The sequence below is a fragment of the Homo sapiens genome, chromosome X (assembly GCF_000001405.40).
Source record: "Homo sapiens chromosome X, GRCh38.p14 Primary Assembly".
Taxonomy (NCBI): domain Eukaryota; kingdom Metazoa; phylum Chordata; class Mammalia; order Primates; family Hominidae; genus Homo; species Homo sapiens.
The window spans coordinates 118,969,758-119,039,298 of NC_000023.11; the positions used below are offsets into that span (position 1 = coordinate 118,969,758).

Sequence of the window (69,541 nt, forward strand, 5' to 3'; positions counted from 1 at the left end):
CTTCTCTAGTGTTCAGTGGCCTCATTTGTGAAACCAGAGCTGATGTGTAAGCTAACTTTCCTTCCTTCCTTCCTTCCTTTTCTTTCCTTTTTTTTTTTTTTTTTTTTTTTTTGAAACAGAGTCTTGCTTTGTCGCCCAGGCTGGAGTGCAATGGTGCGATCTTGGCTCACTGTAACCTCCACTTCCTGGGTTCAAGCAATTCTCCTGCCTGAGACTCCTCAGTAGCTGGGATTACAGGCACGCGCCACCACTCCCGCTAATTTATTTTTTTAATTCTTAGTAGAGATGGGGGTTCACCATGTTGGTCAGGTTGGTCCTGAACTCCTGGCCTCAAGTGATCCACCCACCTCGGCCTCCCAAAGTTCTGGGATTACAGGCGTGAGCCACCATGCCCGGCTAAACTTTCTTTTAGTTGTGGGTTTTGGCTACTCTGTATAGCAAGGAGCGGTCTTGCTTTCCATATCAATACCATTAATGTCCATGGTTCCTTTTTTTCCCCCTGTAAGGACTGCAGATTTATGGGTCACCCCAGTTTATAAAATGAGAATATCAGATACAGAACAAATGTGTGCTTTGGCCAAGCTTCCAGGCATAGAGTGTGTGCATGTGTATGTGTGTGCGGGGTTGCTTACACCTTACTACAGGTCTCTGGCTTCGAATGGACTCTTTCGTCCCAGAGTTGCTCAGCAGGCCTTTCCAAGTACAGGACTGTCAACCATTTGTTGTTTGTGTGCCCAGTCTCTGCTTTGTGAATGACCACAGTGCATGGCATTCCAACTGTTTCCTCTTGTCCCTCTGCACACTCCTAGGGCCAGAATGTCCACTGGCATGTTCAGTAAGATCTGTTCAAGCACTGTCCTGCTTATGTCACTGGAGGAGATATAAGACACCAGTCCTTGCCCTCTGAAGCTTCTAGCCTACATGGGAAGCCAGTACAAGGATGTGTGTATGTGGGGAAAGATGCACTATCATAAGTGAGGGAGAGCCTGGGAGTTATGTGCTGCTTTTTTTTTTTTTTTTTTTTGACAGAGTCTCTCACTCTGTCGCCCAGACTGGAGTGCAGTGGCGTGATCTTGGCTCACTGCAACCTCTGCTTCCTGGCTTCAAACCGTTCTCCTGCCTCAGACTTCCAAGTAGCTGGGATTACAGGCGTGCACCATGATGCCCTGCTATTTTTTTTTTTTTTTTGTATTTTTAGTAGAGACGGGGTTTCGCCGTGATCAACCCACCTCAGCCTCCCTAGGTGCTGGGATTACAGGCATGAGCCATCACACCCGGCTGCTGCTTTGATGTGTCTCCAGTATCTAGAACAGTCCTTGGTATGTGGAAGATGCCCAACAAATATATGAAAATGTGTGAAAATTGCTATGGTTTTCAAACTTGATATTGTAAGGGACAGCTTTTCTTCAAAGAAATCATACCTGGAGGCTCAGTTATGTGAAACAGATGGATACAATACTGCCCTGCTTGAGGGGAGCTAGGGTCAAAGCCTGTCTGCTTGTCTCCTCTGAGCCCCAAAGAGATTCTTGAGAGTCCAGTTGGAAAACTACTAGTTGAAAATGAGGGGCAGCTCAATCCTTGCTCTCTCTTCTTGGTTAACCTTAGCCACAAGGTGATCCTAGCAAAATAAATGGAGGTTTAAAGAACCTTACACTCCAAAGGGAATATTTGCACCTGAAAAAGATGGTGTTAATCTCCCCCTTCCCCTCATTCCAGGGGGGCTCCAATTAGTAAGAGCAGAGGGAAGGAAATTCTGAGTAGGAGACTTCTGAATTGGTTCAACAATGTCTATCAATGTAATGGTAATATTTGTTTAACTTAAACAAACAAAGAAAGAAAACCACTGTGATAATGTTTTTCAGCATTCAATAGAAACCCACTTGGTGTTGTCCTACAGGCAGTCTTGATTACAATGTAAAACTCCCTGTGGAGTCTGGTCAGTGAGTAGCTGGTACTGCCATTTACACCAGAGTACCTCGCATTATCCAGACTGCTATTCACATTCCTGACCAAGTTCACGGTCAACCTCCTGCACTGGCAGCCAAGAGGGCCTGCCTGGAGAGAGCTTCTCTTCTCCATGCCTGCAGGACTGTGACTCTCTACCTGACCTGGCCCTCTCTTAGCCTTCCTACCATAACAGGGCAAGGGAGGGGAATCAACCCAGGGGATATTCCCTTGTCAAGGTCATCCACGGAGCAAAGCACATCCCAGATTTGCATCTAGGAAACAATTTTGGGTAACAGACATATATATATATATTTTAGATATGTCAAAGGGGTAAAGCTCTTGAATTAAGATGGTTTCATCATTATCTATCTCATGAATCTCTACCTTCCCCAACGACTGTCCTTCCTCACAGATGCCTGAAGGGGCAGGCAGATAATTAGTGCTGGGGACCTCATTTGATAGTAGGGGAAACTGAGAGGTGAAAAGAGCTCCCTTCAGTTAGATAGCAACTCACCAGGAACTCCAGTTTCTCCCCTACTGCTTGGTATGGCCACCTCCTCCACCTCTTAGCCAGTCCTCCGACTTCTACATCTTAAAAATCTAGCTCAGGGGCCAGGCGCGGTGGCTCACACCTGTAATTCCAGCACTTTGGGAGGCTGAGGCGGGCGGATCACCTGAGGTCAGGAGTTCGAGACCAGCCTGACCAACATGGAGAAACCCCGTCTCTACTAAAAATACAAAAAAATTAGCCAGCTGTGGTGGCACGTGCCTGTAATCCCAGCTACTTGGGAGGCTGAGGCAGGAGAATCACTTGAACCTGGGAGGCGGAGGTTGTGGTGAGCTGAGATCGTTCCATTGCACTCCAGCCTGGGCAACAATAGCCAAACTCCATCTCAAAAAAAAAAAAAAAATCTAGCTCAGGTCTGACCCCGACTAAATGGACAATCTTCCATTGATTTCCCATCCCCTCAACCCCGGTTCAAGCCACCATCCACAGCATTTGGACTAGTCATTTGTACTTAAGTAACTGAGTTAGTATCATGAAATTTGGTCTTAGGATCAAAGCCACTCAAGGTTAGAGCTGGAGGGAACCTTGGAGATTAAGAGAAACTAAGGTTTGGAGAACCTACCTAAGGTTTCATAGCAAATATGTGACAAATCCAAGGCTTCAAGCCAAGTTTTCCAATGTGTCCCTCGTGCTTTCCTGACTACATCTGGAGTTTCTCTATTTCTTCTTCTCCTTCTCCTTCTTCTTCATTTTTTTTTTTTTTCGTGTGTGTGTCTTTTTTCCCCTATGTGATGCTTCCTTTCTGCCCTGTGACCCTCTCCCTCTGTCCTGTCTTATTAGAAAGAGGCTCTAGAGCTGGCTGCATAGTACCTGTTCTCTGGGACCTTGGTGTTGATCTAAGACTGGTTTAACTACCTAAAGAGAAGCAGAGACCCGAGGGGGCCTGCCATAACCCAACTCTGAAACATGACTTAATCCCAAGTAAGATCAGCTCTAACATTTGTTCAGAAGCAAAAATGATGGATTCTAAAGTTTGACTTCCCCAAGGTCATCTGGCTAAGAGGTGGCTGCAGCAGGGGGCAACAATAGGTCTTCAGGCCCCTGGGGCGGCAACCTGGCACTGCCCAAGAGCCCGCAGGCTCTGAAGGCCAACTGAGCCAGCGGCAAGCCTAGTCCCTGCCTCCCTGCTTGGAGCAGTGCGACTATACCGTTTTCTGTCTGCTCATTTGTGAGCTTGGTTCCCGTCCTAAATGTGGGGGTTCAAGGCAGACAAAGAGTGTGCAGTTGGCCACCCCGCTCGCCTTCAGGAAGTGTGTAGGACACCGTCGAGGCCCCCTAGCCATTGTAAACCAGGCGCTGAGGCTCGTGCCCAGTTGTACCCTTCCCGCGCAGCGCTCAGGAGCGACAAACCTGGAGGCTATTCGGTCTGCCACTGGGCTGTGCCGGGATTCGCGGACTTTCTCCTGAATAGCGCTCTCAGCTCGCGTCTTCCCCCTGCCACTCTCCCACGCCCCCAGAGTACCCACCGACCCCAGCAGGCCGGGTACATCCCTGCCGCGCCCATCCGGCCAGTGGCTCCAGGGGCCGGCCTGGTGTGTCTCCAGCTGGGCGCCTACCGCCTGCCCCAGCGCTAGTTCTGGCGTTGGGGGTAGAGAGGTAAAGAGGGGAGTTAGCGGGGCATCTCCCTCCCAGGGCTGAGCCGGCAAGCGCATCTTCTCCGCGAGTTCCTCACTGTCCAGCGAGCGCTGCCCAACTTCTGCGCCGGTGGGACCCGCTGCTCTGAGTCACTCTTGGCACAGAACACCAAGCACCCTCAGAAACCGAATTCACCACCTTTGGGAGGCTCCTGGGAGAAGGCAAGGAACCCAGGCGGGGCTCCCAGGGCTCTCGGGCTGGGACTGGGTTGTGTGTGTGTGGGGGGGCTTCACGGATACCCCTCCCAACCTGCTTCCTTTCCCTGACAGCAGCCATCTCCCCCAAGAGGGAGAGTCTTAGGCGTCCCGGAAGACCCTGCGGACTGTGCACCTCGAGGTACCAGCCTCTCCTGGGAGGAGTGGGGGGCCGCTGGTCAGCGGCTGGCAGAGGGGACCTGTTTGCTGGCCCGTTTGGAGGTGGGATGGAGTGGGGTTTGGAGACTGAGAAGCCCAAGAGAAGACACTGAGTTTCTCCCCACCCCACAACCCCACTTCCGAAAAAGAACCAGGTGGTGAGGAGGAATAAGGCGAAGTGTAAACACAAACAACCTCAAAAAGAAGCCAAGAAAAGCGAAGCCCAAAGAAGCAAGAGCAACACTGTTACAAAACTGTCTGGTTTTGTAACAATTTCCCCGCCGCCGGCCAATGAACAGCGTGGCGGCACGTCACGTGGTACCGTTTTATATAACACTTTGCTGAGACAAGACAGTTATTAGGCGGCGCGGGGCGGCCGGCATGGAGCTCCCGGAGGCGCGGCAGGGTCAGGAGCTCGGTGGCATGGCGGCGGTGGCTGCCCCGATTTCCTCCAGCTGCCACTCCTTGCTTCGTGTCCCCGGTCCCTAGACGCCTCGTCTCCTCCCGTGTCCCTCTTCCCATGGAGTCAGTACGGATCGAACAGATGCTGAGCTTGCCCGCTGAGGTCAGCAGCGACAACTTGGAGTCGGCGGAGCGAGGGGCATCAGCGGCCCAAGTAGACATGGGCCCCCACCCAAAGGTGGCTGCAGAGGGCCCCGCACCTCTACCGACGCGGGAGCCAGAGCAAGAGCAGTCTCCGGGGACCTCAACGCCGGAGAGCAAAGTCCTGCTCACGCAGGCAGACGCCTTGGCGTCCCGGGGGCGAATCCGTGAAGCCCTCGAGGTGTATAGACAGCTCTCCGAGCGGCAGCAGCTGGTGGCTGAGCAGCTGGAGCAGCTGGTGCGCTGCCTGGCGGAGAAAGTCCCGCAAGGCGAGGCGCTGGCGCCGGCGCCCCCGGACGAGGGTAGCACTGCAAGCGGCACCGTGGCGGCGGAAGAGACGGGGGCCGCCGCGGCTGCGGCGGCCACCGAGGTGTGGGACGGCTTTAAGTGCCGGAAATGTCATGGGTTTCTATCAGACCCCGTGTCCTTGTCGTGTGGCCACACCTTTTGTAAACTGTGCCTGGAACGTGGGCGGGCCGCCGACCGGCGCTGTGCGCTGTGCGGGGTCAAGCTCTCCGCCTTGATGGTGGCCACTGGGCGGGCGCGTGGAGCCCGGCGGGCTGGGCAGCAGCCGCCGCCGCCGCTGCGAGTCAACGTGGTGCTCAGCGGCCTCCTCGGCAAGTTGTTTCCAGGCCCAGCGCGAGCGTCGCAACTCCGGCACGAGGGCAACCGACTGTACCGCGAGCGCCAGGTGGAGGCGGCACTGCTCAAGTACAACGAGGCAGTTAAGTTGGGTGAGTCCAACGCGCTGCCGGGCCGGGGCTGGGGCTCGGTGGCTACATGAGGGAGCGGGAGAACAAACCCCGCAGCGAGAAGGGATTTGGACCAGGGCAGAAGAGGGGGCGGGGGACCCATGGACTGTGGCGGGGTGGGGGAGGGGTGATTCTGGGGCTGGGTCTCTGAGTTTGTTCTGTTTTCACTGCTTATCTGTGTTTCACTGTGTTTGTGTTGATCTCGGTTGCTTTTTGTCTTTTCCTGCTACTTCTGTTAGCTTTTGTGTTCCTGTCTCTCAGTCCCCGTTCCTGTCTGTGTCTCCTTGCTTCTGGTTCTTTTTCTCCGTCTCTTCGTATCTTTGTCACTGTTTCTTTCTTTTTCGGTGTCACTGTCTCTGTTCCTCTGACTCTCCTTCTCCCGCTGCACTCCTGGTCTCCTCTTACACCTGCTCGCACCTTCCCAGCGAGGAGAGGAACTTCGCGCGCTCCTCGCACTTGCGCCCGGTCCTCTGGGCTGTAGCCAGCAGGAGATGTCCGGTCGGCGCCTGCGTCCGCCGCTCGCGCCGCCGGGTGTTGCCCCTTCCGGGGCCGCGGCTCCCTGTGGGGTGGGTCCGGCATGGAATTAGGTCAGGAGAGCACTGGTTGCATAAGGGCCGCGAGCGGCCCGGGTCGGGCGCCCCTCCCCCGCGCGAGCGGGCGGGATTGTGTAACCGCTGAGGTAACTGAAGTGGGCCACCACGCTCGCTTCGGAAACCATCCCACGAGCATGTGCGGGGGGAGGGGGAGCGCTTGCGCCCCGCTGCCCTGTGACTCATTGTCACCGCTTCCTATCACACGATCCTCGGCTGAAATAGATGCCCCCCCTTGCCCGCCCCGCCAACCCGTAGCCTGTGCCCTCGCCTCCAACCCCTTTAACCTGGCCAGCCCGGCGGGAGGCCGGCGCGGCAACTGCTTGGGGATCCCTGGGGACCGTGGGCTGGCTACGAATGGGTCACGCCTCTGTCCCGCTTTTCAGTGCCGCCTGGGAGGGTTGGGTGGGCTTTGCAGCTTCAAGGGTAACGTGGGCAGTCCCCCATCTCCAGCTAGACTAGGGCACCCGAATTTCCCCAGGGAGCCGCTCTCTGACCCACCACGCCTGGACCCAGGAAGTGGCTGCTGAGCCGCCAGCCGGTGTTGCCCAGCTCTGGCAGTTTGCCAGGAGCTCGGCCGTGGGGCGCGGTGTCTGGCGAAGCATGCCGGGGAGGAGGCAGCAGGGCTGGGCAGGCAGGGCCCTGGGATCCGAGGGTGTCCTGGACCTGACTCTGTGGAGTGGAGGAGGGGTGTGGGCCGGAGTCTCCACGTGTTTAATCTCCACTCAAGCTTGCAACAGGTAATGGGGGGAGGAGGAGGAGGAATGAGGACTGAAGGGGCAAGGCTGGCAGCCGGAGAAGGGGACCCTTCTAGCTCCTGTCTGTGCACAAGCAAGGCAGACTGTGAGCTGCCACCAGGCTGGAGTGTGCTGCAGAAGAAAAAAGACAGAAAAGACTAAACAATTTGCTAATGTCTTAAGAGCAAGTAATGGGCACGCAAGCAAGCCCTGAGCACACCCCTGGGGAAAAAAAAAACATCAAAGCCTGTTGCCACAGAGGAAGCTAGATCCCAGATCTTGGGGAAGAGCAGGGCAATATGAATGAGGCAGGTGGAGGTCACTTAACTCTAGATCTCTAAGGCAGATTCCATACCTTTTAGCCATCCCCCAGGGGCCAGGAAAGCCCCTTCCTGCCCTCACCCTTCTCCTCTGTTGCCACCACATTCCCCTGGAAGTTCTTCCTTGCATCTTTGTTAATCCCCTCAGAGAAGTCAGGGTGAAAATGTCAAGGCCAGCTTTACCCTTCTAAGAGGAAAGGAGGCTCTCTGTTCTGGAAGATGGCCATTGTGTCCGTATTATTCCAAGTACTGCACACACCTTCAGAAAAAGGAACCTGCTCCCCACATCCCAGCTTCAAAGCTTCAAAGTCTGACCAGTTATCAGTGACTGCCCAGCTAGCCGTGTGACCTTGAGAAAATGCCTTCCCTTCTCTGGGCTTGATTTTCCCATCTGAAGAATGGGTTGATTGAGCCAGATAATCTCTAATAGCCTGTCCAGCTCTGACATCTAGTAATTCAGAGTTTTTGGTGAGAGCCGGCCTCACCTTATTCCCAGAAACCTTGTCCAAGTTCATTTACATTTGGCCATTTGAAATGAGAGGATGGGACCATGTAAATGTATTTCCATTTTCTTCAAGAAATCTTCATATGTGCTGGGCTTTGTAGACAAAGGTGTTACTAATGTCATCAGTCATTCCCACCTGGAAAAGTAACTTGGATTTGTCTTCTTGGTGGTTCAGATAGGGGTCACATCTGCCCACCTCTCTCTCCTTCCTACCTGGCCTGTTTTCTTGTTGGTAATACTGCACTCATAAACCAGGCTGCCGGACACTAGCCGTGTGTAGCCACATCTCGCCTATGTCAAAGTGTCTAATGCACCACTGACACCACGGGGCCTCTAATGAACCACTTGTGAGCGGGGGCAAAAATGACTTTGCAGTTGGGGAACCTCAGGCCCAGAGTGGCTGGGGGTATAGAAGGCAGGACAATATTAGGACTAGAAATAGAGCCTAACCCTTTTGATCTCCAGTAGAAAAGTCCTAGAAAACTTATCATTTGCTCAAGATCCATACTCATACAGGACTTAACACCTGCTTGCGCTGGGGGCCATTAATAAAGGTTTTTCTTTCTTATTTTGACAGCTCCAAATGACCACTTGCTTTATAGCAATCGGTCTCAGATTTATTTCACCTTGGAGTCTCATGAGAATGCACTGCATGATGCAGAAATAGCATGTAAGCTCCGCCCGATGGGTTTTAAGGTGAGTGTGGGATGGAAGAGGTGGGAAGGGGTTGTACTGTAGACAGGTATTGGCAGGAAGGGCTGCCTCCCTGGAGCATAGGGGCACTAGAGCTCAAGCAGAACAGGAAGAAGACTTTGCAAAGGAGCCAGGGTAAAGATCCCTGGGCAAAGAGTGACTCAGGTCTGCAAGGGAGCTGGATTCTTCCCCAATTCAGTCTTCAACTCATGACCTTCAGAGCAGCCTGGGCATAGTGACTCTCTAGAATATGCACTTGGGAGCCAGACTGCCTGGGTTTATGTCCCAACTCTGCTAACTTTTATGACCTTTGTGGCCCTGGGCAAATGACTTAACTTCCCAGTACTTCATCTCCTCATCTGTTAAATGGGGGATATTCAAAGCAGCTACTAAAGAGGGCTGTTGTGAGGATTACATAAGCTAATAATGTAAGGTACTTAGAACAGTGTCTGGCATGTAGCACTATATAAACGTTCTCTTTCTTCCCTTCCTTCCTTCCTTCCTTCCTTTCTCTCTCTCTCTCTTTCTGTTTTCTTTCTTTTTTTTTTTTTTTTTTTTGAGACAGAGTTTCCCTCTCGCACCCAGGCTGGAGTGCAGTGGCGCAATCTCGGCTCACTGCAACCTCCGCCTCCTGGGTTCACGCCATTCTCCTGCCTCAGCCTCCTGAGTAGTTGGGACTACAGGCGCCCGCCACCACACCTGGCTAATTTTTTGTATTTTTTTTTGTAGAGACAGGTTTTCACCGTGTTAGCCAGGATGGTCTCGATCTCCTGACCTCATGATCCGCCCGCCTTGGCCTCCCAAAGTGCTGGGATTACAGGCGTGAGCCACCGCGCTGGCTTTTTTTTTTTGAGACGGAGTCTCACTCTGCCACTCACACTGGAGTGCAGTGGCGTGATCTCAGCTCACTGCAACCTCCGTCTCCCAGGTTCAAGTGAGTCTCCCACCTTAGCCTCCCGAGTAGCTGGGATCACAGGCGTGTGCCACCATGCCCGGCTAATTTTTTGTATTTTTAGTAGTGACGGGGTTTTGCCATGTTGGCTGGTCTCAAACTCCTGGCCTCAAGCAATCCACTTGCCTCAGTCTCCCAAAATGCTGGGATTACAGGTGTGAGCCACCGTGTCCAGCCTATATAAATGTTTTCTATCGCCATTTTTATCATTTTCCAGGGACATTAGAAAGAGGAAGGTGAGAGTGGTGTTGCTGCCCTGGTGCTCCTGAACCTCTACTGATAGGCTCCTTGGCAGCTTGGCCAGTTTTCTCTGAAGGGATCCTCACACTCACACAATGGTTGTGCCATTTCAAGTCCTTAATATAGTCAGTCAGCCTGCCAGTATCCCCAAGGATTTAGGTCACATGGGGGGTGAGAAGAAAAACGGCCTGGACACCTCTCAGGATGCCAGGATGCAAAGTGTCACTTTCTGTATCTTTGCCTGGCTTCAGGACTGGCCCTCAGCCACATGTCAGTACTTTGTTTAGAAGATTAGATTTGAGCCTGTGCTCTACTACTTGCAAACCATGGGGAGGTGGCTTCACTCTCTGAACCCCAAGTATCCTTGTTTGCAAAATGAAGCTATTGATATCTGCCCTGATTGCCTCGCAATGATGCAATGAGGGTCAAAAGTGAACGTGGCCAAGAGGACATTCTGCAAGCTATAAAGCTTCCTGGATGTAGTGCTCTGTCTCTACACAACCCAAGGATGCCTTCCTCAGAAAACCAATGTATCCAAGTTCAAGTCCATGATCCCTTATCTGAATCTTGTAAGACCAGAGGTGTTCAGAATCCAGAATGTTTTATATTTTGCAAGGACCATATATTAGGTCTCAGTGAGCTCTGGACAGCTTCCTGTAATCCAACACACTATTCAGCAGATTCCATGAAAATTCACACTCAGTGGGACAAATATTTTTAAACACTTTATATCAGTTTAGGTCAGGTTTTGCCATCTAATGAATTTTGATGTCAAGCTTATGAAAATAATGGATTATCAGAACTTTTTTGGATCTGGAAACCAGATAAAGCATGTGGACCTGTGTACTGTGCAATGAATGTCAGGTGAATCTTGTATGTTCTTTCTTGAGAAGGTTTTCATGAGTGATGATGGATTCATTTTTTTTTCTGAGAAGGTTTTCTTGAGTAATGATGGATTAGTATGGTTTTTTTTCCCCAAAGAACACATTTAGTGTTTAATACAAGTCACCAGTGTCTTAACCCAAAGGAGCTTTAGTGGGGGCACTTTCAGCCTCCCAGTAGTGCAAGTCAGGGAGCTGCCTAGGAGTAAGAGGACTTGCAACTCTTTCCACCTCCACCCTAAGCCTAGATCCTAGGGCTAAGGAACTTGATAGTGTGGTGAGAAGCAGAGCTGAGAAGCAGTGAAGCATTTTGGATGAAATGGGAAAAGTGACTTCTCCAGTGAAGGAAGAGTTGATGAAAGTATTAAATAGGAGTTTCATTTCCCCATAGTGATGAAGTGAGAGGTGGGGGCAGTGATGAGATAATTTATTTTCTTGGAGGTTAAGAGAAGACGAACTGATGCCTATAATTCAAAACCACCTCCCACCCTGATTTGCATATTTCCCAACATTTCTATGTAAAATGCCCCAAGTGTAGGGGTTTATCTGGCAGCCCTATTCTCTATTCCAGCCATCCAACCAGAGTGTGTGGTACTCAGCACATCCTGCAGGTGATACAGCTCTCAGTGGTGTGAGCTGGTTGCCCTGAGCAGGTAGAGTATATGGGTTGGCCGGGCATGGTGGCTTACTCCTGTAATCCCAGCACTTTGGGAGGCTGAGGCAGGTGGATAACTTGAGGTTAGGAGTTTGAGACCAGCCTGGCCAACATGGTGAAACCCCATCTCTACTAAAAATACAAAACTTAGCCAGGCATGGTGACGCATGCCTGTAGTCCCAGCTACTCAGGAGGCTGAGGCCGGAGAATCGCTTGAACCTAGGAGGTGGAGGTTGTAGTGAGCCGAGATCCACCACTGCACTCCAGCCTGGGTGACAGAGCAAGATTCTATCTCAAAAAAAAAAAAAAAAGAGTATATGGATTGCTACTTGATAATATGATTAGTGGGATCACACAGAGGCCTTTCCAGTCTCCCAACACTTCTCCCCTCTAGCTGCCCTGTGATATCATGCAAGCCTTTCCCAAACACCCTTGGTAAACACTGCTGGGAGAAGCAACAAGGGAGGCCATCAACATCCATGTATCAGCCAAGACAAGGCTTCAGAAGGAGCTGGGGGAATGCGGAAAGGTCTTCAAGAGGTTTGGAGCAGGGGCCACTGCTCAAGAAGGCAGCTTCAGGGCAGCCTCTGCAGCGAGGCCATAGCCTGAGGGCTCTGGGGCCTGCAAAGAGGCATGTTAGAAAGGGGGGCAGGGGAGTATCCAGCAGCCACAACCTGGATCACTTCATTCACTAAGTTAGGCTTAGTACTGCCAATGGAGGAGGCAAGGGAGCAGGCCACTGGGTGGAGGGACGTCCTAGATGACTCAAGTGAAATGCTCTTCAAGCCAAGTTGCTAGTGTCCACCTGTCTCAAGACACACACAGAGGGCAGCCCTCTCCCCCGCTACTCTTTTTTCTTCCTTCTTCCCCAGGATGTTCCTCTGCCCTCCCTAGAGTGTCTTTCCCAGAGCAGTTGGGCTTGGGCCCTGAGGAGCCATAAACTTCTTTATACTTTCTAAAGTATGTGGTGAGGGAGCAGAAGTGATCCAGGCCCCTAGGAGAGTAAGCTCAGCCCCTGGTTAGCCCTCTGAAGGGCAGTCTGCTTTGTGGAGAAGAGCATTCTGGGAGTCCTGAGACTGCAGTTCTAGTTCCAGCTTTGCCACTAGCGACCTTTGAGGTCTTGGAGAGGTCAGATCCCTTCTCCTGGGCCTCTTCTGAAAACTGATCAGTTAGTGTAGGTGCTCTTTCAAGCCACTACTGAGGACTGGTTCTCTGCTTGAGAGACTAGTTCAAACGAACGCATACCTGGGCAGGCCCTGAAAGCTGGTTAGCATGTGGTCAAATGGGGGTTCTTGCTACATTTGATGGTCACTCCGTACAATGGTGGGGCAGAGACAAGGTAGTATGGCAGAGTGGTTAAGAATACAGGCTTTGGTATCAGTCAGTCCCAGGTTCAAACCCTGATTCCACAATTTACCAGCTGTGTTACACTGGGCAAGTTAACGTTTTTGGGTTTCAGTTTTGTCTTCTTTATAATGGCATTAGAACAGTTGCCCGCATTTTAGGGCTGTAGATAAGAGAGTCCTTTTAAAATGTTTCACACAACAGTGAGTGCTGTGGGTTAGTTATTGTTAGAGCAGTAGTGTTAATAGGCTGAATAAAATGGGATTGAATGCTAATGTTTCCTTCCAGGCACATTTCAGAAAAGCCCAAGCCTTAGCCACCCTAGGCAAGGTGGAGGAGGCACTAAGGGAGTTTCTCTACTGTGTATCCCTTGATGGAAAGAACAAGAGAGCAAGATGTGAAGCCCAAAGAGTGAGTTGAAATGACATCAGGTCCAGCTGCCTACTGGACCCTCCCCTCTCTGTCTTATCTAGGAAGGGGAGTGAGGGTGCTGTCCTCCTTGGCATTTGGGGTCCTGAGTGGGTGGTTCCCTGGGTTAAGGGGACAAAAGGGAGATGGGAGTGTTAATTGATTGCCCAGAAACACCGTCCTTCTGGTGTGTACGATCAGTTTGGGCAGTTTCTACATTTTTGTAGGAGCCTGTGAGGAATGTTCTTGCTTCTTTGACTCAGGGTCTGGATTGTCAGTGGGAGAAAAACCAAAATCAAGTACATTAATATGGGGATTGAGGCTCACTGAGGACATTCTGGCTGTTGATGAGAGATCCAGGGCATGGGGCTACCTGCTGTTACATAACTTTTCTTTGGCTGAATCACAGTTTTCACCAGCCACACATGACAGCCAGCCCCTGGGAAGGGACGTTGGTGGTCCCCACCTCCCCTATCACCATACACAGAACTCCAACCTTCAGCTCCTTTGCTAGAAATAAAACACACTGCCTCACAAATGCTAGTCAGAGACCATTACAATATAATGCAAGCAGTCGTTCCAACTCTTGGGTCCCAGCAGAATGTGGTAGTTATAAAAGAAAAATGGTGTGAAATACTGAGAGCATTAGTGAAGGCTCAGCCATCTTCAATTCATGGACTTTGTTGCTTATTGTTCTACAGTTTACTCTGCTGGTGTCTGGGTAATCGGCCTGTAAGTTGGATTCTGACAGTTGGCGGTTGTCTCTGCTCTCCTTGTGCCCCACCCACTATTCACCGCGGAGCCTTACGGTTTCTGTCCCAGTGTGGTTTGGCAGAGCAGTGGATAAAGAAAGTGAGCAAGAGACAGAACTGGTTTCTGAAGGCTCTAGAAAGGAATAGTTAGCAAAATCAATGAAATAAGGGAACTGGCCCTGGATTTTCTGTCTCACAAAAGATCTCCTTTCTGGGAAGTTGCTTTGAATTGGTTTGAGTATGTGAAAAAGGTGTGCTTGAGAGGAGCACGGTTCGGGGAGAATTGCTTCAAGCTGTGGACCCTTCTCCAAATCTTAAGTGTAGTCCATGATGTAATGATAATAATAATAGCTAACATTCGTTGAGAATTTCTTCTGCATTATACACTGTGCTAGGCATTTTATGTGGAGTATATTATTTAAATCCCACTACATTCCTGAGGCTAGGTTTGGTTAGTTATCCTCAGGTTACAGGTGAGACAGATGAAGCTGGGGCTTGCTGACTTTCCCAAGGTCATGCAGCTGGTGATTGGTGGGAAAGTATTCAAACCCAAGTCTATCTGCTTCCAAAGCCTGGCCTCTTAGCTGCTCTGCCATCCTGCTTCCCATGAGGACATGGCCACAGCCTTAGCACTCACTGGTGAAGCTGGATCAATAGTAGCAATGGAACTTTCCAGTTCCAGGATGAACAAAGGCAGTTAGAAGAAACTTATCTTTGGGGACGGAGCGTGCAAAGGCCAGCAGAGGCAGGTCTCAGACCCAAGGAGGAATGGTTTCTTGACTCTTGTTTGTCCATTTCCCAGCTAGCCTGAGATGTTTTTGGTGTCATCAGTTGGGCTGACCTGTCTCTCCAGTCTGCTTTTATAGAGAAACTGTTGTCATTTCCACAGCTGCCTAATGGTTGGAGGCAAGGCATTGTGTGAAGCTCTGGAGACCCAAAGAGGCATAAGTCACAGTTTTAGTCTTCAAGGAACTTAACAATCTTGCATTTGTTAACATAAATGCCAGATGATGCAAGCGAGTGTATGCCCGTGATGAGTGTTACAGAGTTCTGAAGTGAGGGCGAGAATTTAGAGGCGAATTTCCACTGGGTGTGATGAGGCCATGGCGGCGATTCAGAACATCAAGAGTCCTCAGTTGTGTTTATTTACTAGATCATTCCAGTTTCAGGGCTAAAGATTTGACAGAGATGATGCAGGTTCAGTTGACATTTATAAGCTGCCTTCGAACTCACAGGCTGTGTTTCTTTTTAATGTTTGTTTTTACTGCAGATTCTTTTTCCCTCTTCTTGACCTATTTGGGCCTTTCTAAGGCTGAGGCTGAAGTGGAATTGACTTTCATTCATGTGGAATGATCATTCTCACTGAGAATTGACCCCAACTTTTGTTTTCCAATGCCATTGAGAAGGCCTAGAGAGAGATCTCAAGTAGTAAAATGAAGAAGGGAACTGCTGTTATTATTTCTGCTTTGTTTCCTTTGATTTCTCCCTTGGCCTTCTTTTCCTTCCCACCACCCTCTGCCCTTTCATCCTTGCACCTTGTGATGCTGTGTGGCTGCCACTGAAGAGTATTATGCTCTTTTTGGGAGAATTCCAAGGATACTGCCTCCTCAGAACTGGCTTGGTCCTGTTGAGTCACGCATTAGGGCTTCAGAGGACCAACCTTGGCTCCTGTGGAGGAGGGACCTCTGAAAGCTGGCATTTATGGCCCCGGGTGCTGTGAGTACCTCCCCATTTAACTCCTGTGCCAACTCATAACTGGAAAGTGGGTTTCTCAGAGCTGAAAGGAAACATAAGGATCAATCTGAGGACTTTGGGCCTGAATGCTAGGCCTCTCCCTGGGCCCTGGGGTGGATAAGTGTCTTAATTCAATTCCATCCAGTGTGATGAGCATTTATTGGGTATCTGTTATGTGCCCTCTAGAAGCTGGCCGTCTGGCAGGAGAGAAAGGCTTACATCTGTGACACATTTCTAGGATAACATAACGTGGTGTTGTTCAAGATGCTATATTATGGTGCACTCTCTACTACTGTGTAGAACAGGACTGGAATAGTGAGGGAAGGTAGCACTTGAGCTGAGCTTTGAAGGCTGAGTGGGGTTTGGCTTCATGGCAAGTGCTGGCATCTGAAGGAACATCATGAAGAGATTGCTGGGGGCCAGAGAATAAATCAAACTGGAGTTTGGTGTTCTGTCAAATTTTGTTGATCAATTAATACCCTAACTATGTACCCTCAGCACGGGACTGGAGCTTCCTTTAGTGGATCTCCAAACACTGCAGGAGCTGCTGGGTGGTAAGCACTGGAGCAGGTTTTAGAAGCAAAGTCACCTGCTCTCCTTGTGTTACATGTTTCAGTATATGGAAACACACACACACACACACACACACACACACACACACACACACACACACACAATCCTTGCTAGTACAGGGGAAACTTGGGGCAAGAATGTGGACAGTGAATGGTGCAAGCTACATTAGAACGCACGTCTACCCTCCCAGCTTATCCAATTGCAAGGGAAACCAGCAAGAGACTGGAACCTCCTTGCGCCTAGTACTTAAACTTAACCTAACATCCTCTGGGAGGCAAAGGCCAGCATAGGGGAGGCGAGGTTGGGAGAAGAGGGAGGAAGCTGGAGTTCTGTTTTTCCTAACAGTTAACTGCTCAGGTTCCCAGCTTTGAAGGGATTAAAGATCCAGGGGTGATGGTGGGGAGAGGAGGAAGCAAAATGGGTAGTGGAGAAAAGAAACAGTGAGGATCCTAGAAGACATTTGTAGACTTCTACCCACTGAGGTATTATGAACTTCAAATTCCCCAAGTGAGGTTTCTCTCCTGACTTTACCTCTCTGTCTCTTTCCTCCTAGATGAGTTTTAAAATCCCACTGCAGATATTTCTGCGGAGTGTTAGCACTAGCATGGTGGCTCTTAACCTTGGCTAGGCAACAGAGGCATCTGTAGTGCCTTCTCAAAATCCAGATTCCTGGGCCACACTCCAGACCTGGGGGAGATGGGAGTACAAAGTAGAGACCTAGATTTTTCATAAGTTCCCCAGTTGATTCTGATGCCCGCTGAAGCGAGGACCCCTGCCCTGGTGTGGTGTGTTAGGGACACTGGTCCAAGGCTTCCTCCCTGGAGTTCTGCCCTGCAAGCTGGCTCCCTCCCCCCTTCACCCTCCTCCCCTTCACCTGGGCACCTGTAGAAACTTAAGTAGTGAAGTCTTCTGTTTTATGTCACAGCTTCTCCTTAGTTTCTTTTCACCATCAGTCCCGGGGGATTCTCAGGAACATTCTCCCGATATCCTGAAGCTGTTGGCACCTCACCCTAGATTAAAGGAAAACGTAGAGTCAATGACTACTGAAGTTACCAGCCATAATCTACCAAGGTTGTTACAGGTAAAACTCAACTCACCCAGCTCGCTCGTGACGCTTCGTTTGGCTGTTTTGTGGGCAAACGTGGGGAGTGAGCCCTCCCTCTCCTATTTTGGTTCCTGAGAAAGAAGAAATTGAGTCACTAGTGGTTCTGTTCTTTGCAAAGAACCTCTTAAAGATGCAACTGTGAATTTCAGGCATGGTCCCAGAGTTTATTCATTACATTGAAAAAAAATTATGAAACAGGGTCTCTTTCTATCACCCAGGCTGGAGGGCAGTGATATGATCATGGCTCACTGCAGCCTCAGACTCCTGGTCTCAAGAGATCCTCCCACCTCAGCCTCCCGAGTAGCTGGGACTATAGGCACGTGCCACCATGCCTGGCTAAGTTTTTTTTTTTTTTTTTTTTTTTTTTTTGTAGAGACGGGGTTTCACCATTTTTGCCTAGGCTGGTCTCGAACTCCTGGCCTCAAGTGATCCTCCCACCTTGGCCTTCCAAAGTGCTAGGATACATTTTTTTCCAGTTCTTGGTTAGATCCAGCCGAGAGAGATTTTACAGAGCTAGAAAGGAATTGGCTCACTGCCCCTGGGCCATACCATTTGGGTGGGTTTATAGGCTTTGGGGATGAGTCTGGGAAGAGGGCCTAACAATCCCTCCTTTCGAGCTTTTGTTTGTTCAAGCTGCTGGCCTTTGAGTGCCAGCACTTATCCTGTGCAAAGACAACTCTGATCCTCAAATGGATGTAATTTCATATTCCTGCACTATGCCTTATACATAAGTAAGCTTCCAATACGTATTTGTAACAGAGAAGAGGAAAGAGATGTTGGAAAGAAAGTTGAGTTGAAGGACCTGGGAGGAAGACAGGTATTTGTACCTTTCTTTGAAAACCAGGAAACAGAACACAAGAGAGATGGGTTCCAGGCCCTGGCTTTCCCGGCAGAGGGTAAGTGGTCAGAAGTTGAGGATCAGAAGCGCAGACTCCAAGGCAGAGTTTAGCACTGAATGCCTGGGCATCTTTAGGGGGCAGTTTTCCCTCCATTCATGCCCGGTGTTCTTCTCCTGTGTGTAAGCCCTGGGCTCTCATAAAAGGACTGAAATGCAGGTGCGCCCAACTTTTCTTAAAAAATGGCAGAACTTAGAGGATCTCCTGAAATCACAGAACCCCCAGTGATTTCAATAATTAAGATCACTATTAAATGATTGAGAATGCTAATACTGAACCCAAATGCCTGGAGTGACTTCTAATTGCAGCTCCATCTGAAAAGAAGAAAAACAGCAACCTTGGCTTTCCAATGTCAACCAGCTGGGGAACAAGGATTGGATTTCCACCCAAACTTTGCTTTGCAAAGCAGTATACTCCTGAGTGGCCAATGCCTTGGGTTCATGGAAAGTCAAGGTTGTAGTATTGCTGTAGTGCTGGAGAAAACCCCAACTCCCAAGTTAGACACAGAGAAAACCCACATTATTTTTGTCCTCACCTCATTGTTTTCTCCCAGCTATATGCTCCCCTTTTTCACCTGTCTGCCAGTTTTTTTTTGGTAGGGTTAGAGGGAAACAACACGATGAGTATCTTGACCTATGGACTATGGGTTTAGATTAGAGAGGGGTTCTCCATGTAAATCTGCATAAACATGTTGTTATTGCACTTATTTCTAAATCCTTTTTCAAATATCCATCTCCTGGGAAAATATTCTTGAAAAGGCTAGAGACATTGTTGATTTTTTTTGCCAGGTGATTTTGTCTTTTTTTTTTTTTTTAATGCTTTTCACCCCAAATCTAGTAAAAGGAATAGTTTGTACCTTGTTCATTTGACCAGTGTAACATACAGACCTGGAGCATGAGGTAACTTGGCAGGCCTGTGAACAGACCTGTGCCAAAGCCCTACCAAAAGTCCTTTTGGAGCTGGAGTTTGGGGATCGCAGACGGCCGTGAATGGCAGTGAGGGCGAGAGGAACTATTGAGTGACAGGATCTGCCGTCACTGCCTGCCTTGGTTTTGCTAAAGTGGTTACTGGGGAAGGATTTTATAGGAAGGGGAACTGGTGCCTATCCCTGGCATTTCCCCTTTTTACACCTGCCCAAGGAGGCTCTCCTCCTACATACCTTCCTGTCCTTGCCTAAGGAAGTTCCCTAACTCCACCCAAGCTGGGAATGCCTTGGTTGCAGATACTGTGCAGAAAAGAAGTAGGAAATAATGCCTTATGACGGCCCCCAAGTTGAGCTCTGTGTCCACTATGAGTTCGGGGTGGGGATCAGGACTCTATAGTTTCCCTTTGTTCCTCTGGGTAGGAATATGAGAGGACAATATTAGTCCTAAGAAGATTCTGATATGTGGCCCTTTCTTCATCCAGGACAATCTGGAGCTCCCACATTGTTCTAGTCAGGAGGAAGCAGCAGCCAGGGGAGATGGCAGCAGTCTGATGGACCCAGCTAAAGTGAAGGGGGATGGTCAGCAGCACCACATGAAAGACCAGGAAGAAGAGGAGGAGAAGTGGGATGCTACCTCTCCAAAAGCTGCTTCCAGCAAGACTGGAAAATGCCAGGAAAAGAAAAGGAAACATTGCCAGATTGAATCCCAAGAAGAAACGGGGATGCCTAATAAAGCCTCCAAGCAAGGTACTGGCTCTACCCAGAGAGAAGGTAGCTTGGAGGAGATCCCCGGGCTCACCAATATATACAAGTTACTTACCTCTGTCTGGGGGCTCCTTAGGCTCTGGGTGTGGGGCCCAGCTCTGGCATTTACTAGCTGTGTGACCTCAGAGATTGCTATGAGGCTTCTGTGAGATCATGTACAGTGCCTAGCACACTGTAAAAAGTGTTCAATACTAATTATTAATATAATGGAAAGCCAAGGCATCAGGTCAAGCACAGTATCAACTAATGACATCCCATACCCATGGGGATGCCACTTCCTTCTAGGTCAGCCTCTTGCTACCCCCATCCCCATTCTAGGAATGCAGGATGAGGAAAGTGAGGTCAGGCCTCACCCTGCTCATTCCCAGTTGTGTTCCCATAGGTAGGCATGTGAGAAGCAGCAGCTGTGGCTTGCTATCTTTCCACGAGAGGTTGGCAGTGCCAAGATTCAGTTTTAGCTTTGAAGGCCTGGCTCAGTCCATTGAGTTGCTGTAGCTTCTGCTGTTGACAGAGGTGCATGTTGCATTTGAATGAAGTCCCCAGGGCTCCTGGACATTGTTTGACTTGCATTTCTCTTTCTGTTGGGCCTGCTGGAAACCTCTGAGAGCCTACTTCTGAGTGTCCCATTCTCAACGGCTCAGGTGTCCACTAAATCAACTCTCTGGGAGGTGGTGGTGAGAGTGGCAAACTGAAAAACGCATTGGATTATTTTGCCTCAGAAGTACTATCTATGAAACCGGGGTGGCTCCAGCGCTGACTTCTTGCTTTCTAAATCGCAGATCCTCCCACTGATCAGGGGGACAAACCTGCTCTCAGTTTACCACTTGCATCTTTCGACGCATCTGACCTTGAATGCGCTCTATGTATGAGGTACGTCCTGTGTACTATCATTTACTTCCTGATGTTTCTTCATCTCTGGTGTCTGGACCTTTCTGCTAGTGACCTACTGCTGGGTTGGTTAGCATGTAAAAAGCATAGCTCTAACGGAATGGAAATCACAACGTTGATTGTCACATGGGTCAGCTTGTGTCCCCTTCCCAGAGACTGCATTCCCTGCATTCCTGGCTCCTGACTTGGAAAAACCTGGAGAGTGGGAAGGGAACAGTCTATTCACAGGTCACAAACTGATGGCCCACTGGGCTGAATATGTCTGAATATGTCTTTTTTTTTTATGTCTTTTTTTTGGAGACAGAGTCTTGCTCTGTTGCCCAGGCTGGAGTGCAGTGGTGCGATTTCAGCTCACTGCAACCTCTGTCTCCCCAGTTCAAGCGATTCACGTGCCTCAGCCTCTTAAGTAGCTGGGATTACAGGCCTGTGCCACCACGCTTGGCTAAGTTTTGTATTTTTAGTAGAGACAGGGTTTCACAATGTTACCCAGGCTGGTCTCAAACTCCTGAGCTCAAGTGATCTGCCTGCCTGGGCCTCCCAAAGTCCTGGGATTACAGGCCACTGCACCCAGTCTGAATATGTCTTTTGTTTGGCCCTCATGGGGTTTGTTTTTCTTAAACGTGAATGTCTTGAGACAGGACATGTACTCTCCATTTGACCACGCCCCCGCCACCCACCTGCCTTATTCCAACCTGTGTGTCACAATTGCATTACATTCTTAGCCCCTAGAGATAATTTAAATTTTGGATCCCAGCACTAATCTCAGTTACATGGGCAAGAGCTCAAAGTTCAAGGACTACTGTCACCACCACAGACTATTCTTGGGAAGCCAAGTGGTGGGCCTGACTAGCTTTTGTTTTGTGTTGTGCCATGAATATTAGTGGTGGGCCTGAGATACTTAGCCAAGTATCTCCCCACCAAACAGTGCCACATCATCTCTACTTTCTCAGATCTCTGGAGAGGCAAATTATTCACATGCTCCCCCACCCCAAAAGAAAGAGGCTATGATTATGGTGTGTGTAACCATACACAATTTTTTAAAATTGCTTACATGTCTTTGATTTCACAGCTGTGACTTACTGGCTTAGAGGAGAGGCTCCCTGCTCTGTCATTTACTGGCTGTTGACCTGGATGGAGCAAGTGACATTCTCTGCTACTGTTTTCTTGTCAGTAAAATAGAGAACAGTGTACCTACTCCATAGGGTTGTCATGATTAATTGAGAAAAATCTGTTTAACACCTGGAATAGTGCCTGGCATATAATAGATACTCAGTAAATGTTAACTATTTTTTTTTCCTTGTAGACCAGAGGTCCAGAAGGAAACTTTGGGTCTATGGACCTCTGAGGATGTTCTATATATGGATTCTAATAGATGTATTAATGTCTCGAAGTTGTATGTTAAAGTATGTGGGTTTTCCAGGACAAGGTCCACATCCTTTAGCAGATTCACAAATGTGTCTGTTTTCCAAAAGAGCATTAAAAGGAGGCTGAGATATTTGCACAAAAATTAAGACGGTTGGCAGGCTGCTGTTCGTTGTGCTGGCGGGTCCTGCGGGGAGGGCTGTGGAGCTCCAGATGGACTAAAGAACAAACCAGCAATCCCGAGAGGGCCCACAGTCCCTCTGAAGGAAGCGGGTTGCTTCTGCAGGACCCAGGAGACACCCCAAATACTCTGGGAGGCAAATAGCCTCGGTCGAGTTCTCAAGTCCCTCTCACTCTCCTCCTGGAAACAGACTTGGAGCTGTTGGGGAGGGCACGGTGGAAGTGAGACTGGCCCTTCAGTTTGCATGGGAGCTGGGTGAGGCCTGTGACTGCTGTATTTCCCCAACTTCCCTGGTAACCTGCATGACTCAGCAAAGGCAGCCATAATCCTCCTAGGTACACAACTCCAGTGACCTGGGAATCTCACCCCCATCCCCCACAGCAGCTGCAGCAAGACCTGCCCAAGGAGAGTCTGAGCTCAGACATACCTAGCCCTGCCCCCACCCAATGGTCCTTCCCTACCAACCCTGGTAGTGGAAGACAAAGGGCATATAATCTTGGGAGTTCTAAGGCCCTGCCCACCGCTGGTCCCTCTCCACACTACCACAGCTGTTGTTTTCTGGAAAGCACCACCTCCTGGCAGGAGACCAACCAGCACAAAAATAGAGCATTAAACCACCAAAGCTAAGAAGCCTCATGGAGTCCATTGCACCCACCACCACCTCCACCAGAACAGGCACTGGTATCTATCTACTGAGAGACCCATAGATGGCTCACATCACAGGACTCTGCAGACAACCCCCAGTACCAGCCTGGAGCCGGGTAGACTGTATGGGTGGCTAGACCCAGAAGAGAGACAACAATCACTGCAGTTCAGCTCACAGGAAGCCACACCCATAGGAAAAGGGGGAGAGTACTACATCAAGGGAACACCCCGTGGGGCAAAAGAATCTGAACAACAGCCTTTAGCCCTAGACCTTCCCTCTGACAGAGCCTACCCAAATGAGAAGGAACCAGAAAACCAACCGTGGTAATATGACAAAACAAGGTTATTCTAACACCCCCCCCCAAAAACCACACTAGTTCACCAGCAATGGATCCAAACCAAGAAGAAATCCTTGATTTACCTGAATAAGAATTGAAGAGGTTAGTTATTAAGCTAATCAGGGGGATACCAGAGAAAGGCAAAGCCCAATGCAAGGAAATCCAAAAACTGGCACAAGAAGTGAAGGGAGAAATATTCATGGAAATAGGTAGCTTAAAGAAAAAACAATAAAAAATTCAGGAAACTTTGGACACTCTTTTAAAAATGCAAAATGCCCTGGAAAGTCTCAGCAATAGAATTGAACAAGTAGAAGAAAGAAATTCAGAGCTTGAAGACAAGGTCTTCAAATTAACCCAATCCAACAAAGACAAAGAAAAAAAGAATAAGAAAATATGAACAAAGCCTCCAAGAAGTCTGGGATTATGTTAAACCACCAAACCTAATAATAATCGGTGTACCTGTGGAAGAAGAAAATTCTAAAAGTCTGGAAAATGTATTTGGGGGAATAATCGAGGAAAACTTCCCCGGCCTTGTGAGAGACCTAGATAGCCAAACACAAGAAGCACAAAGAACACCTGGGAAATTCATCACAAGCAGATCCTCACCTAGGCACATTGTCATCAGATTATCCAAAGTTAAGATGAAGGAAAGAGTCTTAAGAACTGAGACAGAGCACCAGCTAACCTATAAAGGAAAACCTATCAGATTAAAAGCATATTTCTCAGCAGAAACCCTAAAAGCTAGAAGGGACTGGGGACCTATCTTCAGCCTCCTCAAGCAAAACAATTACCAGCCAAGAATTTTGTATCCAGTGAAACTAAGCATCACTTATGAAGGAAAGATAGACATTTTCAGACAAACAAATGCTGAGAGAATTTGCCATTAGCAAGCTACCACTACAAAAACTGCTAAAAGGAGCTCTAAATCTTGAAACAAATCCTGGAAACACAACAAAACAGAACCTCTTTAAGGCATAAATCACATAGGACCTATAAAACAAAAATACAAGTTAAAAAGCAAAAACAAAAACCAAAGTACACACGCAACAAAGAGCACAATGAATGCTACGGTACGGTACACCACATTTCAATACTAACAATGTAAATGGCCTAAATGCCCCACTTAAAAGATACAGAACCGCAGAATGGATAAGAACTCACCAACCATCTGCTGCCTTCAGGACACTCACCTAACACATAAAGACTCACATAAACTTGAAGTAAAGGGGTGAAAAAAAGGCGTTTCATGCAAATGGACACCCAAAATGAGCAGGGGTAGCTATTTTTATATCAGACAAAACAAATTTTTTTTTTTTTGAGACAGAGTCTCCCTCTGTCACCCAGGCTGGAGCGCAATGGTGTGATCTCAGCTCACTGCAACATTCGCCACCGGGTTCAAGCGATTCTCCTGCCTCAGCCTCCTGAGTAGCTGAGATTACAGGCACGTGCCACCATGCCCGGCTAATTTTTGTATTTTTAGTAGAGACTGGGTTTCACCATGTTGGTCAGGCTGGTCTTGAACTCCTGACATCATGATCCACCCACCTCGGCCTCCCAAAGTGCTGGGATTACAGGCATGAGTCACTGCACCCGGCCCAAAACAAACTCTAAAGCAACAGCAGTTAAAAGAGACAAAGAGGGACAGTATATAATGGTAAAAGGCCTTGTCCAACAGGAAAATATCACAATCCTAAACATATATGCACCTAACACTGGAAGTCCCAAATTTATAAAACAATTACGAATAGACCTAAGAAATGAGATAGACAGCAACACAATAATAGTGAGGGACTTCAGTACTCCACTGACAGCACTAGACAGGTCATCAAGACAGAAAGTCAACAAAGAAACAATGGATTTAAATTATGCCTTGGAACAAATGGACTTAACAGATACATACAGAACATTTTATCCAACAACTGCAGAATACACATTCTATTCAACAGTGCATGAAACTTTCTCCAAGATAGACCATATGATAGACCATAAAATGAGCCTCACTAAATTTAAGAGAACTGAAATTATATCAAGTACTCTCTGAGACCACAGTGGAATAAAACTGGAAATCAACTGTAAAAGGAACCTTCAAAACCATGCAAATAACATGGAAATTGAACAACCTGCTCCTGAATGAGCGTTGTGTCAAAAACAAGATCAAGATGGAAATTAAAAAATTCTTCAAACTGAATGACAATAATGACACAACCTATCAAAACCTCTGGGATACAGCAAAGGCAGTGCTAAGAGGATAGTTCATATCCCTGAGCACCTACATCAAAAAGTCTGAAAGAGTACAAACAGACAATCTAAGGTCACACCTCAAGGAACTAGAGAAACAAGAACAAACCAAACTCAAACCCAGCAGAATAAAGGAAATAACCAAGATCAGAGCAGAACTAAATTAAATTGAAACAACAACAACAATACAAAAGATAAATGAAACAAAAAATGTTCTTTGAAAAGATAAGTAAAATTGATAGACCATTAGCAAGATTTATCAAGGGAAGAAGAGAGAAAATTCAAAAAACCTCACTAAGAAATAAAACAGGAGATACCACAACTGACACCACTGAAATACAAAAGATTAGTCAAGGCTACTATGAACACCTTTATGCACTTAAACTAGAAAACCTAGAAGAGATGGATATATTCCTAGAAAAATACAATCCTCCTAGCTTAAATCAGGAAGGATGAGATACCATGAACAGACCAATAACAAGCAGCAAGATTGAAATGATAACTTAAAAATTGCTAACAACAACAAAAAGAAGTCCAGGACCAGACAGATTAACAGCAGAATTCTACCAGACATTCAAAGAAGAATTGGTGCCAATCATTTTGACACTATTCCACAAGATAAAGAGGGAACCCTCCCTAATTCATTCTATGAAGCCAGCATCACCCTAATAACAAAACCAGGAAAGGACAACCAAAAAAAGAAAACCACATTAAGGTATGTCCCTTGTATGCTGATTTTGCTGAGAGTGTTAATCATAAAGCGATGCTGGATTTTGTTTAATGATTTTTCTGCATCTATTGAGATGATCATGTGATTTTTGTTTTGATTTCTTTTCAGTATTATGTTGGTTGTGGGTTTGTCATAATACTGAACGGGGAAAAGTTGAAAGCATTCCCTCTGAGAACTGGAACAAGACAAGGATGCCCACTCTTACCACTCCTTTTCAACACAGTACTGGATGTCCTAGCCAGAACAATCAGACAAGAGAAAGAAATAAAGGGCATCCAAATCAGTAAAGAGGAACTCAGATTGTCACTGTTTGCTGATGATATGATCGTTTACCTTGAAAACCCTAAGGACTCCTCTAGAAAGCTCCTAGAACTGACAAAAGAATTCAGTAAGGTTTCTGGATACAAGATTAATGTACACAAATCAGGAGCTCTTCTATACACCAACAGTGACCAAGCAGAGAGTCAAATCAAGATCCCCTTTTACAATAGCTGCAAAAAAATAAAATATTTAGGAATATATCTAACCAAGGAGTCAAAAGACCTCTACAAGAAAACTACAAAACACAGGCCAGGTGCGGTGGCTCATGCCTGTAATCCCAGCACTTTGGGAGGCCAAGGCAGGCAGATCACGAGGTCAGGAGATCCAGACCATCCTGGCTACCACAAAGAAATCCTGTCTCTACTAAAAATACAAAAAATTAGCCGGGCGTGGTGGCATGCACCTGTAGTCCCAGCTACTCGGGAGGCTGAGGCAGGAGAATGGTGTGAACCCAGGAGGCGGAGCTTGCAGTGAGCAGAGATCACACCACTGCGCTCCAGCCTGGGCGACAGAGCTAGACTCCATCTCAAAAAAAAAAAAAAAAAGCAAAGAAAAGAAAACTACAAAACACTGCTGAAAGAAATTGGAGACAACACAAACAAATGGAAGCACATCCCATGCTCATGGATGGGTAGAATCAATACTGTGAAAACGACCATACTGCCAAAAGCAATCTACAAATTCAGTGCAATCCCCATCATTCTTCATAGAATTAGAAAAAAAACAATTCTAAAATTCATATGGACCCAAAAAAGAGCCTGCATAGCCAAAGCAAGACTAAGCAAAAAGAACAAATCTGGAGGCATCAAACTATCTGATTTCAAACTATACTATAAGGCCATAGTCACCAAAACAGCATGGTACTCGTATAAAAATAGGCACATAGACCAATGGAACAAAATAGAGAACCCAGAAATAAACCCAAATACTTACAGCCAACTGATCTTCAACAAAGCAAACAAAAACACAAAGTGGGGAAAGGACACCCTTTTCAACAAATGGTGCTGGGATAATTGGCTAGCCACATGTAGGAGAATGAAACTGAATCCTCATCTCTTTGTACAAAAATCAACTCAAGATGGATTAAGGACTTAAGCCTAAGACCTGAAACTATAAAAACTCTAGAAGATAACATTGGAAAAACCCTTCTAGACATTGGCTTAGGCAAGGATTTCATGACCGAGAACCGAAAAGCAAATGCAATAAAAACAAAGATAAATAGCTGGGACAGCTGGGACCTAACTAAACTAAAGGGCTTTTGCATGGCAAAAGGAACAGTCAGCAGAGTAAACAGACAGCCCACAGAGTGGGAGAAAATCTTCACTATCTGTACATCTGACAAAGGACTAATATCCAGAATCTACAACAAACTTAAACAAATCAGTAAGAAAAAAACAATCCCATCAAAATATGGGCTAAGGACATGAATAGATAATTCTCAAAAGAAGATACACAAATGGCCAACAAACATAAAGAAATGCTCAGCATCACTAATGATCAGGAAAATGCAAATCAAAACCACATTGAGATACCACCTTACTCCTGTAAGAATGGCCATAATAAAAAACTCAAAAAACAGTAGATGCTGGCATGGATGTGGTGAACAGGGAACACTTCTACACTGCTGGTGGGAATGTAAACTAGTACAACCACTGTGGAAAACTGTGGAGATTGCTTAAAGAACTAAAAGTAGAACTGCCATTTGATCCAGCAATCCCACTGGGTATCTACCCAGAGGAAAAGAAGCCATTATTCAAGAAAGATACTTGCACATGCATGTTTATGGCAACACATTCACAATTGCAAAATCGTGGAACCAACCCAAATGCCCATCAACGAGTGGATAAAGAAACTCTGGTATATATATACAATTGAATACTATGCAGCCATAAAAAGGAATAAGTTAACAGCATTTGCAGTGACCTGGATGAGATTGGAGACTATTTTAAGTGATGTAACTCAGGAATGGAAAACTAAACATTGTATGTTCTCACTGATATGTGGGAGCTAAGCTATAAGGATGCAAAGGCATAAGAATGATACAATGGACTTGGGGACTTGGGGGGAAAAGTGGGAAGGGGGTGAAGAATAAAAGACTACAAATACGGTGCAGTGTATAATGCTCGGGTGATGGTGCACCAAAATCTCAGAAATCACCACTAAAGAACCTACTCATGTAACCAAATACCTCCTGTACCCCAATAACTTACGGAAAAATAAAATAAATTAAAAACAGAAATTAAGAAGATTGACCCAAGAGAAAATATAACAAAAGTCTTTTTATTTATTTCATTTTTAAAAATAAAGTTAAATTCATTTTGTTTTTGAGACAGAGTCTCACTTTGTCACCCGGGCTGGAGTGCAGTGGTGTGATTTCATCTCACTGCATCCTCTGCCTCCCAGTTCAGGCAATTCAGCCTCCTGCCTGGCAAATTTTTGTATTTTTAGTAGAGATGAGGCTTCACCATGTTGGTCAGGCTGGTCTTGAACTCCTAACCTCAGGTGATCCACCCGCCTTGGCCTTCCAAGGTGCTGGGATTACAGGCGTGAGCCACTATGCCTGGCCCTAAAAAAGTATTTTCATACACTACATGGTGGGATCCAGCGAGCAGAAACTGCTCAGATATTTCCTCGCCCTTTATGAGCACATATGCTTCTCATATCGATCATGTGCATTTGTATTCTGAATGATCGTTGTTGGATGACTGAAAACGAGTAACACAGCCGTTACCTGAAATGTGGACCTTCTTTCTCTTAAAAAAAATTTTAGGTGCCAGATTTTCTCATAAGCTTTGGCAGACCTGATAACAAACAGCTCAGCAGGTGGAATGTTGAAGCACTCAAAGCAAGCCTCCCATGCTGTCAGGAGTTGGTGTGGGTGGAGTGGGCTAGGGTGGGAGGGGCTAAATGAGCAGGTTCCTTTCACTACTTCCCTCACCCCCTCATGATAGAATGGCAGGTGGGTTCTGGCAAAGCCAAGGTAGAAGATAGAGAAATCCTGCTTCCAGGCAGAGCAATGGGCTCCTGCAGGTAACACCGTTGTGGCTCTAAGCCCATGATGTGCGCTGTGGAGTAGACTTGACTTAGCCTGCTCAGAGACCAGGTCTTTGTTGTGCGTATCCTTCTTAACACTCCCTCCAACATCCAGGGGACAAGAAATCAAACATACAGACTCATCCTGTTTGTGTTTTCTCTGAAAACTAAGAATCCTGAGGTGTAAGTTCTTTTGTTCCTCTGCTTTCTCCCTTTCATCTTGTTTGTCCTTGAACTCAACAGGGGGCTTTGGAGGAGGTCTCAAAATTTGGTCCAAGAAATAAACACCAAGAGGATAAGACCCCCTTCCAGTTGGCTCACTCGAAATTTAAAAGCCATCATTTCCCTTATCCTGCCCCTCCGTTCTAAGTGAGACTTCAAAACAAAACAAAACAAAACCCTCTGTGCCTGGAGTAGCCATTGCATACACTGCTAAGTTATAGCTGGCCTCTCACTGCTTGATGGTGATAAGAAACCTACTAAATCTAGAAAGAACTTTGGATCTTGAGGTTCTGAAAACTGCAGCCATTGGTCAGAAGCATGTAGTTCCCTTTCCAACAGGGTTTGTCTATAAGTTAGACATTGGATGTTGACAGAGGCTATTTCAAACACATGCTTCAGCTTGAATTATGATAGCCTTGACAAAGCTTTTGATTCCACCTCTCCAGTGTTTTTCTTCTCTTTCTTGTTGTTAGGAATATGATTGGTTCTCTTATTACCCTCATGTGTCCTTGGGGGAGAGTGTCTGAGAGTAAAGAAAGTGTCTGAAACAATCTGTGGAGGTCATGAAATTAGACATTTGTACTACTTGTGCAAGATTTTAGTATGAAATCCAGTTTCATGGTGCTGCATTGGTAGAAAAACAAGTTAGAGTATGAATTTGTATACACGGATTCTAGAGAGAAAATTAGGAGAAGCAGGTTGTAAGTTCCACAGGGAAAAGGGTGAAAAGAGTGAATGGAACAATAATCGGAGGTGTGTAAGTGAGGACCATTCCAATCTCCAGGTCTCCCTTGCTGAACTGGGGGAGCTCTGTTGAGAGAAGTTACCCCCTAACTTCAACCCTTAAGAACTCTGCTCCTCAATCCTTAGTGGTTGCAAATTCTCCTTTGATATTTGCCTCGTGTGGTTACCTTAGCCATTGGGGGCCACCTCTGGGGCTGCTATGGAGCAGAACTTTTGGGGTGACAAAGACATTTTGAGATATGCAGTAAGAATGTTTGATATTTGAACCAGTTATCTAATGGCCCAGTGACCTCTTTGTCAATTCTAACAAGAAGCTTCATATTTAACCTAGTTTTAGCTACTCAAGTAGCTTGGTGTTAAGGATCTTGTCAGTTCACTCTCATTCTCTCTCTCTCTCTCTCTCTCTCTCTCTCTCTCTCTCTCTCTCTCTCTCTCTCTCTCTCTCTCACTGTCACTCTCTCTTCCTCCCTCCCTCTCTCTCCCTATTTCTCCCTCTCCTTCTCCCCTCCCTCCTCTCCTCCTCCTTTCCTCTTTGCTCTCATTTGATAGCAAAAGAAAACAATACAAGGATGTAACTGGTGGGAAAAGATAGCTATTTCCAGACAAGCCAAACATTTTATCTGGGCTGACATCAAACTGAAAGCATTTATTATTGCTATTGTTTACTCCATCACTGTAACAATGTAAAATGTTTTTTGTGTGAAAATCTGGCCCTGCTCTGATTTATAAATACCTCTTGGATGTGTTTTCTGAAATCGTTACCTAAAGTGGTAAAAAAATTCTAGTCAAGTTCTCTCTGTCTCTCTCTTTTTCAGAAGGAGGGAGAGAGGAGAGAGGGAGGGAGGAAAATGTGCATATGAGTGTGTGCATCTACATGTAGATGGATGATGTCTATTTGGATGCAGAAATACATGCACACATTTGTTGCCGCATCATAGAGTGAAGAAGAAAGATGGGCTTGAGAGTCAGATCTGACCTGACATCCCAAAGCCCTGCTACTTACCAGCTAGCTGTGTGATCTTAGGCAAGTTATTTTAACCTGTCTGGGTTTAAATTTTCTCAATAGTATAATGAAGCTAATCATAATTACCACCTCTTAATATACAAAGTTAAGTATTGACACACCAAGAAATACAGCCAGAAAAATATATTCCATCTGTTCCAGTCACTTTGGCTGTGCAGAGAAGCAGAGTAGCCCTAAATATAGAAATGAATTGAGTATTGAAAAGTGTAATGTATTCTAAGCATCTGAACCCTGAACTATTTCAAAGGAATAATTATGCAGCATCTGTGGCCGCATTTGTGTTTGCTACCACTCAGTCAGGGGCATTTTAATCACAGCTTTTGCTAAGAGATTGCTGTGTCCTTTTGTGTGTGTTTTATTCATCTGCTCACTAAATGTCAGTATTTATTGCAATTAATTAGCCAGCTATATCTTTGTTATTTTAGATAGATTACATTAGGTTACATTCTTAAATGAACAATAGGCCCAATTGCAAAATTCTCAGGAAAAATGGTTTTGCATATTAGTTGTAGATACAGATTCATCAATCATCTTCATCATTAGTACCATCAAATAATATAAGGCATTCAGATTCACAGGACTAAGTTACCAAGGAAATGAGATATTTTGGTTTGGCTGCTCTGATAATTAGATCACAGCAGTGGTTCCAAATCACACTTTTGAAAAACATTTTAAATTGTGAAATACACACAGTGGAAAAGTGCATAAAATATAAATATGTTCTCTTAACAAAATATTGTAGAGAAGATACTTATGTAACCCCTCTCAGTTCAAGAAGTAAAATATTGCCAGGACCCAAGAAGCTACCCATATGCCTCTTCCCAATCAGGACTATCCTCCCTACCCCAACCACTATCTTGACTTTTATCTTGTTTCTCTTTTTAGCTTTACTACCCGAATATGTGTATCTAGGCGATGCAATCTAGTTTTGCCTATGTAAAAGCTTTATATAAACTGAATTATCCAGAATTTATTATTTCAATCTGGCTTCTTTTACTCAGTATTAGGATTTATCCATGTTATTGCATATAGGTAAAGTTTGTTCACTTTCATTATTGTATAATATCCCATTATATGAATCCACCACAGTCTGTTTATCAGTTCTCTTATGGATGGATGTTTGGATTGTATCTAGTTAGGGGATATCATGGACAACATTGCTATAAACATTGTTTACATCTGCTGGTGCTTATAAGTGTTTGTTCATTTTCTGTTCGCTTCCTTCTCTTTTTCTTACTGACTTCTAGGGTGTCTATGTATGCTCTAGATACAAGTTCTTTGCTAGTCGTATGTGTTGCAGATACCTTCTCCTACTCTGGCTTGCCTTTTTGCCCTCTTAATGACATTTTTTGATGAACTTAAAAGCGCTTCTTCTTGTTTTTTTATTTTTTTTTTATTTTGAGATGGAGTCTCACTCTGTTGCCCAGGCTGGAGTGCAGTGGTGCAATCTCGGCTCACTGCAACCTCCACCTCCTGGGTTCAAGCGATTCTCCTGTCTCAGCCTCCCCAGTAGCTGGGATTACAGGCATGCACCACCACAGTCTGCTAATTTTTATGGGATTTTGCCATGTTGGCCAGGCTGGTCTTGAGCTCCTCACCCCAGATGATCCACCCGCCTCAGCCTCAGAGTGCTGGGGTTACAGGTGTGAGCCACTGCACCCAGCCAAAAGCTCTTCATTTTAATACAGTCAAAATTATCAATCTTTTCATTTATAGACAGGGTCAGAATTCATTTTTTTTACCTTCAGGTCATAAAGATATTCTCCTATTTTATCTTTATTTTCTTTTATTTGACTAATTAATTTATTTGAGACATGGGGTGTCAAACTCCTGGTCTCAAGCAATCCTCTTGCCTCAGCACCCCCGCCTCAAGTAGCTGGGATTAGAGGTGCCAGCCACTGTGCCTGGCTATTTCATCTTATGAACGTTTTATTGTTCTGCTTTTCACATTTATTTTTACAGCCCACATGGAATTGATTTTTGCGAATGATATGAGAGATGATCCAATTTCATTTCCCCCTATAGATAGCCAACTCTCCTAATACCATTTATTGAGAATGCTATTTATGTATTGAAAATCTTTCCCCCATCTGCTTTGAAGTGGCACATTTGTCATAAATCAAGAATCCACGTCTGGATCTGTTTCTGGGCTTTCTGTTCTGTTCCCCGAGTCTATTTGTCCTTGTGCTAGTCATATACTGTTTTAATCACTGCAGCTTTATATGTTCTGTAATCTGGTAGAGTGAGTCCTCCCACATCGTTGCTCTTCAGATGTATCTTGGCTCTTGGCCCTTTGCTTTTCCTTATAAAGTTTAGAAATCAACTTGTCAAGTTCTACAAAAATAAACAAATGAAATAACCCATTGAGGTTTTTTATTGGGACTTAGTTGTTTAATTTCTTTCAATGAGGTGTTTGTAGCTTTTTCCAATAGAGGTCTCCTACAACTGTTGTTAGATTTCTTCCTGGACACTTGATTTTTAAAAGGAGTTGCAAATGTTATCTTTAAGATGATGACATTTCTAATGTCTATTGCTGGTATATAGAACTATAATTGTGTGTGCACGTGTGTGTGTATTTATCTAGTAACTTTGTTAATTCCATTCTTATTCTAATAATCATTTGTAGATTCTTTTAGATTTTTCTAAGTTCACCATCATATCATTTGTGAATAATGACAGATTTGTTTTTTTCCTCTCCAGTTCTCATTTTTTTTCTTGCCTTAGTGCACTGAGACCTCCATAGTAAATAGTTTTTCTTTTTTAAATAACTTTGCTTTTTGGCCAATTTGATAACTAAAATTTATTAGTTTTAATTAATTTGTTAAACAAATTAACTACTTTTTAAACAGAATCATAAAATTCAAAAAGTACCAAAAAGTTGAATACATGAAAAGTCTCTCTCCTCCTCCAGACCTCCATTGGCTTGTTAAAAATATCCCATTTCTGCTGGTCTCCTTGACCTGCTGAATCTGGAACTTTAGCCAGTGGAGCTTCACAATGTATGGGTTTTTTTGCTCCACACGTAACTGATATTTGAAGACCAATACAGTAAGTTTGCCTATGCAGAGATTAATGGGATTGTGTAACACAGTGATCCTCAATCTTGGCTGTACATTAAAACCACTGGGAGGCTTAAAAAAAATTTCTGATGCCTGTCCTGTACACTGGGCCTACTGATCTGAATCTCTGTAGGTGCTGTAGTGGGCATCTAGAGTTTTCATAGGCTCCCCAGGTGACTGGGGGAGGCAGGAAGGAGGGCTTACAAAGGGGCATGAGGAAACATTTGGGAGGGATGGGTATGTTTCCTATCTTGATTGTGGCGATGGTTTCATAAGTGTGTACATATGTCAGAACTTATCAAATTGTACACTTTACGTCTGTTCCATTTATTTTATGTCAATTTTGCATCAGTAAAGCTGTTTAAAGATAAAGCTGTTCAGGTGATTCTGATGCACAGCAATGGTTGAGAATTATTGTTGTAATAGAAAAGGCACATGACTGAAGTGGAAGTTGGATAGACTTTCATCTGTCAACAGTTGGCTGTGCGCACTTAGACAAGTAACTTCAACCCCTGTGGACCTCAGGTTCATTCTAGTTAGTGGGTTCAGTTTCTTCTCAAGTACTTTTCAGCTGGCATGTTGCTTCTTCTACTCAGTCTGGCAGTGCTGGCCAGGCTGCTGGTGCACCTCCTGGCCACACGAGGGAGCCGTGCAGCTGGCAGCCTCTGACTCTCCACTGAACACTCTTGTGAGGTGAAAATAGGCTGGTCAGGCAGGGGTCTTTCCCTTCTTCCTGTGCTGCTCCTCTTGGTGAGTGCAAGCCCCACTCCTCAACGGTCATCTTCAGCTACCCTCACTCACTGATCTCGCTGCAGGTGAGCCTTTTTTTAAGCAAAGCAAATCCATTAATTTCTGAAGGTACAGAACAAATTTATAAAAGGATTCCCACATTGCTTTGAAAATATCCTGTTCTCCCCAAGCAATTAAAATAGTACCAAATTGAAGTATATGTATGTATATATATGTATGTACACATGTAAATGTATGTATATATGTGTGTATATGCATCAATATAGATCCATATCTAGTCTATATCAGTAAGCACACTAACAATACTATTCTCCTGCCCCTATGAAAATTATCTATATAAAAGGCAGTTATGTTTGTTAGAGGTACAATTTTGATATCCTTCAGGCATTAACATTGCTTAGACGAAAAGAGGAATCAAGGTTAGCAAACGGTTTTTTTCCATGGTAATATGATGTAAAGTGCTTAAATGGGTAAATGTGTAAGAGAGAGAATGTGTGTGCGTGTGTGTGTGTTTGTGTGTGTGTGTTTACATATACTCAGGTGAACAGGTTGGCTAAATATTTTCGGAATGGAATTTATCCAGACACTCTGTGCATTAATCTCTATTTTTCTTGGACCAGACAGGGCAAAAAATCTGAATTCCCCAGAAGAGATAGACTAGAATTGATGTTACAAAATGATCTAGCTATGCCCTAAACTTTAATAAATGTATTTTAATCCAGCTCAAAAATGAAAGGCAAATGTTTATCTGAAGTATAACAATAGCGACTTTTTAAAAAGAACTCCTCCCCCACCCTAAAATATTCTAAATAATGCTTTAAAAACTTAGCTTTGAGTCACTCTTTTATTTTTGGTCTTATTGCAGTTTTCTTCCATTTTGATTCCTAAATTTCAGATTATTCTATGAGCCAGTCACAACACCTTGCGGGCATACTTTTTGCTTAAAATGCCTAGAAAGATGCCTAGATCACAACGCAAAGTGTCCATTGTGCAAAGACGGTCTTTCACAGGTAAATCAATATTTCTTTCTTGTTTGGTTTAAATCAGTATTTCTTTCTTGTTTTGTTTAGTTTATTTGGAATTGGGCACTAAGACAGTGTTCAACTGGACCCCCAGCCACGGCACTGTGGTAGGGCACATTACTCCCTCAAACCATCTATTTCTCCTGTCTTCTTTTTTTTTTTTTTTTTTTTTGACTGAGTCTCCACTCTCCCACCCAGGCTGGAGTGCAGTGGCGTGATCGCGGGTCACTGCAACCTCCGCCTCCTGGGTTCCAGCAGTTCTCCTGCCTCAGCCTCCCAAGTAGCTGGGATTACAGGCGCATGCCACCACGCTCGGCTAATTTTTGTTTTGTTTTGTTTTGTTTTGTTTTGTTTTGTTGAGACGGAGTCTCGCTCTGTCGCCCAGGCTGGAGGGCAGTGACGTGATCTCCACTCACTGCAAGCTCCGCCTCCCGGGTTCATGCCATTCTCCTGCCTCAGCCTCCCCGAGTAGCTGGGACTACAGGCGCCCGCCACCACGCCTGGCTAATTTTTTGTATTTTTAGTAGAGACGGGGTTTCACCGTGTTAACCAGGATGATCTGGATCTCCTGACCTCATGATCCACCCGCCTCGGCCTCCCAAAGTGCTGGGATTACAGGCGTGAGCCACCACGCCCGGCCTAATTTTTGTATTTTTAGTAGAAATGGGGTTTCACCATATTGGTCAGGCTGGTCTCGAACTCCTGACCTCAGGTGATCCACCCACCTCAGCCTCCCAAAGTGCTGGGATTACAGGCATGAGCCACCACGCCCAGCCTATTTCTCCTGTCTTATAGCCACTGTCCCCCTCTCCATAAAGTCCTTCAGGAAAATGAGGCAACATGCAGCTTTTTATGCAGTGTAAGTAGGGAAATTAATTTGTGTTGGAAACGAAAGTATTAAATAGATGATAAACTTGGATCCTGGTTCTAATGTCATCGTGGCACCTGATACACTGTAATCTTGAGTAAATCTTTTGTCCCCTCTAGGATTGGACTAGGTAAGCCCTGATGTTCCCTTATCATCAGTGTTTATTCTGTGGCTTGAAGATAACAGCTCCAAAGGCCCCAGAAGAACCTCACAGAACTTCAGTGTGATCCTTGTCCAACCCATCAGGAGCCACTGTACCTGGAAGCCCTAGAGCTTTTGCAGACCGCAGCCCTCTAGGACTTCCAGGTTCTCTAAAACTAATCACACAAACTCCCACCTTTGTTTTTCAAGTGAACCTGAAGGAATTTCCTACAGATAAAGAAGACCTGAGAATCTATCTTGTTTTCCCTCCCTCAGGGACTTATCTGCCACATTTTACAATCGGTGTTAATGTTCCTTGACCCCTGTCATTCCTGAGGAGAGGTTGGAGATGCAAGGCTATCTCTAGGTGACTACAGGTCAAGAGAAGTCACATGTTGAGCTTTACCATCACCCCAGTATTTAAATTAAGGGAATGGAGTGAAATCATCATCACTGGTAGCCCTGAGGGTATGCGTTGGGATTGGGAGGAGGGTCAATGTCATACCTTTCCCTGGATAAAGTTGTAGGATTTGCAGGCCTGATTGTAGGTGAGAAGTCCTTGATCCTTATACTGAAATAATACATCTGTGTTGTTGTAGCACTGGAAAATTCAGATTAAGTGGAAAGAAGAAAAATCTACCCATATGCTCAGTACCTAGAGAAAACCACTGTTAGTTAACATTTTAGTATGTGCCTTTTCTGGCTTTTTGTTTTAGTATCAGCAGAGGAGTCACCTACTTTTTAGACTGACTACCTCCTCAGTCAATGCTTATCCCCCACAACTGGGACTGGGAAATGCAGTTGATTTTCCCATAGCCAGGCAATGGCAGTGACAGTGGCAGATAAGGCATCCTGGAGACAGATGCTATAGAGTTCAGGACTTGGGGTCTAGAAGATATTCTCATCTATCTCTGTTTATTCACATAGGGTCACACTTGCACCATTTTACATAGAATTAAATATTCCAATCATTTTCACTGCAGAATAGAGACACAGCCCATACTGAGAAAGGAACAAAATTGTTTGAAGCCAACAGTTTTATACTCAGGCGCTCCCCCTGCTGGGACTGTAGGGGTAGTTTCCATAGCAAGCAATTCTCTGCAGATGTTTTAACATCAGTTGTTTGATTCACACCGTTAAATACCCACTACCTAAACATCCCTGGGTATGCATCGGACAGGGGTGTTTGGGAGGAGAGTAACAGTGACAATTGAGCCTGAGTCCAGTTCTTGAAATCATGACTTTTAATCTCAGTGATACCTAGATGGTATATTAGAAAGGCAAATAGACAAATCAATATTTAGCTGTTTGTGTTTTTTTAAACTAAAATTAAAAGAGAAAAAATAGGTATATTTGGCAATATCCAGAAGCCAAGCATTGGGTTAGGCTGGGAGTGGGACAGGGCAGGAAAGGTTCAGTGATTGAAAATTGCTTTTTAGTTCCCTGAAACTTTTGGCCACTAACTTTGAGCATATCCCAGATGGAGACAATTTCTGTGAGCTTGTAAATACAATCATCAGAAAATGGAAAGGGAAGAATTCCCCCCACCCTACTTTTTGGACAAGAACATGATCTTGATTTCAGTGTTTCAGAAAAACTGTGAGAGTTTTAAAACTTCAATGCAGGTTTTACCCCCTTGTTAAAAATTTTTTTCTAATTATAAAGATAATCAATTGCATGTGTGTTTTTTTAAATGAAACTAACATCCAGAAAATACATATATTATGATGGTAACAGCTGCTAATTTGTGGGTCCAGATTACTCCAATATGTGGGTCATTTGACTTGTTCACTGATTACATCAGAAGTGTTTTGCTGATTGCTACGTATTACCTAATTGCATATTGTCTAATTGCCTCCCCCCATGTAGTGCTTGGCATCAAGAAAATACAGCAAAAATGTAATAATGGAGGAGCTCATAGCTAAATTCCTTCCAGAAGAACTGAAGGAACGAAGGAAGCTTTATGAAGAGGAAATGGAAGAACTTTCTAAGTATGTATATGCATATTTCTGTTTTGTTTCACTCATACCAGCTCAATGAGAGCTGAATGTGCACATTACTTCCCAGCTTCCGACTTAGTGATGTCATGCTAGCTGCTTGAAATTGGCTATGGTGAGAGTATTTACACCATGGAAATTGGCAAGTGCTACAAACCAGGGTTTCCGCTGCACCCAGAGAGCCAGTTGTTAAACATACCAGCATACCACTGAAGAAGCATAAGCGAAACCAGTGATGAGGGTACGCCCTGCCCCCAGTAACAGGGTATTGTTGGCAAGAGTAAATTGGAGTAGCATAAACAGGGGAACTTAACGAAATGTCCAAAAGATTGTTTTCAGATACATAAGGAGTTGCTATGAGGTTAAGAACTTTGGTGTCAACCAGAACCGGGCTTAAGACCCAGTTCTACCTCAAAGTGAGTCTACTTCACGACCCTAGGCAGGTCATTTAACCTTTCTGGGCCTTAGTTTCCTTATCTGTAGCTTGAGAATAATTTAATAACTTGAGTTCTTACCTCATGGACTTCTTTTTTTGAGATTGAGTCTCACTCTGTCACCCAAGCTGGAGTGCAGTGGTACGATCTTGGCTTACTGCAACCTCCGCCTTCCGGGTTCAAGCGATTCTCCTGCCTCAGCCACCCGAGTAGCTGAGATTACAGGCATGCACCACCATGCCCAGCGAATTTTTGTATTTTTTAGTAGAGACAGGGCTTCACCATGTTTGCCAGGCTGGTCTTGAACTCCTGAACTCAAGTGATCCTCCCACCTGGGCCTCCCAAGGTGCTGGGATTACAGGCGTGAGCCACCATGCCTGGCCACCTCATGGACTTCTTATGAAAATCAAATGAGTTTGTGCATAGTAAGCACTTAATTAATGGTAATAATACTAATACTTGTCAAGCGCTTTCTCTGCCGTGCACAGGTAATGTGAGAGGTGAAGGGGAGGGGCAGAGGCGTCATTGAGGCTCTCAGCACTCTGCCTGGCTGTAAGAACAGCTCCCTTAGCAGAAAAAGCAGGAGGCAATCACTAATTTCTGCCTCTCTTGCTTCTGCCCTCTCCTCCCTCCATCCGCAGTAGAATCCTAACAGCATTCCAGAGGCAAGGTTCCTGACAGCAAAAATGGTTCTGGTTTCATGCCCACTGTGTAGAGAACATTCGTAAACTCTGCCAGTGGCTTGTTTGAATGCACTCCTCACTTAGACTAATGCTTTTCTCAGAAACTAGAAATCGTTTTTTTTTTCTCATTAATTTACATTGGAACTACTCGGGGGATCTTTATCTTTATTTCTGATCTGTAAATTAGCATTGAGCCTCTCTGAGCCCTCATCTCAAATCTCATTTAAGGTCTTATTAACAAATACTGAGATGTATTAGGGCTTTCTATGTAAATGAATCCTGAACTTGATCCTTTTGAGATTTGGGCAGTTGGTCTTATATTTCTTGATAGGTTTAGGTTCAGATGTTCCTGTGTTGGATTTACTAGACAAATAAGACAAGGATCCCAGAAGAGCTGGCTCTGTTTTGGTTCCCCAACGGGTTGTGTGTGTGAATCTCTGGGGGTACTTATTGAAAGGCAGGGCCGGGCATGGTGGCTCATGCGTGTAATCCTAGTATTTTGGGAGGCAGAGGCCGGTGGATTGCTTGAGGTCAGGAGTTCAAGACCAGCCTGCCCAGCATGGTGAAACCCCATCTCTAATAAAATTACAAAAATTAGCCAGGCATGGTGGCATGCACCTGTAATCCCAGCTACTCAGGAGGCTGAGGCAAGAGAATTGCTTGAACCCGGGAGGCGGAGGTTGCAGTGAGCCAAGATTGCACCACTGCACTCCAGCCTGGGTGACAGAGTGAGACTCCGCTTAAAAAAAAAAAAAAAAAGAAAAAGAAAGACCCTTGGGTCCCAATTCCAGAGCTAATGCATCAGTATCTCTGGTAATGTGGTGTCCAAGTCATCTTGATTGAAGAGCCCCTGTTGATTCTGATGCAAAGAAGCATTTGAGCATCACTGGGCTGGATTATTCTTGCCTATCTCTTGGTCCTTCCTCCTTTCAGCTGTGCCTCCTTTGCAGACTCTTTGGGGTCCTTGCAAATTTGAGATGCCCTAGGGACCTTACAGAGAATTTCCCACCACCCTTCTGGAGAGCTGAGTCCACTTCTATCATCAGCAACCTTCCCCATGCAGCCTGAAAAACACCTGAAAAGATTGTTTTGAGTGGAGAGCATGAAAGTAAGAAAAAATATGAATTATAGCTATCATCCACAATATTAAGATACTAGAGAACTTCTTCAGCCAAATTAAAATGTGTAGAATGCCAATTTTAATTTCTTAGACCTTAGGCTAACCTCTGCATCAGATCATGGGACTCAGCCCACACTATCAATTGCATTTCAATATTTTTCTATTAGCCATCAAAACTTGATGTATCTTTGGCAAGTGACACTGTCAAAAAACAAACTTGGTGTCTCTGCCTTCCCCCAGGGGTATCACATGCTAACATTTGACCAATATTTTTGTGTTCTGTCCGATTGCTTTGAGATCCCTGTCATTTTCTCTTTCTGACAGCCTTAATAAGAATGTGCCTATTTTCGTGTGTACTATGGCCTATCCCACCGTTCCTTGTCCCCTGCACATCTTTGAGCCTTGTTACCGCCTGATGATTCGTAGATGCATTGAGACAGGCACGAGACAGTTTGGCATGTGCCTTGGAGATCCTGTCAAAGGGTAAGTGAGGAGCCATGCGAGCAAAGGGAGGTTGTGTAATGAGGGATTTCTGTTTTACTTTGGGGTACTCCCAGGAGACAGGGAGGCCTAGCTCATGAGGTTTAGCCAACTGAAGAATATGAGCATTTGTAAGGATCATTGTCCCTTTGGTGGTTAGTTTACCATGTGAGAGGCTGTCTATTTAAAGAACCCTAGAATTAATATTTGGTTAAACAGGTGGTATATGTTATAAAACTTGTAAGAATGTGGGCCTTGGAGTCAAACTGCCTGCTTTCATTATCTAGTTGCAGCCTTGGAGCAAGTTTGAGTTTGAGCAAGCTATTTAACCTTTCTGTATCCCAGTTTCCTTATTTGTAAAGTGGGTACAATAATAGTACCTACCTCATTGGGTTTGCTTGGAAGATTGGTGAGTTAATAATGTACATAAAATGCTGAGCACAGTTCCTGGCTTCCTTAGTCCATTTTGTGCTACTATAACAGAATGCCACAGACTAATAATTTATGAACAATCAAAATTTATTTCTCATGGTTCTGGAGGCTGGGAAGTCCTAGGTCAAGGTGCTGGCATCTGGCAAGGGCCTTCTTCCTTTATCATAACATAGTGGAAGGGCATAGCAGAAGGGCAACAGAGAGAGAGAGAAAGAAGGGGGTCAAACTTGCCCTTTTATATTAATAACAACCCTACTCTACTTTCACCATATCAGCATTAATGCATTCATGAGGGTGGAGGCCTAATCACCTCTTAAATGTCCCACCTCTTAATAATGTTACAATAGCAATTAAATTTCAAAATGGGTTGTAGAGGAGGCAAACATTCAAACCATAGCACTGGCACAGCACATAGTATGTGCTCAATAAATGGTAGCAGTTACACGAATACATTACGAATTTTTTTTCTTCACACAGGCACTGCCTGTTGTGTAATTGAAGCTGTAACCCAGGGACAGGAAAATAGGCAGAAGTCCCTTGAGCCACAGCATGGGGCTACAGAAATGGCTGGGTGCCAGCCCAGGGAAACAGAACTCATCAAGGATCTAGTCTCTCGACTCCATTCTCAATAAACAGGTTTGCAGAATATGGCTGCATCCTAGAGATCAGAAATGTTCAATTCTTTGCTGATGGCCGCTCAGTGGTTGACAGCATAGGCAAGAGGCGCTTCAGGGTGCTCCATCAGAGCCAGCGGGATGGCTACAACACAGCCGACATTGAATACATTGAAGACCAAAAGGTAAGGGTGGCCAGTGCCAAGAATCCCAAAGCCAGGCTATCCTTGTAACTTGATACACAAAGATAGTTGTGAAAGGATTTCTCAGAACCCTTGAGGGCCTTGGGATTTCACACCAAATTGCTGCAGCAACATTGAATGCTGCTGGATTGCTGTCCAGTTGCACTATGGCAGTGAGGGCGCCTACTGTCCTGGCTCTGCTTAGCTGCTGAGTTGCATTCATGCATAGGAAATGTTATCCTAGATCAACCCTGGGGCTCATTCAGCTTGGGAGTTAAGTCTCTGCCAAAGATTGCAAGGAATGGATCTGGGGTGGGTCTATACATATATATTTTATCTATCGATTTATGTATATTTTAAACTTTTTTCTTTTGAGACAATTATAGATCCACACATGCATTTGTATTTTAAAGTACGTAACCTGGCTAAGAGCCCTTCCCAATAATCCATCATCCCCTAAGGCAGAAAGATGACACATCTAGTTAATCCTTGGTTTTCTGAGGTAATGGGTGGAAGAAGAGGTAAATAATCCTATATTCATTTATATTTACATTTGTTACATAGTAGATTAATAAATATCTGATGACTGAGTAAATGTGTTTGACCAAGATAGTTACATGCTGAGACTGACATACTCCTGTGTCTTTTCCAGCAAGTAATGAGAAAACAGATGTAAAAATGAAAAGGGCAAAGGCATGGACCAGCATAACCTGGTTTAACCACATGCCTCCACTCAGGCCGGTTTGAATCTCTGGTTTTCTGCATGTTTTGCTGTTTCAGCTAATCTACCCAGCTGAACCTTTCTCCTTCCTCCATGGTCAGCAGTATCTACACACTGTCCAGCACTTGACTAAGGGGCATTTCACATCAAGCAAAGGAGAAAGCTGAATGGGTGAGCCTTCCCATAGGAAGGCAGGATGGATGCTCAAAGCGAATCAGGTGTCAAAAGTGACTCTGGGAATGATGGAGAGGGTACAGAATGTTTCACTTCCACTTTGATACTTTCAGGTTCAGGGAGAGGATTGTGCTGAGCTCATGGGATTACATAACTGTGTCTATCAGCAAGCATCATTGTGGTTTCATTCGCTCAAATTATCCCTAAAGAATCGGATACTCAATCACTTTGGTCCCATGCCGGAGAAAGACGCCGATCCTCAGGTATAGAAAAATGTCTATTTTTAAACGGGTTGTCCCACTAGAAGAGAGTGCCTAGTGTTTGTGATTAGATGGGTATGTGGCTGCCATTCAGCACATCGAATGCAGAGAGGAAGATGGATTTAATTTGGTGTTGTTTGGCTGCACAGTGAGCGTCATGAGTAAGACCAAAAAGATCCCAAGTTAGAATCGGGGTAACTAAAGTAAAGCAGTAGGAACTTGGATCCAAGGCAGGTTTTGAGAACTAAGTAAGATAAGAGAATGGGAACATAGATATCACCAACAGAAGAACCTTCCATGGGAGTCCAGATTCACACCATGGTAGTGTTAGGGTGACAAGTTACATGCAAAGGCCAGGACTTAAGAGAAGGGTATCCTGGGAGCTGAGACCAAAAGCTGCTGCTTTCAGGTAACTTCATAACCCTCTCCCTCATTGCTTTGGGAACTAGGGGATAGGGCCAGCTACCCTTATAAGATTACAACTGCAAGACCACAAAAACTTTTCGTGCCTCGGTCTATCTATGCTTCGCCCTGCAAGTCTAGACCCTTGCTATTGTCCTCACCAGGGCTGAACAGCTCTGTTCATCATTAAATACTGTTAGTTGAGTTATACTAGACAGTAGTTTGTTAGGTTCTACTGATCAGTGTTCTTCCTGGGGGATAGGCCTATTTGAAAGATCAAGCTGCAGATCAGAAGCTCCCTAGGAGAGTGGAGATGGTTAAGTTTCACTAAGCTTTGCTTGCCTGGAATAAATCAGGGAATACTGTCTTTCTAGGATAAGGCTGGAGATATCCTAACCACATATTTCCTCACGACCATCTCTTCCTATGCTCCAAGCTGGCTCTCCTACATTGATTCTTTACTTATGCTCATCCCCAACTCTGTCACAAAAGAAAAAATCTCAATATGCATATTCTGACCAAAAGTCTGGTCCTGCTTACCTCACTAGCAGTATGACCTTGGGAAGATTCCTTTCCCTTTCTCAACTTTTGTCCCATCTCTGACATGAGGAGGGTTCTAAAGCCCCCTCTTCCTCTTGCATTCTGAGGTTCTAAGACACCAGTCTGTTCCCTAAATGAAATGTCTTGCTTTCCTCAGACCACAAAGGTGGCTTCTTTCCCCCCCCATGCAAAGGCATCATGAGTTTTCAAGGGAGAAAGGCCAGTTAGTGCTTCCTGTGACCCAGCTCCTGGCTCTGGGCCACGATGAGTCAGGACTGCAGCATATACCTCTGAGCAAACTCACGATCAAGCTTAATGTTCCCCTTCACCTTCCGGGAAGCGTTCTCCCTTAGGCAAAAGATACAGATCAGCAATGGTAACGGGAAAACACAGATGCTACAGTGTGATTCATAAAGGCTAATGACAGAGAAAGTTGAAATCTTGGGTTTCACTTCCTTTTTTCTTAGTTCTGTTATTATGTTGCTTTGGCAGCAGCAGCACCAGCAAAAAAGAAAAACCCATACCCATCCCAGTTTGCTCCAGTCAATGCTGCATCCCCAGTGGTCCCACAAATAAGCATGTTCTGTCAGGAGGATGTTTCTTAGAAACTGCCACAAGTGTTAATACCAGCTTAAATATCTTTGTTGGTGATCCTTGGAAAGAAAGTTCAGAACATCAGTCTAATATTCAGAACTGATCATAGGAGGGAGAGCATATTGCCAGCTTCAGGGAGGGACAAAAAAGAATGCAAATGAAGTTAGAGGCACAAAGAAGCAAAGAAGGCAGTGAGATTTGGTGACGATCAGAGGAACCAATTTGGAGCCAAATAATTTCAGGTGTAGGCACTTTGACCAGAATGGTTCTCTATAGTCCTAAAACCAAACTTGTGAAAGTTGTGGGCAGAAAGCTCGTTTTAGGCTTAGAAGGAAATAAGTACCCAATGTCTAAAATATGTGCCAGGGAAGCTGCTTTGGGGAAGGATTTATGTGGAATGGGAAAGCTCTTTATTAAAAGGAAATCTAGGGGCAGAATATATTTCTTTCTTTCTTTCTTTCTTTTTTTTTTTTTTTTGAGACGGAGTCTTGCTCTGTCGCCCAGGCTGGAGTGCAGTGGCATATCTCAGCTCACTGCAAGCTCCGCCTCCCAGGTTCACGCCACTCTCCTGCCTCAGCCTCCGGAGTAGCTGGGACTACAGAAGCCCGCCACCGCGCCCGGCTAATTTTTTGTATTTTTAGTAGAGATGGGGTTTCGTCGTGTTAGCCAGGATGGTCTCGATCTCCTGACCTCGTGATCCACCCGCTGGCCTCCCAAAGTGCTGGGATTACAGGCGTGAGCCACTGTGCCCGGCCCTGGGGCAGAATATATTTCTAATGTGAATGTTTTCTAATTGGAATTTTTGCAAAGTGAGATTGTGATTCTTTGGGACTGTAAATCATAGCCTTTGGTTTCAGGGGAGAAGAGAGCTATGGCCCTGTATAGTGACATGGTATACATGGACTATTGCCTTCAGCCACATCAAGGAAATGAGGGGACTTAAAAGACATGCAAAGGTCAAGGGGTCATGGGAATCGAAGGCCTGAATGTTAAATGCATCAGTCCAAAGGACCTCAACAGAATATTAGAAGTGGAAGAGACTACATAGTAGATACCAGCTTGTAAAATCACATTGGCTAGGAGGCATGGTGTATCTGTTAGGATACTGGTTGGTTTGCTTTAACAAGAAACAAAAATGACTGGAGCTTAAACAAGATGGAGGGGCTAAGTCTTGGACAGTTAGGGCAGCTCTATTCCACAAGAGCATTCAGGCACCCAGGCTCCTTCATCACAAAACTCTACCATCCTTAAAATGTCTCCCTCATCCTCTTGATTGAGAAAGGCTGATCCTCACCACGTCCATGTTCTAGCTAGGGGAAAGGGAGAGAAAGAGGAAGGCAGAGGGCATATGCTTCTTTCCCAGAGCATGACCAAGAGGTTACACATATCACTTCCCTTTACATCTCATTAGCCAGAACTTTGTCTCATGGCCTCACCTAGCTGCAAGGGAAGCTGAGAAATGCAGTCTTTTTTCTGGGTGGCTATATGCCCTGCTAAAATAAGGGGGAAAATAGATATAGGGTCAATTAGCAATCTGCCACATGGAGTTGTTCTACCTGGGGTCTTTACCTTGAGCATTTGGAACTCTGCAGACTGATGTTCTTGGATGGGAATAGGATGACTCCATTGTGTTTCTCTGTTGCAGATGAACCCGAATGGCCCAGCCTGGTGCTGGTGGATGTTAGCAGTTCTTCCCTTGGAAAGCCGAGCTCAGCTCCCCTTCCTAGCAATGAGGTCCTTAAAGGACAGACTGAATGGTATTCGACGAGTCCTGGCCTTCATATCCCGAAACCAAAACTAGTGAGTGGATTGCCGAAGAGGAGCTCCCACCTTCCCCACTGCCGTCGGGGGGAGTCTTCTTGTAAATATATCTAATTGCAATAATATCTTAACAGAAGGGGGTGTCAAACAGAGGCATCAGCCTGCTGTTGATCACAGAGAGAAATTGAGTAGAAAGACCAAAAGAATGTGACCTATTTGAAACTTTCTGTCTTAAGATGCTTCTTGACATGCTGCATAACTACATAAACAGCAGAGGTGTTTAAGAGCCCAGAAAAACATAATTTGATTTTAACATTAAAATTTCCAAAAGTTTAAAGTGGTTTTGCTTTAATATTCTTTCTTTCATAGATCAATGACTGTGTGGTTGAAATGTGAAAACAAAGATACTAATAATGTTGCTGTATAATTTCACTGACTTGAGGTCTCATTCCAAATGGTTCAGGTTTTATAGAGCATTGTGTAAAATAATGTTCATACTTCTTTCTGTTTTAATAATTTATTTTTTGCACTACTGTATCCTTTTTTCTACATGTATGTTTGTAACTATTTAAGCGTACATTGCTGAAAAGTCCATTGCTTTATTTATTGATGTGGTTTACCATGTACCTAGGGGGAAATAACAATACTAGAAGTGTGCAGTTTTTGCTTTTATCTTTTTTTTACTACAATGACACTAGTTCTTAGACCATTTCCGTATCTATCCAAATGGATGCTTAAAAGAAGTTCAGAATGATGCTAAGATCATCTGTCTTCAGAGTCCACTTTTTTTTTTCAGTTTGAACTAAACAATATAAAATACTTAAGGGATTTGGCCTAGATTATGGTATATGCCAAGGTAAAGTAAAATAATTCATTTTCTGTGTGTAATACAGAACAAAGCTGAAAGAATTATTTTTATTATAGGCATTTACTTCAGCAATCTAATTGTACGTGTATCTAATTTTTCCCCAGTGCAGTTAGGAATCGGATTTTGGGCAGGATCATAATTAACTCTTCAGAGGAAATGGTGTTCAGTTTAGCACATCACAGTCATGCCCAACTAGCCTCCATAACCCACCTCTCCCCGGGGTTCTGAGGATCAAGACCTGGACAGAAACACTTGATAAGGACTTTTTATTATTAAAATGTAAATAAGACAAATAGAGTAGAACCCTATAAAAATCTTTTTAAAGGAACCAGATGGCCGGGCACGGTGGCTCACGCCTGTAATCCCAGCACTTTGGGAGGCCGAGGCAGGCGGATCACTTGAGGTCAGGAGTTCGAGAGCAGCCTAACTAACATGATGAAACCCTGTCTCTACTAAAAATGGATACAAAATTAGCCAGGCTTGGTGGTGTATGCCTGTAATCCCAGCTACTTGGGAGGCTGAGGCAGGAGAATCACATGAACCTGGGAGATGGAGGTTGCAGTGAGCCGAGATTGCACCACTGCACTCCAGCCTGGGCAACGAGCAAACCTGCGTCTCAAAAAAAAAAAAAAAAAAAAAAAAAGGGAACCAGATAATCTATTATTTTACCTAAGTACTGCCTTTGCTTCTAGTTGCATGGGTGAAATATTTCAATGTATGGGGAGAATATAGGGTGAGGAGTAAGAGTAAGCCCTGATTTAGCTTGCTTAGTGCTAGTTTGAGTCCTTCAGTGGCAGGACAGCCTGTAAAGTACCACAAGTATGGGAGTGTTATAATGGCAGAGTGAAACGATTAGAGCAGGGAGGAAGTGAATTGTGCCATTAGTACCTTCATGCAAATTATACCATGTGATTTTGGACAGTGAATGATTTTTGCATCATTCATTCACAGCCCATCACTCTGTTAAGGTGAGAGTGTAATTCTTACTTCTCCCATCACCACCTGTAGCTAGAAACAGGAAAGGGAGAATGAGATGATCCAGACAACATAAAAAAGATGCATGTAAGCAGAAACCAGATGGTCTTTTCTGCACTCACTTAATGGACATTATGTTGCCAGAGTGTTGTGTTTATCAGATTTGATGTTTGGAGCTAGTCTGGGCAGGTGAAGAACAGAAATAGGCGGAAGTATAGGCATTATTTCTGCGCAAGCAAACTCCACAAAGCTCAGGGAGCAGAAAAGACTCCCCCTCCCACCTGGTTCCCAGACCATGTGGTCATAACACAATCCTAATAGTTTCTGGTTATCTAGTGTAAATGCAACAAAGAAAAAGGCCCTAAGCTTCTCTACTTATTAGATATATTATTTTTGGCAATTGATTTAACTTTTGCCAACCCTCAGTTTTCTAATCTATGAAATGATAGTGATAAGTTCTGCATATAGGGTTGTTACGAAAATTAAATGAGATAATGTGTAAATCAATTAGCACAGTGTCTCACACCTAGAATGCACTCAAGAAATAATAGCTACTATTAGATTAGTCATAGTTATAGAATATCATCAAGGGCCTACATTTGTATAAAACACTGCCTTTACACACAATATCCACTTGAAACCCCTTTAAACTTAGTTGGGGGAATACATACCACTGATTTTTGGACCCATAATTTGATGATTTACAGATAATTCTTTTGGGAATTAAATGTGTGTGAAAGTGAAATAACTGGAGAACAAATGAGGGTCAGAGATAGGGATCAATCCTATACCAGAAATTTTTTTCCTGCTTCAATAAGGGCTAGAAGGTAGTGCCCTATGTAGGTCTAGGATTTCTTTCTTCCTTCCTTCCTTCCTTTCTTTTTCTTTTGTTCCCTCCCTCCCTCCCTCTCTCTCTCTTTCCCTCCCTTCCTTCCTTCCTTTCTTTTTCCTTTCCTTTCCTTTCCTTTCTTTCTTTTGTGTGTGTGTGTGTGTGTGCGAGTCTGAGTCTCACTCTGTCACCCAGGCTGGAGTGCAGTGGCTCGATCTCAGTTCACTGCAACCTCCGCCTCCCAGGTTCAAGTGATTCCCTTGTCTCAGCCCCCCAAGTAGCTGGGATTACAGGCACGCACCACCACGCCTGGCTAATTTTTGTAGTTTTAGTAGAGATGGGGTTTCACCATGTTGGTCAAGCTAGTCTCGAACTCCTGACCTCAGGTGATCCATCTGCCTGGGCCTCCCAAAGTGCTGGGATTACGGGCGTGGGTGTGAGCCACCGCACCCAGCCTAGGATTTCTGATAGAATGGAAGCCTTAAGTTCTAGCTCCATTAGAATAACCAACTTTTCACTCCCTGTTCTCCAAAATGTATTGAGAACCTTACCCATCCCAGATGATGAGAGTTTACAATCTGTGACTTCTGTTCTTAGTTGATAGTATTTCTTTATGTTGCCCAAAGTAACAGATTCAACAAAAAATGTACTGAGATCCCCATGTACCAGGTACTGAGCCAAGTGATCTCACATACCTGAGCTCATTACATCATTTATTTCTCATACCAACCCTGCGAGAGCAGTTATTATCCCCATATTATGAATGAGAAAACTGAGCCTCCACTATGTTAAATATTTTGTCTAGTTGCAAGGCAGGATGCAAGGCTAAGCTTTGGCTTTCTTTGGGATGTACCTTAACGAGGTAATCAATTGGTCTTGAACATTTTTACACTGGGAAATTGGTTTTGCTGCACAGCTTGGGAATGAAGGGTATACAGAAGAAAGACATAAGGCTAAATCTAGGCCAGAAAAATAAGACTTCCCCCACAGTAGATAGTGCCACTTATTTAGTTAGTTTTTCTGTCTATCATGACTGACCCAGTCTTTGCCTAGTAGGTTATATTTTGTATGTATGTATGTATGTATGTATGTCTTTGTGTGTGTATGTGTGTGTGTGTATGTGTGTGTGTATATATATATATATATATATATATATATATATATATATATACACTAGGTAGCAAGCAGACATCATATCTTTCTGCTTTGTACTGTACTACTGCTGCTAGCAAATAACCAGCAAAATGTAGAAAATGAAAAACCAATTTTCTGTAGACAACCTGGAGAAAAGAGTGCCTGCCCCTGACTTAGCGGGGCAGAGAATGACAATTTTTAAAGTTTGCCTTTTCTGAAGGTTGCTTTTAGCCCAGTGCTGCCTCAGCAGCAAGGGGCAAGCAGAGTCATTGCGCATGTGGCGCTTCCAGCTCTACCTGTGGAGCTGGCCTGGGCTCAGATAATCCCCTGTGACTGGCCATTGGAGCGGCGGAGCTCCTGAGGCTAGTTCACAGCACCCAGAGGTCTCTTACAGTCAACAGATTGCATACTGTTGACAGACTGCAATCCGTCTGTGTTCCCCACACCAACTCCATTTCCAAGATGGGAATTTTATTCAGGAACTCATTTTTGAGTTCCCAACATGTTGACTTCGCATCCATTTCTGCTCACCAAGGCAGAACCATAGCAGTGGTGTGTGACAAAGATGCAAATGGAGGGCAGCCCAAACAATGGAAAAGAGAAGATTTTCAGCCCATTCTTGGGGCTAAGTGAGGTTTTGATTTATGGTAGAAGACAGTTCTAAAAAGCAGCTGGCAGCATGGGCTTCAATTTGTGGCCCTTCTGAGTTCAAACAGAAGGAAGGAAAAGGAGCCACATAAAGTGTACACATTCAATTCATCTTAGAATGATAGCTCCCACCTTATTACACTGTACAACTATTTAATAATCTGGGTTACACACATCCAGAGGTGAAATAAAGAAATTTTCACTTACAAATGTGTATTTCCAAACATGCTAAGTTAACCTCCAGAGAGAAGTGCCTGTAATCTCTGTTCCTGGTGTCACTTTAAAGCTTTTGCTTCATGACTGTAGCTGTTGTTTAAAATGTTTTTGCAGCAAACGCGATTTAACAGAAGTTTACAAAGCAACACTGTAGCTAATGCATAATTTTAAAAGTTGACTAACATTTATCTATTGTTAAAGCAACACTAATAATGGAATAAAAGGAAAGCAAATAGGCCAATGTGGCACCATAGGCTTATTTTAGGTAAATTAGTTCCATCATCTTATGCAGTTGTAAGTAATGCCAGGATTAAAATATCAAGCAAGCCACGTAAACAGTGGCAAATGTGTGTGTGTTTTCCATTTGTTTGGTAAGCAGCCATTTTACTCTTGCACTGTAATGAACTGAAGGGAAATATAAGATAATGCTTTTTTCCCCCCATATTGCTATTCAACTACCTCTATATGCTTGATTTCTTTTTAGGATTCCCATCCTCCAAATCTGTACAAAAACGTTTCAGCTCATCTGTGTTGTAATAACAATGTGATACAGACAGTTTGTGTGAAAGTTGTTTGTTCATTAAAAAATGTTTCCTATTGCCTCACTTTGTGTCCAACAAAACTGTATTCCTACCTTAGGAAAAGAATTATCCAACTAGCTTCAGTATCACTTCGGTGGAAGCTGAATAGAAAGGAATGCTTCAGGAACATCTATTTGTTCTTGTTCCTATTGGTTGTAATACCAGAAGATCCTTTAAAGAAATATACTTGCATTCAGACAGCAAACTCCCATGTATGTGACAGCGAGGCAGGTGTGAACTGATTAATGTGACTGATGTGTTCTGAAAAACTGGCCATAAAGTGTTTCAAAATGCACCAGAAAAGCTTGTTACATAAAGAATTATGTTGAAGCATTTTGTCAATATCTGCCCCTACTTTATATGTAAATCCAAGCATTCACATATTGGGTTTGCTTAAAGCACAACACACTGCCTACTATTTTCTTTGGCATCATAAAATGTTCAAGAAAACAAATAACACGTTTTTATTTTAAACAAGCAGTTTATTAACAATAGGCTAAAAGCTAAGGCCCCAAACATGAACCTTTTAACAGGAAAATTGGTAACATTTGTGACAATAAGTGATACTGACCAAGCTGATCCCAGCAGAAGAGCTTCAGCAACATCCCATCTTCTCTACAGTACTGATTTTAGTCTTATGCTATTGATAACTTTTAAATGAGTTCTTACCGTTGAGGGAAGAAGGACACAAGAATGGGACAATTAAAAATGAAATGATAGAAAATTCCACTTGAGCTTGATCTTATTCTGTGTAACAGGACCTTGGGGGATATAGAAAAAAATCAGAACTCCTGTCCATCTAGGCCCCAGAGGAAAGACTTGGCTCTGTTAGACTTCATCCTTCTGTGCCCAGTCTGCCACTCGCTGGTTCTTAAGAGATAGAGTACACTTAAAGGCACAAGCCAGTCCTTCCAAGACAGTCCTGCCCAGAATCCCTGCATAATTTTTCTCTGGAGAACCGAATTGAGCCATCTTAAAAGAAGCTTCTGTTTGCAGTTGTACCCCAGGCCTTTGTTAGAACCAAAGCCAACACTTACTGCATCCTCTCTTCTGGGATCCACTCTGGCTTTTTTTTTTTTTTTTTTTTTTTTTGAGACGGAGTCTTGCTCTGCCGCCCAGGCTGGAGTACAGTGGCGCAATCGGCTCACTGCAAGCTCCGCCTCCCAGGTTCACACCATTCTTCTGCCTCGGCCTCCCGAGTAGCTGGGGCTACAGGCACCCGCCACCATGCCCTGCTAATTTTTTTGTATTTTTAGTAGAGACGGGTTTTCACCATGTTAGCCAGGATGGTCTCGATCTCCTTACCTCATGATCCACCCACCTCGGCCTCCCAAAGTGCTGGGATCACAGGTGTGAGCCACCACGCCTGGCCCACTCTGGCTCTTTTGAGTTCTCCAGGGCCAAAGATGCCTCCCTAGAAGATAACACCAGTTGAAAAACGAGATATGAACAAGAGAAAGGAAGGAAAAATGCCCTAGACTCCCAGAAGCCTAAACTTTTCCGTGTTCTCTTATGTTTTATGATTTCTTCATTCCCAGGAGGGCCTGAGGTGGGATGGGAAGGGGCTGGTGTCAGTACTCCCCATATTGACTTCTTCAGGTAATGTAGATTTCCTAGCCAGACTTGTCTGTGGTCAGCTCAATGCAGAGGTATGTTCTGGTCAAGGTAGAGAAGTGTAAGTTCTGAGGAGCCCTGCCTCTGTATCTCTGAGGCCCCTTCTCCCACCCTTTACAGTTTTTGGTTACTGATTTTCCCATTTCAACCTATACTCACATTGACTGGTCATACACGTTTCCTGTCCACTTACACACATATATTATCAAATGTCATCGTTGCATTACAAAGACCTGAAAAAATTCTACTCCATTTATTGAAGTACGGCCTCCCAAATTGCACCCCTTTGCAGAATACTTCCTACCTTCTAGTAAGTCAATATCAACAATTTCTGGACACTACAAATGCTGCAAAGGGCCGAAATAGCCCACTTGCCCTAAATCCAGTTTTGCTACAGAAATCTTGCTTCTCTTGGATTTTAGAAGGGCATTATGGTGATATTCGATACAGTCATGGGAACAGGGGAGATCATTGCACCTTTGGCCTATCAGGATGTCTGTTGCCACTGGTAGAAGGCAACTCTACAGTCTCAGGACTGTGTGTTTCTTCTGCGAGCTGAAATGAACACTCTCATAAGAAGATAGTTGTTATTAGGGAAGGGGGAGCAGTATGTCCACAAATGGAGTTAAGCCCTTCTGCTTAAGCAGTCTACAGTGATGAGCTCCCATTGGACAGAGAAAAGGATGGGGAGAGGAAAAGAAGGAAAAGAGAGGAATGAAGGCAGAGAAGGGTTAAATGGCTAATTATGAGAGTCGAAGTGGTTACCTTTTCATCTCCTGGCCGGAACATCATGTATCCTCTTCCCATATTAACTGTGGACTTGATCTTCCATCCTGATTTGGGAAGTCACTTATGCCCAAACTAAGACTGCAGTCATGTCTTCAGAAAATATGAGCCATGTTCTTGCACCTTGTAGGCTGATCCCAGAAAGGACAGACAGTGTATCAGCAGCTCCTCATTGAGCTGGTCACTGATCCAAAGGCCAAGCCAGTGTCCATTGAGTGTTCATTACGTGCCATGTTTGTTTCTAGAATTTTTAACATTCTTCTTAGAAATAATAATCTGTGGCCAGGCGCGGTGACTCACGCCTATAATCCCAGCACTTTGGGAGGCTGAGGCGGGTGGATCACCTGAGGTCAGGAGTTTGAGACCAGCTTGGTCAACGCGGTGAAACCCCTTCTCTACTAAAAAAAATAAAAATAAAAAAATAAAAATTGCCGGGCGTAGTAGCCCGCACCTGTAATCCCAGCTACTCAGGAGGCTGAGCCAGGAGAATCGCTGGAACCCAGGAGGCAGAGGTTGCAGTGAGCTGAGATTGTGCCACTGCACTCCAGCCTGGGTGACAGAGCGAGACTATGTCTCAAAAAGAAAAAGAAATAATAATCTGTGAAGTAGAGCTCTTCACAATAATCTGAAGTAGAGCTCACTATAATATGTGAAGTAGACATCTTGTTATATACTTGTTATAGGCAAGTAAACTATGGCACAGGGTGGTTTTGTTACTTACCAATGGTCATGCTGATTAAGATCTGGGCCAGAGCCCGCATGGATTCCAAAGCCCACAATCTTACCCACTGTTACGGGCCGCCCATTGTGTAGTGCCACAGACCCAAGAGAACAACTCAGTTCATAAATGCAAATCGAAACTACGATGAGATACCATCTCACACCAGTCAGAATGGTAATTATTAAAAAGTCAAGAAACAACAGATGCTGGTGAGGCTGTGGAGAAATAGGAATACTTATACACTGTTGGTGAGAATGTAAGTTAGTTCAACTATTGCAGAAAACAGTGTGGTGATATCTCAAAGATCTAGAACCAGAAATACCATTTGGCCCAGCAATCCCATTACTGGGTATATACCCAAAGCAATATAAATCATTTTATTACAAAGATACATGCACACATATGTTCACTGCAGCACTATTCACAGTAGCAAAGACACGGAATCAACCCAAATGGACATCAATGATAGACTGGATAAACAAAATGTGGTACATACACATCATGGAATACTATACAGCCATAAAAAGGAACAAGATCATGTCCTTTGCAGGGACATGCATGGAGCTGGAAGCCATTATCCTTGGCAAACTAACACAGGAACATTGCGTCTTCTCACTCTTAAGTGGGAGCTGAACAATGAGAACAATGAGACACAGGGTGGGGAACACCACACACTGGGGCCTGTCAGAGGGGTGGTGGGAGGGAGAGCATCAGGATAAATAGCTAATGCATGTGGGGCTTAATACCTAGGTGTCAGGATAAATAGCTAATGCATATGGGGCTTAATTCCTAGGTGATGGTTTGACAGGTGCAGCAAACCACCACAGCACGTTTACCTATGTAACAAACCTGCACATCCTGCACATGTATCCCAGAACTTAAAATTAAATTTTAAAAAAATGTCTGGTGGAGAACGTCCAGTAATGTTGACAGCAAAACAACAGCAACCATTTATTGAATGTGAACTAATGTGCTGTGCACTGTGCTAAGCATTACCTTATTTAGTTCTGAAGTCGGTGCTATTATTACCCAGCTTTTACACGGCAGCTCAGAAAAATAAAGTGACTTGTTCAAGGTCATGTGGTTAGGAAGCAGGGAGGCTGGGCTTGGGATCCAGGCTGTCTGCCCCACAGCTGTTGTTCTTACTCACTCTGTGAGTTAGGGTGCCTCTCATAAAGCCCACCATTCTCCTCACTTCTCGGGCCTTGATTCCTGTGCCTTATCATATTCTAACTCTAGTCCCTCCAAACCTGCCTCCTCTTCTGTCTTTGGGGTCCTCCTCCATGAAGGCCTCTCTCCCTAATGACTACAAGCTCTGGGGCCCCTTGATTATCAACACAGCTTGCCCAACTTGTTCTTCTCCCTACTCACCTCTGTGGCCGATTTGATTTATTTTTGCATTAAAGAAAAAATAGGAGTATAGATTTGGAGATTCAAAAGGCAAAATAAAAGATAAACGTTGAAAGCTACATACATACAGATGTATGTTCTAGAGTCATACATCCCAGTGTGTCCGGAATTGGTGGGTTTGGTCTCACTGACTTCAAGAATGAAGCCATGGATCCTCGCAGTGAGTATTACAGTTCTTAAAGATGGTGTGTCCGGAGTTTGTTCCTTCAGATGTTCAGATGTGTCCGGAGTTTCTTCCTTCTGGTGGGTTCGTGGTCTCGCTGACTTCAGGGGTGAAGCTGCAGACCTTCGTGGTGAGTGTTACAGCTCATAAACGTGGCAGGGACCCAAAGAGTGAGCAGCAGCAAGATTTATTGCCAGGTGCAAAAGAACAAAGCTTCCACATCCTGGAAAGGGACCCCAGCAGGTTGTCCCTGCTGGCTAGGGCAGCCTGCTTTTATTCCCTTATCTGACCCCCACCCACATCCTGGTCCATTTTACAGAGAGCTGATTGGTCCGTTTTGACAGGGTGCTAACTGGTGTGTTTACAAACCTTGAGGTAGACACAGAGTGCTGATTGGTGGATTTACAATCCTTTAGCTAGACACAAAAGTTCACCAAGTCCCCACTAGATTAGCTAGACACAGAGCACTGATTGGTGCATTTACAAACCTTGAGCTAGACACAGAGTGCTGACTGGTGCATTTACAAACCTTGAGCTAGACACAAAGTGCTGATTGGTGCATTTATGAACCTTTAGCGAGACAGAGAGTTCCGATTGGTGCGTTTACAATCCTTTAGCTAGACACAAAAGTTCTCCAAGTCCCCACCAGATTAGCTAGACACAGAGTGCTGACTGGTGCGTTTATAAACCTTTAGCTAGACACAGAGTGCTGATTGGTGCGTTTACAAACCTCTAGCTAGACACAGAGTGCTGATTGGTGTATTTACAATCCTTTAGCTAGACAGAAAAGTTCTCCAAGTCCCCACCAGAGGCAGAAGCCCAGCCAGCTTCACCTTTCAGTGGCCCTCGCCGCCGCGGGACTTTGCAGCACCTAGCCCTGGCACTCCGGCAGCCCAGAGGGAGCTCGTCCCCGATCAAGCCCAACAGGTGCCGGCGCCCACCTGGAACCCACGCTGGCCCGTGAGCGTGAGCGCTGCGTGTAGCCTGCTCCCCTCTACGCCTCTCCCTCCACACCTCCCCGCAAGCAGAGGGAGCCAGCTCCGGCATCGGCCAGCCCCAGAGAGGGGCCCCCACAGCGCAGTGGAGGGCTGAAGGGCTCCTCAAACGCCGCTGAGGCCGAGGAGGTGCCCGAGAGTGAGTGAGGGCTGCTAGCACTTTGTCACCTCTCACCAGTGCTGAGGGAGGCCTTAAGAAATCATTCAGCCCAGCTAAATCTCCTGCTTTCAGCCACTATTATTTTTCCCATTTTGCAGATAAGAGAACTATGGTTGCACAACAGTGTTCAAGATCACTCCATGAGTTAGTGGCCAAATGAGACAAGAGCCTAAAATGTAATGCACACTCAACACACTAGAAGAAGCTCACAGCTGGCCCTCCCCACCCCGAGTGTTCTGATGTGTGGCTTCTTGGACATGGAACTTTCATTGGGAAGAACAAAGAATTTTTTAAAGAGCTACAGCCTATTTGGAAAGTCCCCTTTAGGGACTGTTCTCTCTCTGACCCTCCCTGACCCAAACTTCTCTTTAGATTGCTTCCCTGTTCTAGGAACCTTTCTCTCACACAATCTGTTACTTAGGAGAAATCTTCCACTCCATTCACAGAAGTTTGGGTTTCATGAAAGTGAGGCAGACTGCTTTTGGCTGAAAAAGAGGAACCTCATGCCTGCCAACTCACACACCCTGTGCCCCCAGTCATTCAGGTGATCATGGAAGGAGTTGGAATGGCTATCACAGTTATGAGAGGTGACAGCGTGCTGGCAGTCCTCAGAGCCCTCGCTTGCTCTTGGCACCTCCTCTGCCTGGGCTCCCACTTTGGCGGCATTTGAGGAGCTCTTCAGCCCACCACTGCACTGTGGGAGCCCCTTTCTGGGCTGGCCAAGGCTGGAGGCCACTCCCTCAGCTTGCAGGGAGGTGTGGAGGGAGAGGCACCAGCGGGAACCGGGGCTGCGTGCGGAGCTTGCACGCCAGCTGGAGTTCCCGGTGGGCGTGGGCTTGGGGGGCCCCGCACTCAGAGCAGCTGGCCAGCCCTGCTGGCCCCAGGCAATGAGGGACTTAGCACCTGGGCCAGTGGCTGCGGAGGGTGTACTAGGTCCCCCAGCAGTGCCAGCCCACCGGTGCTGTGCTTGATTTCTCACCAAGCCTTAGCTGCTTTCCCGCAGGGCAGGGCTCAGGAACTGCAGCCCACCATGCCTGAGCCTTCCACCCACTCCATGGGCTCATGTGCGGCCTGAGCCTCCCCGATGAGCACCACCCCCTGCTCCACTGGCGCCCAGTCCCATCGACCACCCAAGGGCTGAGGAGTGCAAGTGCATGGCGCGGGACTGGCAGGCAGCTCCACCTGCAGCCCCGGTGTAGGATCCACTAGGTGAAGCCAGCTGGGCTCCTGAGTCTGGTGGGGATATGGAGAGTCTTTATGTCTAGCTCAGGGATTGTAAACACACCAATCAGCACCCTGTGTTTAGCTCAAGGTTTGTGAGTGCACCAATCGACACTCTGTATCTAGCTGCACTGGTGAGGCCTTGCAGAACCTTTGTGTCTAGCTCAGGGATTGTAAATACACCAATCGGCACTCTGTATCTAGCTCAAGGTTTGTGGATACACCAATCAGCACCCTGTGTTTAGCTCAAAGTTTGTGAGTGCACCAATCGACACTCTGTATCTAGCTGCTCTGGTGGGGCCTTGGAGAACCTGTGTGTCGAACCTCTGTATCTAACTAATCTGATGGGGACCTGGAGAACCTTTGTATCTAGCTCAGGGATTGTAAATGCACCAATCAGCGCCCTGTCAAAACAGGCCACTGGGCTCTACCAATCAGCAGGATGTGGGTGGGGCCAGATAAGAGAATAAAAGCAGGCTGCGGAGCCAACAGTGGCAACGTGCTAGGGTCTTCTTCCACGCTGTGGAAGCTTTGTTCTTTCACTCTTTGCAATAAATCTTGCTACTGCTCACTCTTTGGGTCCACACTGTTTTTATGAGCTGTAACACTCACCACGAAGATCTGCAGCTTCACTCCTGAGCCCAGCGAGACCATGAGCCCACCGGGAGGAACGAACAACTCCAGACGCTCTGCCTTAAGAGCTGTAACACTCACTGCGAAGGTCTGCAGCTTCACTCCTGAGCCAGTGAGACCATGGACCCACCAGAAAGAAGAAACTCCGAACACATCTGAACATCAGAAGGAACAAACTCCAGATGTGCCACCTTAAGAGCTGTAACACTCACCGTGAGGGTCCGCAGCTTCATTCTTGAAGTCAGTGAGACCAAGAACCCACCAATTCCGGACACAGTTACGACTAAAATCAGACTTTGGGATCCTGATCCAGCATAGACAGCCCTTCAGCCTGCAGTGCTTTCCACTGCATTTATTAATTCATTAATCCATCCATCAAATATTACTACAGTGCAGTGGTTGAGATCACAGACCCTAGAGTTAGACTGTTTACCTTAGAATCTTGCCCCCACCACTTACTATCTATGTGATAAAGAAACTGTTCCTGTTTCCACATCTGCAAAACAATTGTGTCTACTTCATAGTTCAGGTCATCAAAATATTTCCTGTAATTTTCCCACCCAAAATAGACATACATTATCTTTTTAAACAGGAAGACAAGAAGCAAGAGATTTCAGGACTGGGGTCACAGGTTCAACAATCCCATCCAAGTGCCTGGTCTATCTTTCCTGAATGTTTTTAAAGCCCCATGGTGAAGTAGATTCACAAAAGCAGCAAGTCAATCCAGTCCTTTCTGCTGGGGACCAGATGCCTTAAAGGGAGGGTTTTTTGTTGGCTAACAGGTCTAAACCCACAGATGAAGGAATTTTTAAAGGGAGAAAGGGGGAATTCTAGTGCTCACGCCTACCTCAAGGTTCAAATGTGAGGATGTTCACTTACAGAAACTGCCAGGAAAATAGAGGCTCAGCTATCATGGTAATTCTTAGTCCAGGCCCTAAAAGGGCATTAACATCTCTAATTTATTCATTTATTAATGGAACAAACATTTGCAGGACACATATCATATGCTAGGCATTGGGCTATAGAGAGGAATACAACACTATCCCTGCCCTTGAGAAGTTTGCAGCCAAAGGAAGAAAACACGGACTTATTCATTACACAGGGCATGGTGGTGGTACCTCACAGGAAAGGCACCTAATGTTGCCTGGGGAGGTGTTCAGGGAGGGCTTTGGGAGGAGGTGATGCAGGAGCTGAACTCAGAAGAATGAGATGCTTTCCACGTAAGAGAGTAGAGAAGGGTCGAAGCAGATGAGAGAGTAGAGAAGGGCTGAAGAGCACTCCAGGCAGACGCAACAACTCATGAAAAACATCTGATGATCCATAGAGAGAGAATTGACCAGTCGTGTGGAATGTTATGAGCAGTTCAGCCTGGTAACGAACAGGGCTTAAGGTATGCAAGTTCCTGACAGGGGAGCAGGGCCTGGTTTCTCACGGTTTTGTTTCATTCCAATTAAAATCTGGTCTCCAAGGGGGTCTCCAAGGAGGTCTGTGCAGCAGGCTTTTGAGTGAGGGGGAGAGGGTTGGCCTATGAGAGCCCAGCTTCCTGGCCAAGTCGGTTTAATGGGTAGCCACCAAGGGAGTCCCCTTGGCACAGCCTGATGCTGGGTGCTGGGCTCAGGAAGCCCCTTAGGGTTTGCACAAGAGGAAGAGAAGTGGTAGTTGGTGATACAGACAATTTTTGAGGAGTGATTGGAGTGTTCAGAAGTGGGGGCCAGGCACAGTGGCTCACACCTGCAATCCCAGCACTTTGGGAGGCTGAGGCAGGCAGATCACTTGAGGTCAGGAGTTCGAAACCAGCCTGGCCAACATGGCGAAACCCCGTCTCTACTAAAAATACAAAAATTAGCTGGGCATGGTGGCATGCGCCTGTGATCCCAACTACTTGGGAGGCAGAGGCAGGAGAATTGCTTGAACCTGGGAGGCAGAGGTTGCAGTGAGCTGAGATTGTGCCATTGCACTCTAGCCTGGGAAACAAGAGCAAAACTCCGTGTCAAAAAAAAAAAAAAACCATAGAAGTGGGGAGACTGGCTGGGAAGGGAGGAGGAAAGCAAGCAGTTGGCATGACTAGAATCGAGGATTATGATTTATATGACCTGGAGGCTTTGGGATAACGGACCCAGATGAATCTCTTCACCTTGATCAACCAAAGACAAACCAGGGCTCTGGCATACTAGAACTGGCTCATACTAGCTCATGAGAGCTGATCATTAAGACTTCAAAAATTTTGAAAGCCAGCTGTTAAACACAGCCATTATTTAAAAAAAAATTATCTAAACTTACAATTAAGTAACATTAAAAACAAAGTAATAAATACTCAAAACCTATTGCTTCCTAATTATTTTACTACTTTTAATGTTATCTGTGCTCTTGAAGGTATTTAGGTCTACTGCATCTGTGTGGTGGCAATGCTACTATAGAATGGTGTGCCGCTAAGCAGCTCTTCCCAACTCCACGTTCAGTGATGTCAGGGTGGTAGCTGAAATCGGCAAGGTGGGAGTATTTACATCACACTAGAAATGAAGGCACGCCTCACAGAGAACTGGTTGTTACATTTTTCCAGCACACCACTGCCTCTGGGCATGCTTCCTTTCTCTGTCTTTATGCTTACTTCCAATGCCAATAGGGCTGTTTTCAGGAAAAAGGAACCCCCGCAACTAATTCACATGGATATGTAAATTGCTAAGAGTCCAGATTTCTGGTCTTGGTTTTTAGGTAATTTATTTGCACTTTAACAGAGATCTGCCAGAGACACCATCCATAATGGTGTGGTTGAGAGATATGTTATTGAAATGTGCGTAATAAACAACACTCTCCTACATTTTTGCTTACGGCCATCCCTCCAGCTCACCCCCTTCAAACCACAAGATAGAAATTATTTCCCCTGCCTAGGATTTCAGTGGAATAAAGCAGTTGAATCCCTCATCATTCATCCCACTAAGGCCATGACAAGATGGACTGAGAGGTCCCCAGCCCAGGAACTCCCAGCTAGAGAAGTTTCTGTGCACCACCACGACACAGGGGTAAATAACAACAACAACAACAGCAGCAGCAGCAGCAGCAGCAGCAGCAGCAGCAGCAAATATGTATTTACAGCTTCCTATATAACAGGCAAAGTACTTTTTAACACAACAGTCCAATAGGTCAAGTACTACTATCATCCCCATTTTATAGAAGAGGAAACCAAGGCTCAGAGAGGTTAAGGAACTTGTTTGAAGACACACAGCAATGGAGCAGTGGAGGGGGATCTGAATGTGGGCAGGCTGCTTCCAGAGCACTCCTTCTTCGTGTTAGAGAACTTTCTCCCATTAAAGTTGTCCTCGTGGCTCTTCCCATGTTGGGAGAAAAGCTGAGTGTTGGGAGAGAAGCTGAGGCAGGGCTTGCATGTCTGGTAGACTTGCTGGCCCCTTGCTTCTAGCACTCCCATTATCTCAAGTAGCCATATATTTCTCATTCACTTGATACACTGTTTCCTTTCAACCCCCACATCCTCACCAACTGTTTCTTTGATCACCAATAAATAGGGTGAGCTCCCAGAGCTCGGGGCCTTTGCAGCCTCCATACTCACGATGGCCCCCTGGTCCCACTTTCAATCTCAAACTTTTTCTCATTCCTTTGACTCCACCAGACTTTGTTGCCCCCATGACCTGGTGTTGGGTCTGATCACCCCAACATTCCCATAGCTCAGCCCAGACTCATTGCTGCTCTCTCTGACCAGCCCATTTCCTCTCCCTGTCCATTGTGGGCCAGCACACCTGGAAACTTTGATTGGTTGCTGAACTTGACTGTTATAAATGAGAAAATTACAGAAGCTGAGAAAGTCCCAGGCCATTTTCATTTTACGATCTTTCTAATGTATTAAAGCAGACAAATGAACAAACAAAAAATGAGGAAATGTCAAAGAAAAAGTTAGAAAATATGTGGAAATATCATGCCTGTAATCCCAGCACTTTGAGAGGCTGAGGTGGGTGGACCACTTGAGCTCAGGAGTTCGAGACCAGCCTGGGCAACATGGTGAAACCCTGTCTCTGTAAAAAATACAGCAACAAAAAAAAATTGGCCAGGCATTGTGGCACGTGCCTGTGGTCCCAGCTACTCGGGAGGCTGAGGTGGGAGGATAGCTTGAGCCCAGGAAGTGGAGGTTGCTATGAGCTGAGATTGCACCACTGCACTACAGTCTGCATGAGAGAGTGAGATCTTGCCTCAAAAACAAATAATAATAAAGATAACAAAAGAGAATTTGTGAAAATACATTCACACATTTAATACACAGCAACTTAATGCAATATAAATTTGCTATTTATAAGATAAACGGAGAGTTGTTCAATAGGGATATTTTTGGTTTTGCAAGATAAAAAAGTTCTAGAGATCTGTTGCACAACAATGTGAATATAGTTAATGCAACTGAACTGTATATTTAAAGATGGCTAAGATGGCAAGTTTAATGTTACATGGTTTTTACCATAATTAAAAAAAATCTTTTTGTGAGTATTAAAAAAAATGAGGAAATGCCAAAGATAAGGCTGCAAATATTGTGGTAACACATTTGCGCATTTAATCACAGAGCAGTTTAATACAGTATAACTTTGCTCTTTGCAAGATAAATCTAGGATTTATATAAAAATTAATTTGTCCTGCATTATATGCAGTGTGGTCTGGAAAGGAAACACAAGCTTAAATGTGTTTGTTTTGTTTTTTTTAGACAGGATCTCACTCTGTCACCTGGGCTGGGGTGCAGTGGTGTCATCTCGGCTCACTGCAACCTCCTCTGTGCGGGCTCAAGCAATCCTCCAGCTTCAGCCTCCCAAGTAGCTGAGACTACAGGCGTGTGCCACCACACCCAGCTAATTTCTGTATTTTTCATAGAGATAGGGTCTTGCCATGTTGCCTAGCCTGGTCTCAAACTCCTGAACTCAAGCGATCCACCCACCTCAGCCTCCCAAAGTGCTGGAATTATGGGCGTGAGCCACCACGCCTGGCCACAAGGTTAAATTTGTATGATGAATGTTGTCTCTGTTCAGTCCTGTCCATAAATCTCTGAATGTATGAAAGATAGCCTTTTTTTTGTGAGATAACCTCATAGAGGCCCTTCAAGAATGTAAGGCCGGCTTGGTGTGGTGGTTCACACCTGTAATCCCAGAACTTTGGGAGGCTGAGTAGGGCAGATCATGAGGTAAGGAGTTCAAGACCAGCCTGACCAATATGGTGAAACCTTGTCTCTACTAAAAATACCAAAATTAGCCAGGCATGGTGGCGCATGCCTGTAGTCCCAGCTACTCGGGAGGCTGAAGTAGGAGAATGGCTTGAACCCGGGAGGTGGAGGTTGCAGTGGGCCAAGATTGCACCACTGCACTCCAGCCTGGGCGACAGAGGGAGACTCCGTCTCAAAAAACAAACAAAAAAAAAAGAATGTAAGGCCTTGATCAAATGGCTTTTCCAGCTGCCCTCTACACATTTCACCCAACACAGGGCTTGTTGCAGCAAAAGGCCTGCCACGAGTACTGTCTGCTGCACTTGGCATCACAGCGCCAGCTCTCACTGTAGCTCATAGAGGGGCAGCACAAGCATGAAAGTATTGCTGTATCTCAGTGATTACCACCACACACAGATAGTGGAACACTATCTGCTCTCCAGAAAAAGGCACGCACACACACACACACACAATTTTTGCATGCACTTTGCATACAGTCTACAGACCTCCCCTGAATCAATGTGTACTCTGGTATAAGGCTTTCTACACACTAAAGTCCACAGTCCTTAATAGGAAGTTCTAAGCCATAACTGTTTGAGACTATCAAGGTTGCATTAACATGAGAGCCCCATAATATTTCAATATTTGTTGGTGGCTAAGTATATTAGGACAACACGCTAAATTTGGACTTATCCCAAACTCCCACTTTCCCAGTCTGACAAGTTTGGGGACTGCCCTCTCCACCCCTTCTGACTTAGTCTCCCAGGCATGCTGGCTATCTAGCTATAGCCTAGAATTGACTCAGCAAATAAGCAAATGTAAATACTCACTGAATCTTTCTGGGGCCATTCTGTGGAAACAGAAATATATTTAAGTTTTTCTGCCTTTGAGAAAACACTGTAGGGCATATCCCTGGGCAGATATATTTGGTGGCTCTTAGACCCCCTGACATACACCCCCAGGCCATCCTCATCTATTTGCTTTCTGGCTTCTGATCTGGGCCCTTCCTGGGAATAGTTTTTCTCTGACCCTAGAGTCTAGACCAAAGCCAATTGGACATTCACTTCCTGGTGTTTTTTTTTTCTTTTTTTTTTCACATTTGTCTGGTAGTTTCTGTCCTGGCTTCCCCATACTTGGGCTCTCCTATCTTGGATTCATAATTATATTTCTAGCCACTTTTTCTTTCTGACTCCTTTAGCTCTTCTTTTCTTTCTTTTTTTTTACAATTATATTCGTATAAATTTAAGGAGGACAAATGCAGTTTCATTATGTGGCTACATTGCATAGTGTTGATGTTTAGGCTTTTAGTGTATCCATTACACATATAGTGTACATTCTACCCATTAAGTAATTTTTTTTTTTTTTGAGATGGCGTCTTGCTCTGTCGCCCAGACTGGAGTGCAGTGACACTATCTGCGCTCACTGGCAAGCTCCACCTCCCAGGTTCACGGCATTCTCCTGCCTCAGCCTCCCGAGTAGCTGGGACTACAGGCACCCACCACCACACCCGGCTAATTTTTTGTATTTTTAGTAGAGACGGGGGTTTCACCATGTTAGCCAGGATGGTCTCAATCTCCTGACCTCGTGATCCGCCCACCTCACCCTCCCAAAGTACTGGGATTACAGGCGTGAGCCACTGCGCCCAGCCCCCATTAAGTAATTTCTTATCCCTCACCCCTCTTCCACCCTCCCACCCTTCTGCCTCTCCAGTGATTATTACACATTCTATGTCCATGTGAATGCATTATTTAGCTCCCACTTGTAAGTGAGAACATGCAGTATTTGACTTTTTGTTTCTGAGTTGTTTCACTTAATGGCTTCCAGGTCCATTCATTTTGCTGCAAAATTCATAATTCCATTCTTTTTATGGCTGAATAATATTCCATTGTGTATATATATCACATTTCCTTTATCCAATCATCCATTGATGGACACTTAGTTTGATTCCGTAACTTTACTATTATGAATAGTGCTGTGATAAACGTGAGTATAGGTGTCTTTTGGCTATAATTATTTCTTTTCCTTTGGGTAGTTTCCCAGTGGGATTGCTGGATCAAATATAGTTTTATTGTTAATTCTTTGAGGCCTTTCATTACGGTGGGGTTTTTTTGTTCTCCCTTTCCCCTCAAGTAGCCTCTGAACATTACATGCCTAATCATCCTCTCCCTGGCTCAGCTGATGGTCCTAGCATCTCCCACTGATGGGCTTTTTCTTATTCTCCTGAAGAGTTTCATATGGCTTCACAAGATACAACTGCATTTTGATCATGATTCTCATTGATTTCTGCTTTGCAGAAAACAAACAGACAAAAACCTCACAACTCAGGAAGCCACGTTGATATATTTTTTAAAAGTCTAGTTCTGACTATTTTTCTATTCTCCATTGGCTTTTACTATTCAAAACCCCTCGCTTGCCAGCAGTAGCATTACACCTATCCCCACCTCTCTTAGCTGTGGGGCTAAAGGATAGAACATTCTATTTGGCTAAAGAGAAAAGGTAATCAGACTGAGCCCAGAGATGTACACATAGGGGCTCATAAACAAAACAACCTCGTTTCACTCTTTTACAGCAGAATTTTAGCTAGGTCACTTCTACTAACAGCCATCTATTGGGGGAAAATTAATGACTATCAATTTACAAAACAGGATTATGGAAAACTTTTAAATGAGAGCTAGATAGAGAAACTCTTGGGTTAACGCTCCTCAGTGACCTAGAAGTATATCGAAAAAACAAAATAGTGCATTTCTGATAATGAAACATGACAACCGTACCTAACCTTTTTAAATTAACAGTGGTGCATATATACTGTGATCTTTTCAAGGGCAGCAGGACCACATTTGAATCATTTTCTCCATAGGTTATCTTGAGGAACATGATAGTCAAATGTCCCTAGGCATCTCCACCCATCTGGGCTTTGGGTCATGAATTGATACTTATACAGGAACTAGCTGCCATTAGGTGGAGCAATTTGAAGTCTAATAGGCCATCTAGAAGGATATCAGATCAGGAGGTTTAAGAACTCCAGATGTTTTAATTTAGGTGAGTGCAGCCACAAGGCTGCTAGGACATTAACAAAGAACTGATTGATAGAGAAGAAAAAGTAGCTGGTATTAGATAATGGTATTAGATAAAAGTAGCTGGTATTAGATGATGGGAGGGGCCTGACGTCTGGTTGCCAAGGCACCTAACTCTTCACTCGATAGTCCCCCAAGCACAGGATTCATGGCTTTTGTGGCCCCATCCCTTGGGCGTAGAGCATAATCCTTAGCTGACCTTTGAAAAATGCAACCTCAGGCTTGCCCGGCTTCTGGTACTTCCAACTCTTCTTTGCCATTATTATAAACACAATTATCAGTCTTTGAGGGGAGGCTGATCTTTTAGTTCAGATTTCCAGAGTTCAGATTGGCAGGTGTCCTTTGTCATCTCATAAAGGAATTAAAGTGACCTGAGAAAATGTCCTCTGGGTAAGATCAATGCCACCTGTACTCTGTCCTTGCCCAAACTCT

At 45.0% G+C, this 69,541-nt stretch overlaps 1 protein-coding gene across 10 annotated transcripts, besides 2 other annotated features; it reads left to right on the forward strand.

Moving 5' to 3' along the window:
* On the forward strand, nucleotides 4,857-48,598 carry LONRF3 (LON peptidase N-terminal domain and ring finger 3). Of its 10 annotated transcripts, none has more exons than XM_005262476.3 (12): nucleotides 4,857-5,840; nucleotides 8,588-8,706; nucleotides 13,064-13,186; nucleotides 17,168-17,323; nucleotides 19,651-19,915; nucleotides 20,713-20,803; nucleotides 36,364-36,478; nucleotides 39,369-39,490; nucleotides 42,058-42,216; nucleotides 43,282-43,444; nucleotides 44,450-44,599; nucleotides 47,778-48,598. In XM_005262476.3, exons 1-12 carry the CDS (start codon nucleotides 5,024-5,026, stop codon nucleotides 47,931-47,933), a joined length of 2,436 nt encoding a protein of 811 aa, XP_005262533.1. In that variant the 5' UTR covers nucleotides 4,857-5,023; the 3' UTR covers nucleotides 47,934-48,598. The 10 variants fall into 10 exon arrangements, 9 of the variants coding, with proteins under 9 accessions (XP_005262533.1, NP_079054.3, XP_047298473.1 ...); NM_001289109.1 differs by lacking the exon at nucleotides 4,857-5,840 and adding an exon at nucleotides 6,575-7,188; NR_110311.1 differs by lacking the exon at nucleotides 17,168-17,323 and having other exon boundaries at nucleotides 43,123-43,444.
* Nucleotides 22,166-23,365: an enhancer, noted in NCBI's record as "CDK7 strongly-dependent group 2 enhancer chrX:118125886-118127085 (GRCh37/hg19 assembly coordinates)". NCBI's record gives its function as "activates an origin of replication core promoter dependent on BRD2, BRD4, P300/CBP, MED14 and CDK7 cofactors, with strong dependence on CDK7, by STARR-seq in HCT116 cells {active_cell/tissue: HCT116}" and the evidence as "EXISTENCE:reporter gene assay evidence [ECO:0000049][PMID:35650434]".
* Nucleotides 45,744-45,803: a silencer, noted in NCBI's record as "silent region_20952". NCBI's record gives its function as "represses an Ori minimal core promoter by ATAC-STARR-seq in GM12878 lymphoblastoid cells {active_cell/tissue: GM12878}" and the evidence as "EXISTENCE:reporter gene assay evidence [ECO:0000049][PMID:35858748]".

Excerpts from the sequence above, each read along its gene's own strand:
- LONRF3 (XM_005262476.3), top strand. The coding sequence starts at position 5,024 with ATGGAGTCAGTACGGATCGAACAGATGCTGAGCTTGCCCGCTGAGGTC. Across the intron at positions 5,841-8,587 it reads CAACGAGGCAGTTAAGTTGG|CTCCAAATGACCACTTGCTT; the intron begins GTGAGTCCAACG and ends TTATTTTGACAG. Across the intron at positions 8,707-13,063 it reads TCCGCCCGATGGGTTTTAAG|GCACATTTCAGAAAAGCCCA; the intron begins GTGAGTGTGGGA and ends GTTTCCTTCCAG.